At 36.9% G+C, this 72,089-nt stretch overlaps 1 protein-coding gene across 1 annotated transcript; it reads left to right on the forward strand.

The window, feature by feature from the left end:
- The first annotated feature begins 5,906 nt into the window (after window positions 1–5,906).
- ANKRD50 (ankyrin repeat domain containing 50) lies at window positions 5,907–44,983 on the forward strand. Its single transcript, XM_079718144.1, has 4 exons — window positions 5,907–6,433; window positions 32,773–33,002; window positions 39,407–42,954; window positions 44,473–44,983. The coding sequence occupies exons 1-3, from the start codon at window positions 5,922–5,924 to the stop codon at window positions 42,949–42,951; spliced, it is 4,287 nt and encodes a 1,428-aa protein (XP_079574270.1). The 5' UTR covers window positions 5,907–5,921; the 3' UTR covers window positions 42,952–42,954; window positions 44,473–44,983.
- Window positions 44,984–72,089: the final 27,106 nt, after the last annotated feature.

Genomic DNA, 72,089 nt, shown 5'->3' on the forward strand with positions numbered 1-72,089 from the left:
GACTCTTTCCAGATGCAAAGTAACTAACCCCTTCCTCTCAAGAATAGTGTGCAGGATACTAGCTGAAAAAACAAAATTCAGCTTGATATGAGAGGCTAGGTATAGCCAACTCCTGGTCTTGGTAGTAGTCAGTGAACCTTTCGAGCTTGCTGATCCTACCTACTTGGTGTGCTAGTCAGGTGTGACCTGGCCTACTGCTGCTGCCTTTGACATGCATGAACTCACCAGGCTGCCACTTCTGAGAATCAGTGGCAAACGCGGAAAATTAAAGGTAAGGTATATCTGAAATACATGAAACAGAGGCTGAGTCACCCTGTAATAGAGCATATATCAAGTAGGCTGAATGATTTTACAATGAACAGCTTTCTTTAAATTTGTGACATAATCTGAAAGACTGCCAGTGATAACTACTTAAAGAATTACTTTGTCACAAACTACTATGTAAAAAATAGATAAGTAACAAGGATATACTGTATAGTACAGGGAAATATAGCCATTGTTCTGTAATAACTTTAAATGAAGTATAATCTATAAAAATATTGAATGTGTACACCTAAACTAATATAATATTGTAAATCAACTCTACTTCAATTAAAAAAGATGAATTACTCTGTAAATAAACCTGAGTGACCTACACTAGTTAAACTAGAGGACTAAAATGAGTCCTCTAAATTTTAACAGCATTTCATTTAGAATCACTGAAACTCCAAAATCAAAGTGTTCGTCTTCTGCAGATTTTTAAAGTATCGTAATTACTGAAAACAAAGGTTTCAAAGAGGAAGATACTGAAATTTATCTCTACCAGTCAAAGAAGGAATTAAATGTATTACTTGATGAGAGTACAAATATTATAAAAGACCCCATTTTCAAATTTATAATTGAGCTTTGGGATATCTCAACTTGTGGGGAGAATCTTGATGGAGCTGCTGTTTTTAATTGGATAAAATTATAATTTGTATCCAAATGGGTTAAAAATCAGAAGACATATAATTTTGCAGTATCTAAATTTAATTGAAACTATCAACATTAACATATATAAAGAAAATTTATGAGGAGCTTTATTTTGTAAAAATATTTGTTGAAAGATGTTACTCTTAAAAAACACACACTCAAAAAAGATTTGAGCTGAAAAAATTGTACATTTGAGCTGAAAAAAAGAAATTAGAATGTATTTTATAAGAATATATTTTCTTTATCAGAGTTTGCTTTGAACTTACTAGGTACCTCAGTACTTACAGGAAAATTTTTCAATTAGAATTATTATGGTCCACCGAGAAGCATTAGTTGAAGGTGTCAATAATTTCAAATTTATGCAACTGTGAAGAAGATTTCAGGCAATTTTATGAACAAATTAAAAATAAGGAAAATCATATTTAAGAAACTGCATTCTTTAGAAAAATACCAGTACTTGATGGTGGAGAAAATATGCTACGAAATTGATTAAAGTATGTGAAAAAGCACTGAGAGTAAATACGTAAATACTCTGCCTATGTCATTTTTAGCATTCAGGTAATTGGTAGAAAGATGTTTTGTAAAATTTGGTATGTAAATATATATTTATGTTTTAATATATATTTTATTGTTATTTTTTGAAAAATAATGTTTAAATAGAATATCTCTGTCAAATACAATAGAACCAAGTTTTCAGTCAATAAATATCTAAGAATTATACAATTTTAATTGTTTTTATTGTCTCCTTTTTGTTCTCAAAAATGCTCTGGTTTGGTCAATAAATAGGCCCACTAAGCAAGACTTTTTTTTTTTTTTTTAAACAGTGGAGATTTCAGACTTTTGGTGAGAGAGACAGTAATTTGGCCGAGAGGAGTTGGAAAGAGCTTAAAAAACATCATTGCTTCATATCAAAAACTGGTGAGATAAATGGATATTCTGACAAGAAAGAATGGCTAGAGCAGTCCCAAGTTTCCTTTGCCATCTGTGTCCATCCACCTTTATAACCTAGCACTATGCCCAGCATAATACCATACCTGTAGTAAGTCTCTAAGTAAGTGAGTGTGACAAAAAGGAACAGACATGCTTTACATGCAAGGAAACTTGCTATATACCTACAGGGGTGTGGAGGGCACAGTCCCTGCTTTTCAGAAGATTTTCTATTAGGGAAAGCAAAAAGCCATTCCATGATGGTTAGTTACCTTAAAAAAATAGGCTCACTAAATCAAAAGTTTCTGTAACTTCTCTCCCTATTGTGCAGAAATTATTTTAATTATTGTATTAGCAAATAGTTTAATGGAAATGATTATACGATGTACATATCTCTTATTTAAAATTTTCTCCAAACATATAATTTTACAACCATGAAACTGAAGGAGTCAACTTTTCCAATGACAATAATGTATGGAAAACAAGTTAAGTGGTAATTAAAATTGCTTAAGCAAACTAATATCAAAATTGTATCTTTTTAAAAATTAATTTTCAACACTCTAATTCTTGAGGATTTATACTCTTCTGCCTTTTTTGCTTGTGTTTTGGAAAAGAATCTCAGAATTTGCAACAAATGTGTTAAAGTTAAAGATTAAGATCAACAAACCTCAAATGCCATGGATAGCCAGGGAATAAACAGAATGGAAGAGTAAGTACAAGCACAATCCATTTTTCTAGTTAAGAGTGAGAGCTAAACTTTGGAATTCCTAAAAACAGATGGGAGACTGGCTCAACATTTAAGAAATAAGCACATTTAAATTAATGGAGAATGGGAGGAAAGCTCATAGTTTTAGCATAAATAATAAAATAATAAAGATACATTTCCTACTCCATCAGTTGACAGTACTTTCCCAGCAGAAATTTGGAATCTAATCCAGGTCCACATGAATGCAAACAACTGGCTTGTCTAGTTCAAAAGTAACTGCCCTGTGGTCAGGTCCTCTAGGGCAGTTCATGTTATTCTGCATTCTGACCTCGACCATGGTCTTTTTCTCATATAGTGGCCTCTGTGAGTAATCAATCGGTCCAGAAGGGCAGGGGCCTGAGACCCAATCGTGATTGCTTTCCTCCATCTGGCCATGTCCTTCACATGGGGCAGGTGGGAACATCGCCCCACACCCCTACGATTTTTAGTTTTACAACCTTCAACCCGGTCTTTACTTGCTTCTTTTAGCCCCAGACTGAGAAGGTTAAAGCATCACCGGAATTTAATAGATTGAAAGGGGACCCGGATGACTGAGGAATACAACGGGCCTGGAGTGGCCTTTGGGGACAAGAGGGTTAAGGGAGTGGCAAGGGGCAACTCTCCCAGCTCAACTGCCCCTCCTTAGCATCGGACACGGCCCCCAAAGCCAGCGGAGTCCCTCAGCCTGGAAGACAAAGAAAGGCTCAGGGCCGAGTGGTGAAGGGGGGGCAGCGACTCGCGTGAGCTCGGGGACGCGAGAACGCAGCCCCCGCCCCCTTCTCCGCCCCCGTCCCCGAGAAAGGCGGAGCCCCGAGGCCGCCCCCAGAAAGGTCTCCCCGCTGCGCAGGCAGCGGGTCCCGGGCGGCTGCACACGCCCAGGCACGGGCGGCGACTGGACGGCGCGGTGGGGGAGGGGCGAGGCAAGGGGGCGGAGCCGGCGGCCGAAGAAAGGCCTTGCGGCCGGGAGGGGCGGGGCTTGTGCCGAGGGGGCGGGGCTGCTGGGCGGGGCGGAGCCGGCCGGTCCGGGGCTGCCTGAGACAGTCACTGCCCTGACGACGGCGGCTGCGGCGGCGGCGGCGGCGGCGGCGGCGGCGGCGGCGGTTGGCCATTGGGGGCTGGGAGGAGCACAGCCAAGGCTGCTGGGGCAGCTGGAACTGGCAGTTGCCGGGGGCCAAGAGGAGGATCTGGAACCCGGAGCGTGCTCCAGGCCGGGCGGAGGAAGCGGCTGCAGTTGGAGTCTGGGGAGCGCTGGCGGCGGCGGCGGCGGCGGCTTCTCAGCGAAGCAAGTGTCTGAAGCGGAGTCCTCGGCGGCGGCGGCGGCGGCGGCCGGGACCGAGGTAACCGAGGGGCGGCGGCGGCGGCGGCGGTGGAAGCGAGGCCCCACGCTCAGGTCGGATTCTTGGGGACATGTGCCTGGGGCTACGACCTGACCCACCCACCCAGCCACCCTGTCCAGCCTCCGGCCCCAGACCCGACTTCTCTCGTCGTTCCGCCGCGGGCCGGGCGGGGGCGGGAGCGGCGCCCGGGATAGGGGCGCGGAGCTGGACGCCGACCGGAGGCGACCCCTCCTCAAGGATTGGCAAGGACGTCGGGCACCCCCTCCCCCTTCAAAAGACACACCCCGGTCTCGGGGCGGGGCGGGGTGTCGAGGCGTTCCCAGCCTTCTGGAAGGAAGACCTCGGTGTGGAGGCTGCATCTCCGTCCGTGGCCTCTCCAAGGTGGCCCCCCTGTGGCTCCTTGGGGCTGTTGAAACCAAAGCTGGTTCCCGTCGCTGGGAATCCCGGAGTTCCTTTTGTCTATCAGCTGAAACTAGAGGCCGGAACTGTAGGCGAACACCCACCAGTCCTGAAGTCCTCTGCTCCTTTTCCCTTTCCTGCCTGGAGGGCAGTCTGCCCCGCAGCCTTTTCTCCGGCCACAGTAGTAGATTTTTCATTCCTAACCCCCCTCCGAAACGTTCCCCCCTTCGGCTCAGAGGAAGGAAGGATTCCCATAGTACTTGTGTTTGGATTTATCATTCATGTAAGCTCACCGCCTTTTTTTCTTTCCAACCCATTCCCATCTAGCCACAACCCTGATAATCATCCCCTAGGTTTTGCAAACTATCAACAAAGAAGTGTGGCTAGTCGCGTAAACAGAGCCCTTGACTGGCTGGGCTGTGCAAGTTAATGGAGCTTCCTGAACTGGCGCTGTTCTCCCAAGCTGGTCGGAAAGACCTTTTTGGCTAGAGTTAAGGATGTTACTGCATGTGCCTAAAGTCTTTTTTTTTTTTCTCCTTTCTACAGTGAGGTTTTAAAAATCCAGGGTAACTTGATTAAAATGTAGCTGTTTGAGAAGCCTAACTATAGAGGCAGAAAAATACAGAAAGGAAAATGTAATTATGATTTTGGGGTAGTTTTCCAACTTTTTGAAAGTGCCAAAGATGAAGTGTATGGATTTTTGAGATTACTGTAACTGGTAAATTGTATTCTTTGATAAGTAAGCTTTTAGCATGTGATATTTTGCACTGAGATATTTTTGTTTTATTTTAGTTACTGGTGGGAATTATTGATTACCTGGACATCTTAAACCGAGAAGCCTGTGAACAGGTTCATTAAGAATCTATCTTGAAAAATGCATTTTATGAATGCTTTGAATTAAGGAGGTGTTAACAGTGGTTTGCCATTTTTGCCACATAAGAGACAGTAATCTGAAACAGTTCCCTCCCTGGCAGTTGCCCATATACTTAAAACTGGCGGGGTCTAGTACGTTGAGTGACTATCCTTCAACAAGGAGGAGAACGCTAACAATCTACTGTATAAATGTAATCTCTTTGGTAGCATTTACTATAATGGACACCTTTTCTGCATCTAATTTTCAGATACAGACTTAACGCTTGCGATCTGGAAAAGCATTTTGTACAAATTGAAAGATTGGGCTTTCTCTTCAGTTTTCCAGATGTATTGTCTCATCTGCATACTTGAAACATCCACAATCACATAAACTCCAGATGTAACCATGGAGTTTTGCGACCCATCAAGATATAGGAAAAGTGTTGGCCAAGGTTCGGAACCAGGCAGTTTTCCATCAGTTCAACAATTCATATAAACTAATATATTCTCTGCTGATTATCAGGAATAAAGAGCCAAATCAAGTCATGCACATTCTGTTGGCAGATGGACTATGTGGCTGTTGAATTTGACTGTAACTGGTTACTCTGTCATTCAAAGTCAACTTAATACGCAAGTTACGTCCTAATGGATGTAAAGACCTGTGTTGATGTGCCCAGATTCTAGCAAATGTTGACGCTAAGAAACCTATTATGACTAATCCTTGGGAAGAGAAAGTCTGCAAAATGGCTCAAACGAGTTTACTGCAGGGGAAGCAGTTTTACTGTAGGGAGTGGGTTTTCCACAAGCTTCAGCATTGCCTCCAGGAGAAAACTAACTGCTGCAACAGTGCTGTCAACACACCACCCCTTGTAGTGAATTCTGGGAATAATGCTAGTGTTGTCTCTGGAAAAGGAGCTGCCTGGGGTGTGTTATTGGTAGGAGGGCCTGGCAGTGGCAAGACAGCCTTATGCACTGAGCTGTTGTGGCCAAGTTCACCTACAAGCTTGCAGAGAGGTTTACATCGCCAGGCTTTGGCCTTTCATTTCTGCAAAGCCCAGGACTCTGATACTTTGTGTGTTGGAGGGTTTATTAGAGGTCTGGTTGCCCAGATCTGCCGCAGTGGACTTCTCCAAGGATATGAGGACAAGCTAAGGGATCCAGCAGTTCAGAGCCTCCTACAGCCCGGGGAATGTGAGAGAAACCCAGCTGAAGCATTTAAAAGGTAACAATAAGAATGTCATGGTGTTCTGGTTTCTGTGCAAAAATTAAAGTTTTTTTAGTTTTTTTGTTTGTTTGTTTCTTAACTTTACCAGTGCTTTTACTACCGCTGTATATTTGGGGATAATCTGTGGTTATGAATACACCTGTTTACTTTGTTGAAGGAAATAAAATTTAAGCCTTGTATTGGAAGGATATGGATTAAAAGTATATCTTCTACTTGTTTAGTAATGGAACGTGAAGCACTGAAGAAACTTAATTTGAGAGGTGTGGTATTCTTTCAGACTTTTTAATGTGTAAGTGCCGTCCAGTAAAACTCAGGGCAAATCTGTTATCTTCGGCTGTTAGCCATCAAAATCAGCATTAGAATTGTTATATCATTCTTAAATTAATGAGGAAATAGGTTAGGCAATACCTGTATCACAAGTATGAGATGCCAGGTTTGATGGACAGTGTTCAATATGGAATCACTGTGTATGGAATCAATAATGCAGTCTTTAATATTAAACTTAACTTTTAAGAGACTTAAGTCTCTGTACATAAACAGTTCTTTTCCTCTTGACTTACTGCTTTTTCTGGAGATACTATCACTAGTTGAAGAGCTGAGTTTTCATTTCTTATAAGTAATTTCATAAACTGTATTTATTGACACCTTAGAAAATGTTTCAAAGAGCTTATAGTCTAAATTGAACTTAGTCTAACTAAATTATGTAATTATGCAATTTGTTTTATTGGAATTAGCTATGTAAATTTCTAATACCTTTAAATATTTAAAATCAAGTCTAATAACTGTATATTTTTGATATATTCTGATTCTAAGCAAATCTTTCTCTATAGTATTGGAGATTTTCTTGAAAAAGATCCTTCTACTCGGATGGATTTTCTCTAATTTCTTTTCCTGTGTGAATTTTAGTTACTCATTGAAGGGGAATAAGAAGCAAATAGAGCTGTGTGTAAATTGATTTTTATTAATTTTGATTTTCTGATTGACAGAAGGAGCTAATCACTTTGTATTCCCAGTCTGTACTTGGTTAGGGAAAGCCTAGTTTTTCCACTTGGACCATTTTGGTGCTCTTATTAATCTTCCACTGGATCTTTCAAAAACTTGGGTCACTTTCTTTTTCATTAAAGTAATGAATCATTAAATAAATTAGGTAACTCTGATATTGGAAAAGCTGTTTCTGATAATTCACAGAGCTACATTTCCTTCAAGACTGCAAAGCAGTAAAATAAGCATAGTCGAATGCAGACATGAGAACACAATTAAAAGTTAAAAAGAAATATTTTTACATAGTCTATGGCATTAGATGATCTAGGCCTCTGCTTTTGGACAGATAGTTAAGATTTCATTGTGGGTTTTATTAGTGACTGATTGACTTGTTAGATGAGTCCTTTAGAGAATTTTGATAGGAACGTATTTTTGATAGGAATTTTATTTAAGCAGGGTTAGATGTAATTCAACAAGTAGACAATGGAGCAAAAGATAATTATTTTCAAAGAGTTGCAATATTTTGAGGGAGACAGAGCTGGAGGTAATTATAACATGATGGGAGATGAAATATAAACAAAGAAAAGTATTTTTTTTTCATTTTTGACAAAAACAACCTCCCAAACCAGTTTGTGTATTGTTACTTTCTTAACATCTAACACTTGATAATATTGATGGCTTCATACATTCATGTGTGAAACAATTTAATAGAAATAGAAAATTGATAAAGGTAAATCTTAGTTCTTCACAGATCCACAAAGTTGGGGAAATTTCAGAGTGATTCAGTAATTAATGCTTTTTATCTGCTTTTCTTCAGTTTTACTTCCTAATTTTTTATCCCTATTTTTTTTTACCCTTAATGATACTAGATACAGTATGTAGTGCTGCAAGCTAACTTCTTACATGAAGTCACATAGCTAAGTGGTAACTTGTTAATTACCAGTTTTTTGAAATCACATTTTCTTCACGATAATTAAAGACTGAAAGGAACTTCATGTTAAACTTTATGTTAAATATTGCTACTTCTTTTTCTTCTGACATGGTAGAGTATAGTCTGTTGATTCTGAGATTTAGTTGTCAAGAAATTTCTTCTGACATCCATTCATTCATTCTTACAGCAGATGTTTATTGAGAGCCTTTTGTGTTTTAAGCACAGTTCAGCTGGAGATATTTATTGAGAACTGTCTGTGTGTTACGTGGAATTCAGATGTGGATAAATCAGTGAACCGAACAGACAAAATACCCTGTCTTCATGGAGCTTTAAGTTCTTACGCTAATATTTATCTTATTTCTATAAAAAGAAATAATATTGATACTTCGGGTATCAATATATAGATACCTACTGTAGAAGCAGCACATGAACATTTTAACACAAATGGAATTAGATCATCTGTTGAAGAGAATGATGAATGAAGACACATTAATTTCTTATTTTTGTTCTTTTCCATTTTTCTTCGCTGGTTAAAGTGAAAAGCTATTGTTACTACATTTAGAATATATATATTTTATCTGTTTCTGTTGGTGGAACAAAGTTGATGACAATTACATTTTTACTTTTTTTGAGAACCAAATGCTGATTTCTTTCATTCTGCCTCCCGCTTCAGGCTTTTATTGCAAAACTTTGCCTTTTGTGTTGAATTGTCTTTTCTAGAGTTAATGTTAGAGGTAGAGTTTCCTAGTAGTCCTCTAACTGTAAAACAAATTCCAGTTGTTTTTGACAGAAGGATCAAGGCACCTAAGTTATGGAATGAGGGAGGGGCTAGTGGTTTTAGATCCTGTGATTGGTTTAGAAGCACAACTGAAGATAGTTATTTTTTCAACCAGAAACTTCTTTCTGAACTTTACTATCATGGTCCTTGAACCCCCAAGGGTCTTTTTTGGAGAGTTAGATGGATGGGGAATGGAAGTACAAAGCTTTGTTCCTAGTGGATATCATTCTCTTTTATTTCTGGTTAACAATCTGCAAGGCCAGGTGTGAGTCATTTCTGTGTGTGATGTCAATTTTTCTGAGTCGAGTAAAAAGATTTTGTTCTGTGTAATGTTGATAGGAATTAATTAAACATCTTCAGTGGTACCATAAATTAAGTGTAAATGGAATAAAATCATGATGAAGAATTAAGGATGAATGACTCTAAACTTTGAGAGTTTAGTAGAAAAGTCGTGTGAGAAGTGGTGAAAGACAGCAATGACTTGTTAGAAAAGGACTGGGAGCTGGAAGACTGGACTGTGACCTTTGTTTTTATGTTGAATAAGAATCCTTGAATGGTGAAATTTTCTTTCTAATCTTTTTATCTCCCTCTTGAACATTTTATAGTTCTTCACTGGTATCTCTTTAGATTTTTAACTTCTTTTGTAATTATTTATGCATACATGTTCCGTAATCTCCTCTATTAGGCATATGTTTCTTCGTGACATTATTCATGACTGATTAATATTTTATGTTTACCATAGCGCTTTGAACAGCACTTTGCATATCGTAAGTGCTAAATGATTATCATTTGAAGGAGTGAATAATACTACTTACCTATCTAGAATGTGCTTGAACCTGATTGAAGGACAGCTGAAGTGCTTGCATAAGAAAGGAAATCGAAATGTTATATCACTTAGGTCAGTTTTAAATGCAGACCAGACTGGTACAGTGATTATTAATTTATTAACCTGCTGTCTGCTCTTTAGCATGTATGAATGTGGATTGGTCCAGATAGTTTTACATGGCCAGATGTCTGTCTTCTGTCTTAACTGTAGTTTTAAGAGTATACTCCAAGTATTTTTGGCAAACTCAACAAAGGGGCAAAGAACAGAATGGGACTGGAACGTGTGCCTCCTTCTTACCCTCAGTTGTGGGGTATTTTCAAGGCAAAATATTTCCTTTTCATTATCTGTCTTGAATACCTAAGACTATTTAAGATAACCATCATTATCTGTTCTTAAATATTGTCGGATTAAAAGGTCTTGTAAAAGTGTCTTTACAGTTCACATTTTGAATAAAATAAATGAAAATATAATTTTCATAATCAAAATTCTACATTTCTTTTAGTGTAATAGTGTCAGTTTCCACTGAATTGTCTGTTGCTTCCAACGCTTATGTTATTTTGACTTTGATATGGACTTCCATGCATTCAAACCCTTGCACTTTCCCTTCCTAAAATCTTTTCCTTTTACCCTAGACAGCCTTTCTCTCTCTTTTATACTTCATGTCTAAGTGCTGCCTCCTTTGGTTCTTGGTACCTTTATCATTTGCTGAACTAGTCCTCAACATTTAATCAGTTCTGTAGTGGCATAACATATTGCTCCGTATTTATACTGTTTAACATCAGCCACGTTCTTAATTCTGCTTGGCCATTTTTTAATTTACTTCTTGATAACTCAGACTTTATTTGGATCAGAAAGAGTAAAGTAGTGCCCTATAGGTTGAATATATTTTTTATCCAATTCAGGAAATTTCACACACCTATCCAGATTTGGGGGTTTTCTTGAAAAATAAAAATTGGAAATTTTGACAGTATTAGCTTTTCACTTTTTTTGAAGCAATAATCTGGTGGCGCTGTGTCATCTGCTGTCTTTATGTGGGGCCTACACATTCTAATTTGATTCCGTCTCCTCCACTCTCTATTATTCTATCCCGAGACTACTTCGTTTGTTTATATATGCCAGCCTGGCTCCTGTGGGCATTTGCAAAGGTGAACATGTTTTCTATTTCTCTGAGTAGAGAAACACTATAATTTTTATCTCCCCCCCAATTTGCTATTATATTATCTTGAATTTGTACATGCAAGTACTACTACTTCTTCCCTATCACCTCATTTTTTCTTAGTGTACTAAAATCGGACTTCTACATCTACATGTTCACAGAAAGATGTTTAAGCATAATAGCTTTTGAATCCACTACTCAGTCGATCTTTAGTCGATCTTTAGATGATATATGTTAGGACTTTCTTCATTATTTGTGCTTTCTTGCATTCAGAATCTCCTGTCTGACTGTATTCTTTGGTGGCCCTTCCTCTAGGTTCTCTGGCTGTTTGTCCAACAAAGCTTCCTTAGATCTTCTCTCTTTGTATATACGCTCCTTTACTTACATGGCTACCAATGCTCATGTCTAATGTGATAGCAATCAGATCTACATTGACAGCCTTTGTCTTCATTCTGATCAACATATATCTTTTCACTGGAGTGTCTCTCACTTACCTTCCTCTGTTCAATCCAGCGTCTCTTTTAGCATTTCTCTTCGTTGACTCATTCATTCATTTTTTTTAAAAATAAATTTATTTATTTATTTTCGGCTACTTTGGTTCCTTGTTGCTGTGCACGGCTTTCTCTAGTTGCAGTGAATGGGGGCTACTCTTCGTTGCGGTGCGCGGGCTTCTCATTGCTGTGGCTTCTCTTATTACAGAGCACGGGCTCTAGGCATGTGAGCTTCAGGAGTTGTGGGATGCGGGCTCAGTAGTTGTGCCTCGCAGGCTCTAGAGCAAAGGCTCAGTAGTTGTGGCACACAGACTTAGTTGCCCTGCGGCATGTGGGATCTTCCTGGACCAGGGCTTGAACCCGTGTCCCCTGCATTGGCAGGCAGATTCTTAACCACTGCGCCACCAGGGAAGCCGCATTCATTTCTTAAACAAATAATCAGCACCTGCTATGTGCCAGATGTGTGCTGATGTCCAGATAACAGGACTAAAGTGGTGAGCCAAACAGGACACTGAGCTCAGTGGGGGGAAATACATTGAACAAATAATCACAAAAGTAAATGTAAAAATGGAGCTTTGGTAAGTGCTAAGAAGGAGGGACACAGGCTGATAAGAAAGCATGTAATATGAGGCTTGATCGTTGTCTTGGGTTCTGGGAAAACTGACTCTCTTATCTAAGTTGTTCCATAATTACTCTTATTTCCTAGACCCTTTCTACTTAAAAGTATGATCTTAAGATCAACAATAGTGGCACCACCTGGAAGGTTATTATAAATGCAGAATCTCGAATCTACTGAACTGAATCTGCCTTTTAACAAGATTCCTAAGTGAATTCTGTGCACATTGAAGTTTGAGAAGCACTGCCCAGGCTAGATTCTAGAGTTTTCTTTGATTATTTTCTATTATATTTCTCTATTCTACGGTATTTAATCTTTTTCTTGGAATGCTTCTTGAATTCTTTTCCCCTAATCTAGAATTTTTGTTCATCACCTCCTGGGTGCTCTACTTAATCTTAGCCTCTCTATATGTAATTCATTTTGGTAACAGTTGGCCAATTAACCGTAGTAAAACAGTGCTTTCTTTAGGTCATTCCTCTGAGCCTGTGATAACCTCTACAACAAATTTAAATTTCTCTGCTTGGCTTTAAAAGTTCTTCATAATTTGGTTCTCTTCCATCTAAAATATGTATCATGTTTCCAAACTTCACCAGAACACATTAAGCTCATTTATTCTTTCAAGAAATATTTTTAAGCATATGAGACAATGTTAAAGTCGACAAGAGATATGAATAAGAATAGTCTTATTTTTCTTAGTGTTTAGTAAGAATTTGATATACATAGTAAGGATATGGACCTTTTGTTTGTTATATATTTTGCAGATTTTTTTTTAGTTTGTTTTTTAGCCCTTAACTTTGTTTTTAGCAATTTTGCTTTCAGCAATTTTGCTTTTTAGAAAATATCTATGAAGTATAATGGCTTCTATACAATGAAATGGTTTGATTTTATAAAGTAAAATAAGTAAATACTTATTTTTTCCCCTTAAAAAAAATCTTTGAAGTGTATTCTGATTGGTTGCCTGTCTTTACTCTCTAGTTGTTCTAGTGATGTCTTTGACCATACTATACAATTGTTTTAAATTTCAAATCAGTTTCTTTCTTTCATGTTATCTTAATCTCAGAAATATCCCTAATGTCATTTTTTTTCTACAACACATGTAGTGTAGCTAAATATAGTCTTTGGTAATAAAGTAGAATTTGAATATGTTCATGTAATTACTTAATAAAAATAGGTATTAATTAAGAGAACTAATTATATCTTACTTGTGGTTATCTTGAGAAATGATTTGGAACATTCCAAAAACTGGTGACCTTCTACAGTTGTGACTCATGATTTGAATATATAGAAACTGGTGTGGATTGAATTATTTGCTTTTGTTCTTCTTTTCTCCATGTATCCTTGGTCTTTGCCATGTGATATTGCAGTCCTTCTGCTAGAGGAGAAGTGTACTTCTCTGCCTTTTGATTTTGGCTCAGCCATGTGATTTGCTTTGGCCAGTGGGATGTTAGTAGACGTTACCCAAACAGAGGCTTAACATGTGCATGAGTGATTGGGCTTGTCCTTTTTGTGTCTCATTAACTTCAGAAGAACATGTTCTGGCGAGCTCGTTGGTCCAAAGAGGATGAGGGAGATGTGGAGTAAACCAGACCCAACCGGAAGCTTGACTCCAAGCCTGGAGTACAACGAACTCATAGACACAGGAGAAAGTATAAATGATTGTTATTTCAAGCCACTGCATTTTGGAGTGGTTGTGGTATATCACTGTTGTGGAAATAGCTAACAATACAAAAATTAAGGAAATAATATTTCAAATAGGAAATCATTAATTTTCATCAAAAGTCTAGGAGTCCTCATTGATTCCTCAATTTCATTCACCCCCTACGCTCAATCCGTCAGGTACTTTTGTTCTGTATCCAAGATAAAACAAATACCTCAACTTTTCTTCATCTCCATTGCTGCCACTCCCATTATCCCTTTCAGTGGTGTCCTAACTGGTCTTCTTCTTGCTATTGTTGTCCTTCTTATCTTCACAAAGCAGTTAAGGATAATCAGATCTTGTTAACTCTCTGCTTAAAACCTGCAGATAGCTTCTCACTACCTTCAGAATAAAATCTAAGCTTTACATGGTCTAGCCCTTACCTAGCATTTGACTTCAGCCTGCACTGTTTTCAGCCTTGTTCATTGGTTCTTCATCCACATTGTTCTTATTATTGTTCTGAAATAGGTCACATTCTGGCCAACAGATTTTTGTATGGCTACTTGCTCTGGTATCACTTAGTGTACCAGCTTTAATGTTACCTCCTCTGAGATCTTCCCTTGTCCACTGAATCTTTACAAGTCTCCCCACCCAGTCATTTTCTTAAATCACAACATCCCACTTTGTTTTCTTTATTTCTTAATTTTCAGTGTCTATCATGATTGGGAATTATTTTGTGCATTTGTTCACTTTGACTTTCTGTCTACCTTCTGGAATGAGCAGAGTACTTGTCTGTCTTGTGTCTTTATATCTCCAGGGCTTAGAATATAGCAGAGACTCAGTATTTCCTGAATTAATGAGTAACTGTATTTTACTTTAAAACGTTATAATTTTGTCACGTTGATAATTTGTATTGCTCAACCATGTTCAGCTTTGAAATATTCTGTTTTCCTGTGGAATAATACTATACATATAGATTATATAGTTATAGACGAAAAGTATTTAAAACCAGTATTTTTGATGATTTCATTAGTGTCAACAGTTCATATTGAAATTAATTTTTATTAGTGGAAAATCTTTTTAATAGCATCAGATTTATGTTATGTGATGTGAGTCATATGAGGTCATAAATCCATAGTTTCATCTGTAAAATTCTTATCATTCTTTCAGCCATTGTCATTTAAATTTCATATTCACTTAGAAAGGAGAAAAAACTTTTGTAGCTTAAATCTCAGCTAATATGTTTGTTAAATTGCTGCTTTAGGGAGAGAAGCAACTTGCAAACAGAGGACTTCACAGGAATCGAAAGGGAAAAATAATGGTAGTAAAGGGGAATAAATTGTAGAAAATAGATTTACAGAGGAAATGATAGATTGCTCCTACCCCCAAAGGTTCAGTTATACAGGAAAGTTAATAAAATTGAAAAACAAAGATGCATGTACTTCCTCATTTTGCCATATTTGCTCTGAATCTGGGTTTCCTGTTTCTGTTTTAAAGAAAAAATAATACACATTCGAAGGCACCCAGGTATCCCGTTAAGTCTGATCTACTCATACCCTGTAGGTGACCCCTCCTGTGAGTTTACTTTTTATGCCTATGTAGTTTGACCAGTTTATGTACATAGGGAGATATATATGTATATACACATACTTGTTACATGGTCTAGTTCTGTACATTTTTGATTCCACATCAGCAATTCTCAAACTTTTTTATTCTATGTCCCCTTTATACTCTTGAAAATTATTGCAGACACCAAAGAATTTGTTTATGTAGGTTGTATTTATAAATATTTGCTTATTTAAAATTTAAACTGATATTTAAATATGTATTAATATATTTAATAATAATAAATCATCATCTATTAACATAAATAACATTTTAATGAAAGAATAACTATACTGTCCAAGACCAAAAAAAAAAAAAACACTTAAAGAGTGGCGTTGTTTTACATTGTTTTGCAAATCTTTTTAATATTAGGCTTAATAAAAGACAGCTGGATTATCATGGTTCTGTTTCTGCATGCAGTCTCTAGAAAACTCCACTTTATCCTTGAGAGAGAACAAGAGTGAAAAAGGCAAATGACATCTTAGTTTTATTATGACCCAGAATAGGGGACTCCTAGGGATCCCCAGACTACACTTTGCAAACCATTGTTCTGTATAAATAGTACTGTGTTGCTAGCACTATTCTGCAACATTTTCTGTGTAACATTTTTTTTTTAATGTTTAGCCAAGTTTTTTATGTGGATCTACATGATTCACTTTACCATACAGTATATAATTTCATTCTTTATACTATAATTCGTTTGTTGTCATGTTGATACTCATTTAAGATGTATTCAACTTTTTCAACTTTACAAAACAGTTACGAACATTCTTGGGTATTCTGGTGTGCAGATACTAGGAATAAAGTAGTGAAGGGTGATTCGAGGTTGAATACTTAGAAGTGAAATTTTGGATCATAAGGTGTGTATATCCATCTTCAACTCCGAGGAGATAGTACCAACTACCCTTTAAAATTACATCAGTTTATCCTCTTGTAGTACTGTGTAATTTGAGTTTCCATTACTCTACTAGGTCACCAATACTTGCCATAATGTCAGAGTTCTTTATGTTCTGGAAAGTGAATGTGAAATGGTACCTTATTTTAAATATCCTTGATCCTGTGGCTCGTCATTTTGCTTGTGAAATTTTTGTTTTGAAGTGTACAAAAAAGAATATAGTCAAATATATCAATCTGTTCTTTTTAAAAATTGTTTTAGTTCTCATAACTTTAATAATTTTATTTATTCATTTATAAATTTATTTATTTTATTTATTTTGGCTTCGTTGTGTCTTCATTGCTGTGTGCGGGCTTTCCCTAGTTGCGGCGAGAGGGGGCTACTCTTCGCTGTGGTGTGTGGGCTTCTCATTGTGGTGGCTTCTCTTGTTGCGGAGCACAGTCTCTAGGCCCGCCGGCTTCAGTAGTTGTGACACGCGGCTCAGTAGTTGTGGCTCGCGGGCTCTAGAGCGCAGGCTCAGTAGTTGTAGCGCACGGGCTTAGTTGCTCTATGGCGTGTGGGATCTTCCTGAACCAGGGATTGAACCCGTGTCCCCTGCATTGGCAGGTGGATTCTTAACCACTGCACCACCAGGGAAGTCCCTCAATCTTTTCCTTTCATGATTTCCTTTACACTTTGGCCTTTTTGGGTCTTAATATTTAAAAACTTGTTTTCTCCTTGATTGTTCTAGCAGCATTTGTTGAATGGCTCACTTTCACTATTGATTTGTAATACCACTGCAGTGAGATACACACACACACACACACATACACACATATGCATGTATTTCCGAGTCCTCTATTTTACTTTGGTTTATTCGTTCATTCATTGATTTATCAAATATGTATTAGATACCAGGAATGCACCAGATGCCATTCTTTTTTTTTTTTTTTTTTTTTTTGCGGTACACGGGCCTCTCACTGTTGTGGCCTCTCCCGTTGTGGAGCACAGGCTTCGAACGCACAGGCCCAGCGGCCATGGCTCACGGGCCCAGCCACTCCGTGGCATGTGGGATCTTCCCGGACCGGGGCACAAACCTGTGTCCCCTGCATCAGCAGGCAGACTCTCAACCACTGCGCCACCAGGGAAGCCCAGATGCCATTCTTAATACTGAGATGTATTAGTAAAAAAGAAGTGGCAAATATCATCTGTGTTTATGGAGCTTACATTTTGAGGGTTGGGGTGGGTGGTTAGTAGAAAAATGAAAAGTTAAGATAGTATATAATACATAGCATATCACTATGCAATAAGTGCTACGTGGAAAATCAAAGCAGAATTAGGATGGTAGGAGTGATGTGCTGAGTAGGTTGAGGGAGGAGTGTTGCTATTTATATAGAGGAGGTTAGGGCATCCTGAAGGAAGTATCCAGACTGAGGATATATCAGGTGCAAAGTCTTGAGGTGGGAGTTGGCTTAATATTATCCAAGAGAAACAAGGGGGAGCCTGTGTGGCTGGAACAGAGTGAGCAAGTAGTTGAGTATATGAGACAAGTAGAGATGTAGTTAGGAGCCACATAATATATGGACTTGGAGGCCATTGTAAGGACATTCATTTTTCCTTTGAGGAGATTGGAAGCCATTAAGTCTTTTAAGCAGAGTAGTGAAACATCATATGACATGATTTTAAAGGATCACACTAGCTACTGTGTTGAGAACTGGGGTGGTAAATGTGGAAGCAAGGAAACCAGTAAGTGGCCAGTGCAGCAGTCAAGGTGAGAGACAGTGTACTTGGACTAAGGTGAAGCAGTAGAGGTGGTGAGAAGTGTTGTATTCTGATTTTTTTTTTTTTCGGTACGTGGCCTTCTCACTATTGTGGCCTGTCCCGTTGCGGAGCACAGGCTCCAGACGCGCAGGCTCAGTGGCCATGGCTCACGGGCCCAGCCGCTCCGCGGCATGTGGGATCTTCCCGGACCAGGGCGCGAACCCGTGTCCCCTGCATCTGCAGGCAGACTCTCAACCACTGCACCACCAGGGAAGCCCTGATTATTTTTAAGATTGACCTGATAGCACATTGGAAGGTGGAATATGAGAAAAATAGAGGAGTAAAGGATGGTTCTAAGATACTTGGCTTGAGAAATTGTGAGGATGGAGTTGTCTTTTACTAAAAAGAAGAAGACTAACAGGAGCAAGGTGGAGTTTGAGGTCAGAAGTTTCGTTTTGCATATGTTCAGCATTAGACGTCTGAAGTTAGGTGAGCAGTTAGATTTACCAGGCTAGATTCAACAGAGAGGTGCTGTCTCTATATATCAATTTGGTTTCAATGGAATATATATGGTATTTAAGAGCATTAAGTAGCTTATGTAAGGAATGAATGTAAATAGAGAAGAGAGAAGATCCAAGATCTGAACCTTAGTGTACTTCCAAATTCAAAGGTTGAGAATATATGAAGAAAAAGTAGCTAGTATGAAAGGAGCAGAAAGCCAGGTGACAAAGTGAAGACAGTGTCATTAGAAGGAGGAAGTGATAAGCTAAGTCAGGTATTTGCTGAATTGAGGATTGATTTTAGTAACATGGAGGTCTTGGGGTATAGGTGGAGTGGAAAATAAACCTTGATTTTAATAAGATCATGAGTAAGTGAGAGGAGTAAATAGACAGTAAATATCGGCAGAATTTTTGAGGCATTTTGCTGTAAAGAAGGGGAGCAGCAAAGTTGAATAATAGCTGGAGAAGGATATGTGTTTGAGGGTGATAAAGGAGAGATGAGATTGATGATTCGAGAGAGAAAGGGTAAAGTGCTGGTAATAAATCATTGAGAAGGTATGATAAGGAAGGATCTGTTATTAGAGTGGATGGGATAGGAGTACAGATGGTTTCATCCATAGTTAGAGGAGGGAAGGCAGTGTATGTAGATATACGTGCAGGTGGGTTGGGAGAGTAGATGTTCCAGTGAGTTTGTGGAAGTTCTCTTCTAATTATATATGCCTAGAAGGGTGTGTGTGTGTGTGTGCATGCACACATTTTTATAATAAATGTGACTTATACGTATTTAAATAGTTTTTTATTATCTAGGAAACAAGGTCAATAGTTGCAAGTGAACGTGGGGAGTAAGGAAATCATGGAGGTTTGAGAAGAACGAAGTGTAAAATATCATCTAGGCAAGTGGGGCATGGATGGTTTAGTATTTCTCCAAGTGTGGTGTAGGCCCCTGCAAGGTCAAAATTATTTTTAAAATAATACTAACACATAACACAGTATTTGTTTTTTCACTCTTGTTCTCTTTTGAGGGTATAGTGGAGGCCACATGAGAGATTGAGCGTACAAATATTCTGGCTGAGATTTTGATTAGGGTTGCATTGAATCTTTAGATTAATTTGTGGGAATTGACCTGTTGCAGTGTTGAATCTCCTAACCCATAAATATATCTCCTAATTCAGTGTTGAATCTCCTAATCCATGAATATATCTCCTAATTCAGTGTTGAATCTCTTAATCCATGAATATCATGCTAACAATAGTATCTAGATTATTTAAGTCTGTATTTATTGTCTCTTTTTCCTCTAGATTACCAATCATGTATTTCTGCCTTGTTTCTGTCTGATAATTTTTGATTGTATGTCAGACAGTGTGTTAAATGACTAGAGTTCCAGATAATATCTTTCATCAGAGAAGGTTTTCGTTTTTCTCATTTGGGCAGAGAGAGTGAGGGGATGATATAATCAGGGATGGAAGTGGGGGTGGGGCTCCTTTGTAGTCTTAGTAAGACTGCTAGTTTATTCCTATTATTTTGGTGTGGACCTTCTAAGCTTTTGATTGAGAGTTCCAAAAGGACTTGATAATTCAGTTCTTCCCCAAGAAATATTTATTTAGTCCTTTGACTTCCTGCCCTTTATACCTTCAAATTCTAACAAGTGTCTTGAAGAGGATGGGTTTTGTGTTTAAAGCAAGTACCCTCCCATTAGCAGAATTTTGTCTTCAACATACAGACTATGGGAGATTTCATGATGGCTTTTAGACACACTCATCCTAGTTCCCTAGCTTTTTAAATACAACCCAGAATTTAGCAAATTTACCTTGGAGAAAATCAGCCTCTTGTTAGGGACACCTCAGATTTGCACTTTCTCTGAAAGAGACATAGCTGACCTCTGAAAGTTGTGCTGATTTTATTCCTCTGGTAGAGTCCCTCAGGGTGGCCCAAGCCTGATTCTCAGTCCATACTTAAAATCAGTGTATCCTGAGGAGAAAGCAGCAGGTGGTTTGGTTTTTTGTTTTTGTTTTGCTCATTTTGGATCAACTCCCATCCTCTGGAGTTCTAATTCATTTTGTTCTCTTGCTTCAACAGCTTTCTCATATCTTTAAAAATGTAAATTTTGTAACGGATAACTTTTTTTTTCTAGCTATTGCAGCGGGAGTTTTGGGCTGCTGCCACCTACTGCATTTTATCTGGCAGTGGAAGTCCCTATGAGGAAGATTTCTCTGGTTCTCTCCTGTTTTATTTGATTTGTGGCTTTGCTTGTTAAATAATTCCTTTTTTTAAAAAATGGATTTTATTCCCTCTTTTATTTATCTGAATATCACAACTACATTTTCTTTACATTCTTTGGCAGTTTTATAAGTTACTTTCATTTGGACATGAACACGTATTCCGATTGTTGAGTTTGCTGCTTTCTCTCTGAGCACTACAAATTTTGTAATTTTTTTTCACTCTCCTGTTTGGTTCACCACTTCTACCTCTGCTCTCCTTGCTCTGATTGCCAATTGCCTCCACCACTCCCCACCCTCAGTGCAGTCTAGGATGAGGGCCAATAATTGAGATACGAAGCTCGCACTCCAAGCCAATACAAGTGATTTTGTAGATTTAGTCACTGACCCACGATCATTTTAGGTTCAGTTCCTGTCTCCAAGGAGGCTGATTTTTTGCCCTCCCTGCTGCTGCTTAAAAGCCATAGCCCTAGGCAGTAGTCTGTGCTTTTTGTTTCCTTCTTTCATTAGTAATAAGGAGAGCCCCTGTTCCAGCCCCTAGTTTCAAACAGTGAGTCTGAGTCCTATTAGTAGAGGCAGGACTACTACCTCGCCCCTTTTTCTTCCACCATCTAATCCCCAGGCTGCCATTGCAGACTAGTTTGACAAGCTGAAGTTTTCTGTTCACTCACAGCATTATGCTTCTTTTCTGTTTCTGATACTTAGAAATGTTTATTTTATTTTTGACTCTGGTTATGTTTTTCTTATTTCATTTTGTTTTTATATTTCATCATTCCCTGCTATATTTTAGCAAAGGGGAAACAGTGCATAAAAGCATGAAGTTAGGACAATATCTTGGTCAAAGTTTAGAGAGAAATTTTACCCTACATTTTGGCCAAGCTCCTGACCTGATTTTAATTATCAATTGTACTAATTAGATTTTTTTTATTGAGTATATAAATTTGATCCCTAACTGGTTTGAGATATCTTATACCCTGTTCCACATTTTCACATGCTTTAATTTACTGGAGGGTAATTTCATTCCTAAGAAAAGAAAATAGGGAAACAACCTAAGTGTCCACTGACTTAGATAAATTGATAAAGAAATTTTGATATGCATATATACACATAATTCAGCCATAGTAAAAGAAGGAAATTCTGTCATTTCTGGCAACATGGATGGATCTTGAGGGCATTATGCTGAGTGAAATAAGTCAGACATAGAAAGGCAAATGCTGTATTATTTCACTTGTGTTTGGAATCTAAAAAACCCAAGTCACTGAAATGGATATCAGCTTTGCAGTTCCCAGAGCCAGGGGTTAGGAGGTGGGGGCATTAGGTGAAGGTGGTCAAAAGGTGCAAACTTCCAGTTATAAGAGGTGTAATGTATGGCATGGCAACTATAGTTAGCAATACTGTATTGTATATTTGAAAGGTGCTAGGAGACTAGATTTTGAAAGTTCTCATCATAAGGAGAAAAATATTAACTGTGAGATGATGGATATTAACTAAGCTTATTGTGGTGACATTTTACAATATGTACATATATGTGTTGTATACCTTAAACTTATACAATGTAATATGCCAATATATATCTTAATGAAACGGGAGAAAAAGAGAAAAGTAAAACCTGTGTTTGTTTTCCTAAGACAAGATATATTAAGTAAGAATTATTAGTGATTTAGTTTTTCTACTTCTCATCTTTTTAATAAACATTTATTTTAAAGCATAGGCTTTTGAAAGAATTTAATCATTTCATTAATAAAATGACGGGCCAGTATGTCAGCATTGTACTTCCAGATGGTTTTGGAAAGTGCTAGGTATTTAGGATTACCTTTCTAGGTAAACTTCAAATGTATAATATTTTGATGCTAAATTTCACCAGATAGTAGTGAGATTTTAGACTGCAGAATTCAAAGTGGGTAATCTGGTAATATTACGTATAATTTTTTTTTGGTTGAAAAAGCTTTCCTTTCTCAATTGAATTCCCTTTGCAACTTTGTGAAAAATCAGCTTCCTGTATTTATACTGGTCTGTTTCTAGACTTTCATGTGTCTGTCTTTTGCAAATACCATACATTTTTTTAAATTTACAGACTTTATTTTTTAGGTTCACTGCTCTTAAGGGGAACATGTAGAGAGTTTCCATTTATTCCCATCCCTGCACACACACAGCCTCCTCCACTATCGACATCCTGCATCACAGTGGTGCACTTGTTATAACTGATGAACCTGCACTGACACATCATTATCACCCAAAGTCCATAGTTGACATTAGCGTTCTCCCTTGGTGTTGTACATCCTATGGGTTTTAAGAAATATATAATAACATGTATCCACCATTATTGTATCATACCCAGTAGTTTTACTGCCCTAAAAATCCTCTATGCTCTGCGTATTCATCACTCCCTCCTCGTAACCTTGGGCAACCACTGATCTTTTTACCATTTCCATAGTTTTGCCTTAAGAATGTTTGACAATCAGAATCATACAGTATGTAGCCTTTTCATACTGGCTTTTTTCACTGGGTAATATACATTTGATTCCTCCATGTCTTTTCATGGCCTGATAGCTCATTTCTTTTTAGTGCTGAATGATTTTCCATCGTCTGGATGTACCATAGTTTATTAACATTCACCTACTGAAGGACATCTTGGTTGCTTCCAAAGTTTGGCAGTTATGAATAAAGAAGTTATATACACCATGTGTGCAGGTGTTTGCATGGACATACTTTTTCAGTTCATTTAGGTAAATACCAGGGACACAATTGCTGTTTTGTATGGGAAGAGTATGTTTAGTTTTCTATGAAACTGCCAAACTGTCTTCCAAACTTGCTATATACCATTTTGCATTTCCACCAGCAACGAATGAGAGTTCCTGTTGCTCCACATCCTTGCCAGTATTTGGTGTTGTCAGCGCTTGGATTTTGGCCATTCTAACTTATATGTCGCAGCTTGTCTTAATTTGCAATTCCCTAATGACATATGATGTTGAACTTCTTTTCATATGCTTACCTGCTATCTGTAGCTTCTTTGGTGAGGTGTCTGTTCAAGTCTTTTGCCTATTTTTTATTCAGTTTGTTTTCTAGTGTCCAGGTGCATCTGCCCCAGGTAAGTAAGTGCTTGCGTTCTGTGTCTGCCTGCAGATGTCTGTGTCACCTTAGATTTTGGGCTAGTCGGTTGCCCTGTGACCTAAGCACTCTCATAGGTTCATGAAAAGTCTTGAACTTGCAGTTTGCCTGGCTTATTTTGTTGTAAGACTCGGAGGGAGACTCTTAACTAGTTCTCTACACCTGAGGGAGTGAGCCAGAGAATGAGATGAAACTCAACGTTCAACAGTGAAAACCTTAAGAAACTATTGTACATGTAGTATCTGTCTAATAGTATACTCCTTATAATACTTGTAGGAGCTTTTAAAAGTTAATTAGCCTCTTGAGAAAGAGGCAGTAAGTAAATTCACTGTATTAAAAAAAAAAATGGATTTCATTTCAGAATTGCCCTAATGGTCTTTTAGCTGCCTTTCTGCCTGAAAATCAGAAGGCCAGCTACAGAAGCATGATGCTGCCAGTGCTTATTTTTAACATAGAATTGAAAATGGGGGGAAAGCTAGCTCAAGGACTTTAAATTAAATTCATAAAAGTATTAATGTAATATATATTGCCTGAATTTTGTACCTAAGAAATGTAAGACATTTAATAACATATATCTACAAAGGTAAAACCCTGCGGCACACTGCTGTTTTTAAAGATGGTGGTTATCTTTGTATGAATGTGATAATCTAATACTATTACATTATCTCATTTTGAAGATAATGTATACATATATATTCACAAACAGAGGAAAATCTGTTTTAGACTTCTAAAGCATTTTTGCTTTGTGTGTGTATACTTTGATGGGATTGTCATTTATAAAATGATAAAATGTAATCTGGTAGAGATGTGGATCTGTGTGTCACTTGGTGGTATAGGTATCCCCATATGGTGCTTTTGATGGAATAAATGAAAGGAAACTGAATATGGGAATTCTGAGTCTAGAAAATTTTTTATCTAGTGTTTCAGAGTAGCAATTTTCCTATTAATTACCATTCATTCATGAAGCAGATTTTACTGTTTGTGATGTGCAAATAATGGTTTTGTGTGCTGGGAATCTAGCAGTGCACAGGACGGGCTCCATCCCGGGGAGGCGGCACGGAATTGGAAGAGCTTCACCCCAGCCTTACAGTGAAAGCGGTACACGAGATAACGCAATAAATTACTTTGAGGATGGGATCAACACTACAAAGAAAACAGGATGAGTTGTTAGAGGAACAGTAATACACGATGAAGGCCATTTAAGACACGGTGACCAAGGAAAACCTCTTCAGAGATAAACTTTGTGTTGAAATTTGAAGGAAGAGAAGTTCGGCCTGGGGGAGCTTTCTAGGCAGAGGGAGTACCAAGTACATAGGCCCTGACTGGAGGAAAGGTTGGTGTTAGGACTGAAAGGGGGACAGTGGCTGGAATAAAAGGGAGGACTCAGGAATTAGTCCTAGGATTTTGACTTAAGAAACTAGGGGGGTGATGGTATACCACTAACTGACATGGGGAAAATGGGGAGGAACTTATTTGGGAGGTAAATTTAGAGAATGCTTCTTTAAACATGTTAAATTTGAGATGCCTGTAGGACATCCACATGGAGATGGTAGCAGACAGTTTCGAGTTTAGAGGTGATGTCAAGACTAGAAAAAATTACTCAACATTTTTGAAGCCATAGTTTGGCTTCTGGTTTTAACATGACTCAGTAAGGCCTGGGAAATAGTCTAATAGCAAGAAAGTGAAACTGTGAGAGACCTGTAAACCCCAGCCTCAAGATAAATGTGGAAGTTAATACCAAACTGAGATGCAGACAAAACTGACACAACATTTACTCTTTGAAATAAATGTATACCCTGAACATCATCAAGAGCATAAAGACCCTCATTTGGAACCACGGAGACAGGTTATAGACTTATGCTAGAAGTTTCCCTGGATCCAGTTAAGCAGAAAGGAAGAACAAAGAGGGCTGGGAAGAATGAGTCACACAGATGAGCTATGTGCAAGAGTCAGACATTTGGGGGTAATGGCGAGGGGGTTGTGGTGAGAAAGGCCTTGTGTACATCCCCACAGCTTCTCATCTTAATTGGTTGGGGAGAAGTAGAAGCACAAAGAAGTTGTTCATGCCCATAACTCTGAGTCATAAGGAGATTCTTAGAAGCCTGGACACTGGACACACTAACCTGCAATTGCTGATCCAGAAAGAAGTTATCTTACTGAAGAGCTGTCACAAGATATGTAAAAATATATCTCAAAACCAGTAGGGAGAAGGGATCTAAAAAACAGCACCATACTAGGACTTCCAAAACTATGTTGAATAAGAGTGGTGAGAGTGGACATCCTTGTCTTGTTCCTGATCTTAGGGAAAATGCTTTTAGTTTTTCACCATTGAGTATGATGCTTGCTGTGGGTTTATCATATATGGCCTTTATTATGTTGAGCTAGTTCCCTCTATTGCCCATTTTCTGGAGAGTTTTTATCATAAATGGGTGTTGAATTATGTCAAAAGCTTTTTCTGCATCTATTGAGATGATCATATGGTTTTTATTCCTTAATTTGTTAATGTGGTGTATCACATTGATTGATTTGCATATATTGAAGAATCCTTGCATCCCTGGGATAAATCCCACTTGATCATGGTATATGATCCTTTTAATGTGCTGTTGGCTTCTGTTTGCTAGTGTTTTGTTCAGGATTTTTGCATCTATGTTCATCAGTGATATTGGTCTATAATTTTCTTTTTTTGTGATATCTTTTTCTGGTTTTGGTAATGGATAAAGAAGGCACATATATACAATGGAATGTTACTCAGCCATAAAAAGAAATGAAATTGAGTTATTTGTAATGAGGTGGATGGACCTAGAGTCTGTCATACAGAGTGAAGTAAGTCAGAAAGAGAAAAACAAATACCATATGCTAACACATATATATGGAATTAAAAAAAATGGTACTGATGAACCTAGTTGCAGGGCAGGAATAAAGAGGTAGACATAGAGAATGGACTTGAGGATGTGGGATGGGAGGGCAAAGCTGGGGTGAAGTGAGTAGCATCGACATATATACACTACCGAATGTAAAATAGTTGGCTGGTGGAAATTGGCTCGGTGCTTTGTGACGACCTAGAGGGGTGGGATAGGGAGGATGGGAGGGAGGCTCAAGAGGGAGGGGATATGGCGACATGTGTGTGCACATGGCTGATTTGCTTTGCTGTGCAACAGAAACTAACACAGTATTGTAAAGCAACTATACTCTAATAAAGATCTAGTAAAAAAAATCTTATATTTTTAACAGTCTATTTTAAGTGAATAACAACTTAAGTTTGAAGGCATAATAAAGCTCTACATTTTACTCTTCCTCCCAAAAAAAAAAAAAAAAACATCAGAAATGCTCACCAGAAAAATATTGCCATGGAACAAAAAGAAAACCGTAGCCAAACATATTGTCTTAAATGAAAACATAATTAATGAGCAATTGCCTGACTTAAACAGTTGCATGAAGCAGAGATACAAGTGCTTGGAAAAGAGATGGTGAGACAACAGAATGAGATGAAACTTAGCTAAAATATATATGGGGATTTACTCTGTCTGTGAAAAGAGAGATATTTCAAATCAAGTCAATAAGAGAAAGATAATTTAGTAAATAGTTTGGGGATAACTGTGGAGCCTTGTGGGGAAAAAAATTGGAAACCTAGTTCACATCTTATGTCAAAACTAATGTGATTAAAAAATAAATTTTTCAAAGCTTTTGAAGAAAACATGAGGAAGTGTTTTTTTTAACCTTTAGAGTAGGGAAGTCCCCTCAGAAATGAAACATATAAATCTCAGAATTCATAAAAGAAAAAAGACTGATGTGTTAACATATAAAACCCAGAATTCATAAAAGAAAAAAGACTGATATGTTATATAAAAGAAAAAAAAAGAGAAATTGTACATTTCAAAAAACCCTTAAAAACTCAAAAGAAAAGTAACAAATGATGGAAAATATTAGCAACAAAATCATTTTCTTAATACTCTCCAAAAAAGAGAAACATTAATCTTTTGGAAAATGGATAAAGGATATGAAGATGCAGTTTAAAGAAAAAGAAATAAAACTCCTAGACATTTGTAAATAAGATTGACCTCATGATAAGGAAATGTCAATTAAAAGCATAATGATGCCATTTTCTGCATATCTGTGGAAAATAACGTTAATTGCGATAATGGAGGGGCTAGGGAAACAGGCAGTCTTATGCAACTGTTGGGAGAGTATGTTTATATAATTTCTAGAGGGTATTTTGACAATATCTGTGAAGATATACACAGATATGCCCCTTAACCTAGCAACTCTAATCCTAGTAATATATCCTAAAGATATACTTGTATATTTTAAAATGGTATGTATAAGAATATAGTAAATTTAAACTGAATCATATGAATAATCACATTAAATGTAAATGGTAAATACCCTAATATAAATGCAGTTTGTCTGATTCGATAAAAATGCAAAATCTAATTATATGTTACCTAAGATAAATATATATAAAGAGACATATAGCTTAATTTTTTTAAAATGTAAAGATATATACCTGACTGTTTTAGCTTACTGCCCTTGGGTTCCTTTGTTTTTGAGGCAGAGATAGCAGTATGCTGATTTTTTTTTGAATTTTATTATATTTATTTTTTTATACAGCAGGTTCTTATCAGTTATCCATTTTATACATATTAGTGTATATATGTCAATCCCAATTGCCCAATTCATCACACCACCACCCCCACTCCCCGCCACTTTCCCCCCTTGGTGTCCATACATTTGGTTCTCTACGTCTGTGTCTTTATTTCTGCCCTGCAAACCGGTTCATCTGTACCATTTTTCTAGGTTCCACGTATGTGCGTTAATATACGATATTTGTTTTTCTCTTTCTGACTTACTTCACTCTGTATGACAGTCTCTAGATCCATCCACGTCTCTGCAAATGACCCAATTACATTCCTTTTTATGGCTGAGTAATATTCCATTGTATATATATACCACATCTTCTTTATCCATTCACCTGTCGATGGGCATTTAGGTTGCTTCCGTGTCCTGGCTATTGTAAATAGTGCTGCAATGAACATTGGGGTGCATGTGTCTCCTTGAATTATGGTTTTCTCTGGGTATATGCCCAGTAGTGGGATTGCTGGATCATATAGTAATTCTATTTTTAGTGTTTTAAGGAACCTCTATACTGTTCTCCATTGAGGCTGTATCAATTTACATTCCCACCAACAGTGCAAGAGGGTTCCCTTTTCTCCATACCCTCTCTAAGCAGTATGCTGATTTTTAACTGCACAGGGGCTCGGTGCCCCTAACCCCCAAGTTGCTCAAGGGTCAGTTGTATATAGAACAATTGAACAACACTATCACCACTTGACCTAATGGACATTTATAGAACAGTCCATCCAACAATAGCACACACAGTCTTTTCAAATGCTCACACGTTTACTAAGTTAGACATTCTGGACCATAGAACAATGCTTAATAAATTTAAATGTGTGCAAGTTATACAAAGTATGTTATCTGATCACAATTGAATTTAAATAATGGTAACACAGGAACATAAAATACCTGGGAGGCCCCCAAATATTTAAAAACTATACCATTCACTTCTCAGTAACCTGTTTCAAAGAAGAAATCAAAGGGAAATTATTTTGAATTGGATGATAGTGAAAAATACTTGAGGGAAATTCATGACATTAAAGGATTATATTAGAAGTATGAAACAATGATTTCAGTTTGTATTATAAGGAACTAGGAAAAGAAGAGCATACAACCCGGAGTAAGCAAAAGACAGAAATAATCATCAATTCCTATCAATTTCACCCACCAAATTTCCCTCAGATCTGTCTACTTTATTCTGACCTTGCTGCTTACTACCTTATTTATAACATTGGTTTTAGATAGACAGTAGACCATTGTGGATAAGAGTGTAGACTAGGGGGTGACTGACCATCCTGGTTTGCCCAGGAGTGGGGCATGGGGGGCATGGACAGGGAGGAGGAATGGCTGGTTCTCAACACTTAGAACTGGTAAAGTCCTAGGCAAACCAGGCTGAATGGTCTACCCTTGTGTAGGTTCTAGAGCCAGACCCTGAACTTCAGTCCCTTCCTTGAGCTTTGGATAAGTGACTTCTCCTCGTGTGCCTTGTTTTCCTCATCTGGAAATGGGTATTACAGTAGTACCCATCTTAAAAACTTAATGTGAGAATCAAGTGAGTTGATGCGAATGTGAAGTACTTAAATGCAATAAAGCACTGAATTAAAGTTAGCAGTGATGGCCTTGGTAACAGTAGTTCAGGATGGAGATTGTTTTTTCTTTTTTTCCCTTAAATTCTGAGCAGTGGCCTCCTATCACACTCTTTCCTTCTAGACTTACTCTGTTTCAGGCTTTCCTTCAACTGTAGCCAGTTTGTCGTTCTAAACACAGATATAAACATATCAGTTCCGTGCTTAAAGTACTTCACTGGCTCCTTAGTACCCTTAGGTCAGAGTTCACATTTCAAAATAAAGTTTGTAAGGCCCAGCATTTACTCTTTCAGTAATTTTCTTCGGTATGTTGTTCACTGGTCTTTCTCTTCCCCCAGCCTGTGCATGTCCTATTGCCTTAACTAGATTTTTTTTTCCTGTGTCTGTTGCCTTACTCTAGAACTTTCTCCTGACTAAGCTCCTCTCCTAACTTTGCTGACCTCTCCCCCTACCCTATCCTGATCAAAAATAGGTTAGGTGGGGGCTCCCTTGGTGGCACAGTGGTTAAGAATCCACCTGCCAATGTAGGGGACACGGGTTCAAGCCCTGGTCCGGGAGGATCCCACATGCTGTGGAACAGCTAAGCCCGTGTACCACAACTACTGAGCCTGTGCTCTAGAGCCCATGAGCCACAACCACTGAGCCCACATGCCACAACTACTGAAGCCTGCACGCCTAGAGCCCGTGCTCCACAAGAGAAGCCACTGCAATGAGAAGCCTGCGCACCGCAACGAAGAGTAGCCCCCACTTGCCGCAACTAGAGAAAACTCGCACAGCGACGAAGACCCAACACAGCCACAAATAAATAAATTAATAAAATAAAAAAAAGTAAGGTTATGATCTCTCTCAAGTGGCACTGATTATAGGATATTACTATAGTATATTATGATAGTATATTATATATATAAATATATATATACTGTATATGTGTATATGTACTATATACGTAGGTAAATATATAACACTGGTTTTACGTCAACCTTCTTTGTTCTCATAGTAGAGGAACTATATACATAAGGTACAATAAAGGAAATTTTACTAAATTTATAACATTCCTTCTGCCAGGATGGCCCTGCCTTCCCTTTATTGTAAAATTTATTGAAAATTTATTACTATTCCTGGAGAATTTTAATTGATCCTTCAAAACTTAGCTCATCTTGAGCACCTAATATTTGAATGTTTCTCTGACATTTTCTTCCTTTCTTATCTACTTCCCTTGAGTTGATCATTTCTTAACCACTGTGTTAATAATTTTACTGCTTTTTTTGGTAGCACTGAGCAGCCTACATTGAAGTTATTGGTTTTCCAGTCTAGGCTACAACAGTGTGAAGTCTTTACTTAGGACCTCCTATGGGTACATCACTATGCTAGGTTCTGGGGTTATACTCATGAGCAAGACTGACATAGTCCCCATTCTTTTGATGCTTAACCTCTAAAGAGAGAAATAAGAATTAATGACATTAAGTGAGTAAGTTTAACATTACAAACTTGATAATGCTGTGAAAGAGAAATACTTGATGTTGTGAAAGGAGTTAATTACATAAAGAGAGAAGGGAAGTCCAGACCAGGCAGAGGAGACTGCAAACCAAAAGGCCCTTGTGTAATTTTATCTAGTAAAAGTCATGGAAAAAGCTAGTATGTCTGGAGGAACATTGTGAAAAGTTTGATTTGCTGCAGTAGGAGCTCTGGAGGGAGTGGCTGGAGGCACGTAGATTAGTGTGGTTCCTGGGTGAACGAGACGACGGCAGTTTGGAGTAGGGTGATGATACAGACTAGGGTGGGTTTGAAGACTTTTATAAAGAAGCATTGACAGGACTTAGTGATACATTGGATCTTGGTTGCTATCAGGATTGAAAGATTAAGAAGAGAGTTGTAGAAAGGATAATCTGTACATTTCTGGTGTTCGTAATTAGATGGATTCTGTCCTCTTCACCGTTGTATCTTTCAGTACCTCATTCAGCATATGGAATGCTCATGTAAATATTTGTTGGAAATGAATGAGTATTGTTTCAGTTATGAAAAAGTTGCATTCAACTTCAGTATAAATTATCTGAGTAGGAAATGTGTTGGGATTAAACCTAATAATTTATTCTTTACATTGAAATTTGAACATACATCAAATGGAATCTAGACTGTAGTTTATCTTTGAAAAGTCTTTTAAAATAAAACTTGTGTATGACAAACTAGATGAAGTGCAGTCATTTTGTGAGAGACATGATGATAAAATCTTCTAAATTCTAGAGAACTCTTGATATCTTTTCTATTGCTGAAGTGATCCCCAGTTTCTTTTTCCTTTCCAATACATTTTTAGCTTTGTGATAAACAATTCAAGCTTTTGTTATTGATAAAAATTTCAGGAAAGGAATAGTGAAATCTTGTTTCAGGTTCCTACTGCCCTTCTTAAGAATGCTGAATCAATAATACACACACACACACACACACTTTATTGTGGAAAATGTTGTTACTGGAAATATGAACTATTTAGGACCAGTATTCTCGTTAAAGTAAGGAATTGAAACTTGTACAATAGTTTTATTCTAAAACATTAATTTTTTTCTTAAAACAATATTTATAACCTGTAATTCTAGTGTTTGGATAATAAACCTTAATATCATAGCCAATAACATTCAAAATGCTCATATGGATGTGTTTTACAGGTGTGTCCTGCTCCCTCTTTTGGGAATGAAGCCTCCCCAGCAAAGCCTCTATCTGCTTGTGGATTCTGTGGATGAAGGGTGTAATGTTACCGAAGGTGAACAGACGTCTACCAGCTTATCTGGGACTGTGGCAGAGCTTTTAGCTGGTCACCACGAGTTCTTTCCACCATGGCTATTACTTCTCTGTTCTGCCCGGAAACAGAGCAAAGCTGTTACTAAAATGTTTACCGGTAAGCGTAATTCCTGCCATCTTCAAATGTTTTTCATTGATGAACTAAATAATACATGTGTTTCTTTCTTAGAGGAGAGTACTCAGTTGAAAATCTGGTCATTGCTTCTGCTATTCTGTCAGCTGTTCTATCTGTTCTATCAGCTGTTTTCAACTGTACTTTTTAAAAGTTGTATTAAAAACAAGCCATAGAATATTTCAAGATCATTTAACAGTACCTTTTTTTTTCAAGATTCTTTATCTAACATCTTTAGTAAAGGTTACGAGTATTCCATGCCATACTAGCTGCTTTATATCTGTAGGGCTGCATTTTTTATGCTGATGTGTCCTCATCAGCTTATGATATTTCTTCTAAATAGACTGAGTAGTGAATATGCCTATTTAAAAATCAGTGGCAGTTTCTCTAAGACGTTTTTCCTGGTTTAAGAGGAGAGACAGAGTCAACAGCCATTTAGGATACCTCTTGAAGTAGATCCTTTTTTTAACCCTTTTCTGATGTGTGAGAAAACAGTCGATACAATGTATAGAAGTACCTGATCAGGTTTTTTTCTTCCTTTACTTTTCTTGTTTCCTGACTCTACTTTTTTACTCCCACAATAAAGTTGTGATTACTCCTATTAGATTATGTAAAGCCCTTTTTTTCTTTGTGCGATGGGAAGTAAAAGGAGCATAAAACAAGTACCACTCACAGAATTTATAGTGTAATTGGAGAGATAATTAAGTTACTGGTTAATTAGCCATATCACTTGTAAATAGTTCTATACATTTTACAGAATGGTGAAACCCTACTAATTTGTTAAAATGGTTTCCTTAACCAGATTTATTCCCTCTTTTAGATTCCCTTGCCACTAGTAACAGCACTTTTGATTTGATTTCCATTATACTATTCTGTTCTGTTGTTATTGAAAATCTAGTTGATAAAAGTTGGGGGATTAACAGGATAACAGCTAATACTTAATGTAGCTCTTAGTATGTCAGGTCCAGATAAAGTTAAAGCCCCTTTTGGTCTATGTCATCCCATTTCTTTCCCTTCTTCATTTGAGACAACCAGTATTATTAGTTTATTTTCTGTCCTTTCAACTCATATTTGTATTCTGTATATTTTTAGAGTTCACATAAATGAAACACTGCATACACCATCCTAGCTATTCCCATTTACTGGCTATGTGACCTTATGCAGCTTACCAATATGACCTGTGGCTCAGTGCCCTTATCTATAAAATGAGGATTACACATTCCTATTACTTTCCCCACAGAGTTTTTGTGAGTCTAAATGACAAATTACATGTGAAGCACTTCGAACAATGCCTAGTACATAATAAGTGTTTCGTAAGTGTATTGCTGCTATTATTATCGCTATATCCTTTTGTTTTATAGCATTGTTTTTGAGCCCTATTCCTATTACTACTTATAAACCCAGTTCATTGGTTTTAACTGCTGTATATTATTCCTTCCCATGAATAAATCTCCAGTTTTTCCATTATCCTATTCATGGACATTTAATTATTTCAGTTTTTCATTATTACAAAAAATGCTTCATGAACGTACTCGAACACATCTCGTGCATGTGTGCTAAAGGTTTACATTACAAACCTAGACAGAATTACTAGAGAATAGAGTGTGTACATTTTGAGCTTTAGTTAATTTTGCCAAATTGCTATCTGGTGTGCTTGAAATAATTTATGCTCCTGCCAGCAACACCTGAGATTTCCCCTTTTCTATATATTTTCATCAGTTCACATTTGTTATTTTCAGATCTGCATTTTCGGCTTTAGGGGCTTGTGCTTGATGTTCCCTCTGACTGGAATAACCTTCTCCTGAACTTCTTACTATCTTAACATTTCGATCTCTTCTCAAATACCAGTCTCCTGCAGGCTTCTCCATGCTTTTCTATCCGATTTCTATTTTTGCCACCTCAACTACTTAGTCACACATTTTTCTTCCTATGTCTTATTACTGTTTAAAATTGTTTACATTTTATATTTGTTTTCTTACTTGGGTGTCTCCTCCACTAAGATACAGCCTCCATAAGAACAGGAAATTTGCTTGTCTTGTCCACCACTGTATCTCCTCAACATCTAGATCAGAGCTTGGAACAAAGCAAATAAATGAATTTGTGTTTCTTTGAACTATGTCTTGGTGGAAAAAGCAGTGAACCAAGAAGGAATAAGGAGGAACCGAATATGGTCTTGTTCCCTTACCATACTCCTCCTTCTAAAATGTTGTTGATTATTAAAAATGCTGAGCTGGGGCTTTCCTGGTGGCGCAGTGGTTGAGAGTCCGCCTGCCGATGCAGGGGACAAGGGTTCATGCCCCTGTCTGGGAAGATCCCACATGCCACGGAGTGGCTGGGCCCATGAGCCATGGCCGCTGAGCCTGCGCATTCGGAGCCTGTGCTCCGCAATGGGAGAGGCCACAGCAGTGAGAGGCCTGCGTACCGCAAAAAAAAAATGCTGAGCTGTAATAAGCATCAGATCACATCTCTGTTGATGATAGGTTTGGAATTTGGGAGTAAACGTTGAAGAATATTACTAAAGTTATGAATACATATTTTCAAGTTGCTTTCCAGAAAGATATATGTCATATATTTCTACCTGAGAGTGTTGGTTTCTTGGGACTTCCACCAGTATTGAATTATATATTTTCATATTTGCAGATTTAGTGTGTGAAAAATAGTATCTCATTTTTATTTATACTTCTTATTTACTATTGAATTCTTCCCCCTTATGCTTAATTTATCAATTTGTCTCTTTTTTTTCCTTTGTATTATTACTTTCTCACCTTTACCTAGGTTTCCTCCAGGAAGTTAGTGATATTCTTATTGATTATTAAGAGGGCCTTTATTTCATATTTTTTTATTCTCTGCAACTATTTTCTTCAGCTTTTTAAAACTGTAGTAATTCTTTTGAAGTCCCTTATATTCACTCTAATGTACTGTCCTTTATTATTGTATATTCTTATTTTTACATTTAGTGATTTTTATCCTTACAGTATATATTCTACCAAATGGTGTGAAATAAGACTCTTATCTGGATACTTTATCAAATCACAGATCTTCTCAGCACTGTTTATTAACTCCCTGTGCCACTAGTTGTCAGTGCTTCTTTTATCTTAAGTGTAGGCATATGTGCATATATGTGTGTGTGTGTGTTATTGATGTATTTCTGAACCATCTGTCTGCTCTTCTAAACTGTCTGTTGGCATTTTTATGCAACTGTCACATTGGTTTAATATTTTAAATTTTCTTGTACGGTTACTTCCTAGTCGTCCTTGCTATCAACATTATTCTAAAATATGTGTTTTTACTTTTATTCCACTAGATTGACTTGAACAGCTTTTTAAAAATTATAACTACTAATGATGTAAACAAAAAATTATTACATTTAGTTAAAATTTAGGAAAAGTTTGACATTTAAAATATGCTTTTCTTCTGTCCACGAACATAGCAATTTTTTCACTCATTAAAAAATTGTTTCAGCATTCCTTATGTCCTACGTGTTTCTGCTTTCTACTGATATTTTAATGAAATATATGGATTTTGAATTGAGATGTATGCATTCCAAATTAGAATTGGCAGGTGCAACTTATCTCACAGGCTTGACATAAGAAGAAGTGTTATGTATGATAAGTACTGGAAGTGCTGCTTTAAAAATAATTGACTCTCAATAAATGTTGATCTCTTATATTTCTTTTAGAACCAAACCAAGAACCAAACCTGTTACTATGGAGGGTTAACCTAGATTCTGTCTTAATTACCTTGTCTCAATCATGATATCTTAGTTACGTAGGTTTAAATTACAGATATTTATTCATAATAGGCAATATGATCTTTCATGCCAATCATTATCTACAAGATCACTTCGGAAACTTTAAAACACTGTAGAATATAAGGTGGTAGTTATTATTTTTTAAAATCCTTTTTATTAGCAACATGCCAGGTGTTTTCCAGCTTAAATTGTTTTAATGAATTTATAAAGTCAAAAGCAAATGAACACACAAAAAAGGTTTGGAGGCAAGTTATCTTATATCACTGATAAATCTAGAATGTTATACACTTCTAGGCATGTTTTGAATTCTTCAGATCAGGAGTGTCTTTTTTTGTAATTAAAATTTATCATTTGAAATTAATTCTGTTGAGACTAATCAGTTATATGTTTAATCAATCAATTGAATGTATGTAAATATATATAATTACAGATTCCATTTTATATAGATTTAGAGGTATGCAAATTTGTTATTTCTTCATGTGTCATTCTTGGTAGGTTGTGTTTTTCAATAAATTTGTCCATTTCATCTAAGTAATTCAAGATTAGTGCCACAAAACTGAATTTATCAACTTTCTCTCCAAACCTGTTATTTGTCCTTTAGTGGTCTCTTTTTCCATGCTTTTGGCCACACCACAAATGAATGTCAACTTTGACTCCTGTTTTCTTTCCTTCTCCACACTTACTAAGCTCTATGCAATCTAGCTCTTATTAGTAATTTCCAGATCCAACTTTTATTTTTATCTGTTGCTGCTACTGCTTTGGTTATTGAGGTTTTCAGTGATTCTTTTTTGTTTTTTGAATTTTATTTTATTATTATGTTTTTATACAGCAGGTTCTTATTAGTTATCTGGGTTTTTTTGTTTGTTTGTTTTTTTGCGATACGCGGGCCTCTCACTGTTGTGGCCTCTCCCATTGCGGAGCACAGGCTCCGGACGCGCAGGCTCAGTGGCCATGGTTCATGGGCCTAGCCGCTCCACGGCATGTGGGATCTTCCTGGACCAGGGCATGAACCCGTGTTCCCTGCATCGGCAGGCGGACTCTCAACCACTGCGCCACCAGGGAAGCCCTACTTATCTGTTTTATACATATTAGTGTATATATGTCAGTCCCAATCTCCAAATTCATCCCACCACCACCACCACTTTTTTTTAAAAATATTTATTTATTTATTTATTTATTTATTTATTTATTTATTTATTGTCTGCATTGGGTCTTCGTTTCTGTGTGTGGGCTTTCTCTAGTTGTGGTGAGTGGGGGCTACTCTTCGTTGCAGTGCACGGGCTTCTCATTGTTGTGGCTTCTCTTGTTGTGGAGCACGGGCTCTAGGTGCACGGGCTTCAGTAGTTGTGGCACATGGGCTCTAGAGCGCAGGCTCAGTAGTTGTGGTGCATGGGCATAGTTGCTCCACGACATGTGGGATCTTCCCGGACCAGGGCTCGAACCCGTGTCCCCTGCATTGGCAGGCGGATTCTTAGCCACTGCATCACCAGTGAAGTCCTAGTGATTCTTATGTAGACTTTATCACAGCCTCTATAAGAGGTTTTGCCTCTAGAGTTGACTCCACCTGACTTCATCTTTAGTGATGTTAGAATAGTCTTTCAGAATGCAGATCTGCCTTGGTCCTCACTGACTTCTCACCACAAAGTGAAAGTCTCATTTCCTCACATAGTACCTGGCATATAGTAGGTGATGTATACATTTGTTTTATTCAATTGAGTAAGAGTACTTTACTCAGTATTAATTGACCATCACTAATCTTTGCTGAATTTCTTGATTTATTCCTCTTAAGAGAGTTCATTCACTTAGCAGTTTTTTTCTTCTGGAAGATGAATTACACAGTTGTCTAATATATCCATGTCTATAAAACAGGACATCATCTCCCTTCGAAAAATGATATGGTTTCCTTTAAAGAGCTTAAAGTGAGTTTTGAATAGCTGTAACTAGTATGGTTTTAGGTTGGTTTGAAGTTTATTAAGTTGCTTTATTTTCACAGTGCTGAAATTTTGTTAGCATAATTTGACCAAGTTGCATCTTCAGATTCAAGCTGTTTATTGACAATCTAAGATTTAATTATTTTAACTTGGTAACATGTAAAATAATCTAATTCAAAGGCAGTGACAGGTGATATTCTAACTGTATGCAAATATTCAATTACATAATTAAGACTAGTGTACCTTCAGTTATGTGGATAGAAATATGTAAATTTTGCACATGGAAAAGATCAGCTTACAAAAACAAACAAACCTTATTTATGTCTCCTGCAACTTTTTTTCCTAATCATTTGGGGGATCAGAAAATCTTCCCAATGTTCTTGGCTATGTATGTAAGATGTCTAATGCTCATTTAGTATCTCTTATCATGGAAGTTGAGAGGAGCACTGAGCCACTAAACGAATAAGAAATAGTTCCATTCGTGGATAGAAAAATGAAATCGTTTATCTACCATCAGTGTGTTTTTCCAGAAGGAAAAGAAAACTGACTCATATACTTCTAGGTATCTATTGACTGGTTTATTAGTATTAATTGACTTATTATTGATTTATTTGCTTCTCAGTTTGTCACATGTTGAAGACATTCTCTTTGAATATGTGGCAACTTTGATAATAATTTTCAATTGATATCTACTTTTTTGTCCTTAGGTTTTCGAAAAATAAGTTTAGATGACCTTCGGAAGGCATATATCGTTAAGGATGTTCAGCAGTACATTCTTCATCGCTTAGATCAAGAAGAAGCTTTGCGACAACACCTCACAAAAGAAACTGCAGAGATGTTAAATCAACTGCACATTAAGAGCAGCGGATGTTTTCTTTATCTAGAACGAGTTCTCGATGGAGTTGTAGAAAATTTTATTATGTTAAGAGAGATTCGTGACATCCCAGGAACTCTAAATGGTCTGTATCTCTGGCTGTGTCAGAGACTTTTTGTAAGAAAACAGTTTGCAAAGGTTCAGCCTATTTTGAATGTGATTCTTGCAGCCTGCCGACCTCTGACCATAACGGAATTATATCATGCAGTATGGACCAAAAGTATGTCATTGAGCTTGGAAGACTTTCAGCGCAAGTTAGATGTCCTCTCCAAACTTCTTGTTGATGGACTAGGAGACACTAAAATACTGTTTCACTATAGTTTTGCAGAGTGGCTTCTGGACGTGAAACACTGCACTCAGAAGTATTTATGTAATGCAGCAGAAGGACACCGAATGTTGGCTATGAGTTATACCTGTCAAGCCAAGAATTTAACACCATTGGAAGCACAAGAATTTGCATTGCACTTAATTAATTCAAACTTACAGTTAGAGACAGCTGAATTAGCTCTGTGGATGATATGGAATGGTACACCTGTCAGAGACTCCCTGTCTACACTAATACCCAAGGAGCAAGAAGTGCTACAGCTGTTGGTGAAAGCTGGTGCTCATGTCAACAGTGAAGATGATCGCACATCATGCATAGTCCGACAAGCCTTAGAAAGAGAGGATTCCATTCGGACATTATTAGATAATGGAGCATCAGTAAATCAGTGTGATTCAAATGGGAGAACATTACTGGCTAATGCTGCTTACAGTGGCAACCTTGATGTAGTGAATTTACTCGTCTCTAGGGGAGCAGATTTAGAGATAGAAGATGCTCATGGGCACACACCACTTACCCTAGCTGCTAGACAAGGACATACCAAGGTGGTTAATTGTTTGATTGGTTGTGGAGCAAATATTAATCATACTGATCAGGATGGCTGGACAGCATTAAGATCCGCTGCTTGGGGTGGTCATACTGAGGTCGTTTCTGCACTACTATATGCTGGCGTCAAAGTGGATTGTGCAGATGCTGATAGCCGAACAGCTTTGAGAGCAGCAGCCTGGGGAGGACATGAGGATATTGTACTTAACTTGCTACAACATGGTGCTGAAGTCAACAAAGCTGATAATGAAGGTCGAACTGCTTTGATAGCAGCAGCCTACATGGGACATAGAGAGATTGTGGAACACCTACTGGACCATGGAGCAGAAGTGAATCACGAGGATGTCGATGGCAGGACTGCACTCTCTGTGGCTGCACTTTGTGTTCCTGCAAGTAAAGGACATGCATCGGTTGTTAGCCTTTTAATCGATCGAGGTGCTGAAGTGGATCATTGTGATAAAGATGGTATGACTCCACTGCTGGTGGCTGCCTATGAAGGACATGTCGATGTGGTTGACTTGCTTCTAGAAGGGGGAGCAGATGTCGACCACACAGATAACAATGGTCGTACACCCCTGTTAGCAGCAGCGTCTATGGGTCATGCTTCAGTTGTAAACACACTTCTGTTTTGGGGTGCAGCTGTGGACAGCATTGATAGTGAAGGGAGGACAGTCCTCAGCATAGCTTCAGCCCAAGGAAATGTTGAAGTTGTACGTACTCTACTGGATAGGGGGTTAGATGAAAATCACAGGGATGATGCTGGATGGACACCTTTGCACATGGCAGCTTTTGAAGGTCACAGATTAATATGTGAAGCACTTATTGAACAAGGTGCTAGAACAAATGAAATTGATAATGATGGGCGGATACCTTTCATATTAGCTTCGCAAGAGGGTCATTATGATTGTGTTCAAGTATTATTGGAAAACAAATCCAACATTGATCACAGAGGTTATGATGGAAGAAATGCACTGCGGGTTGCTGCATTAGAAGGACACAGGGACATTGTTGAATTACTTTTTAGCCACGGAGCTGATGTGAACTACAAAGATGCTGATGGTAGGCCTACACTTTATATTTTGGCCTTAGAAAACCAACTTACAATGGCTGAATATTTTTTAGAAAATGGTGCAAATGTAGAAGCAAGTGATGCTGAAGGAAGGACAGCACTTCATGTTTCCTGCTGGCAAGGCCATTTGGAAATGGTGCAGGTTCTGATCACCTACCATGCTGACGTCAACGCTGCAGACAATGAAAAGCGCTCTGCTCTGCAGTCTGCAGCCTGGCAAGGCCATGTAAAAGTGGTCCAGCTTCTGATTGAGCATGGCGCCATGGTGGACCATACCTGTAATCAAGGTGCAACTGCGCTCTGCATTGCGGCCCAGGAAGGGCACATTGATGTTGTGCAGGTTTTATTAGAGCACGGTGCTGATCCAAACCATGCTGATCAATTTGGACGCACTGCTATGCGTGTTGCAGCCAAAAATGGACATTCTCAAATAATTAAATTATTAGAAAAATATGGTGCATCCAGTTTGAATGGCTGTTCTCCATCCCCTGTCCACACAATGGAGCAAAAGCCTCTACAGTCAGTGTCTTCAAAAATGCAGTCATTAACAATTAAATCAAATAGCTCTGGCAGTACTGGTGGAGGGGATGTGCAGCCTTCGCTGCGCGGGTTACCGAATGGGCCAGCTCACGCATTCAGTTCTCCTTCAGAATCGCCGGACTCGACAGTTGATCGGCAGAAGTCGTCATTGTCAAATAATTCCCTGAAAAGCTCAAAAAATTCATCTTTGAGAACTACTTCATCTACAGCAACGGCTCAAACAGTGCCAATTGACAGCTTTCACAGCTTGTCATTTACAGAACAAATTCAGCAGCATTCGTTGCCGCGCAGTAGAAGTCGACAGTCAATTGTTTCCCCGTCTTCCACAACACAGTCCTTGGGACAGAGCCATCATTCACCGAGCAGTGAGTTTGAGTGGAGTCAAGTAAAGCCCAGTTTGAAGTCAACTAAAACAAATAAAGGGGGGAAATCAGAAAATGCCAACAAATCTGGGTCAGCTGGGAAAAAAGCTAAACAAAATAATTCTTCACAGCCAAAGGTTCTAGAATATGAAATGACTCAGTTTGACAAAAGAGGACCTACAGCCAAATCTGGGACTAGTGCACCATCTAAACAGATGCCAGCAGAATCGCAGTGCAAAATTATACCTTCAGCTCAGCAAGAAATCGGTCGATCGCAACAGCAGTTTCTTATTCACCAACAAAGTGGGGAACAGAAGAAGAGAAACGGAATAATGACAAATCCAAATTATCATCTTCAGAGCAACCAGGTTTTTCTTGGTAGGGTTTCAGTCCCACGAACAGTACAGGATAGAGGGCATCAGGAAGTGCTGGAAGGATATCCTTCCTCGGAGACGGAATTAAGCCTTAAACAAGCCCTGAAGCTTCAGATTGAGGGTTCTGACCCAAGCTTCAACTATAAAAAGGAAACACCGTTATAAAAGGTAACATTTCATCAACATAAAGAATAAATGTCCAAAGTGTAGTTCCCTCTACTTAGAATACTCTTCCCTAATCCACACGGCCACCTCATCACTATTCCTGTCGTCTTCTCAGCAAGACCCTCCCTCGTCACTCTTTGGAATTTGAATTCTCCCACCTCCAGCACTCCCTTTCCCCCTTTCCTGCTTTACATTAGCCACAGTACTTACTATTTAACATGCTTTATATATTTTACTTATTATTATGTTTATTATTTGTTTCCTCTCTACTGAAATGTAAGCTTTGTGAGAGTAGGGATTTTTATCTCTTTTGTTCACCACTGTATTCCAGGTACTTGGAATACTGCTTGGACCTATAGTAGTTTCTCAGTAGAAATGTGTTGTATAAGTGAATGAATGAGTGGGTGAATTAATATGCTATTTATGGATCTCAGATTAAGAATTCCTTCCTATACAGTCATTTCCCCTCTTAAAATTTCTCTGATGGTAACAGAGGCAGGGGCTATTTCAGTAATATTCCCTTTTGGGTTTGAATAAGGTAGTGTATATAGTGCTTAGTAGGTAGTTAATGAATGTTAATTTCCTTCCTTTTTCCACCCTGCAAGAAATAAAAGATTTAATCATGAAAGGTAATTTTTATTATGACAGATCTCTTAAGAATCTTCCAAGTAAAATTTATACATATCAAGAATAGGTGTGGAAAGATGATAAATGGATGTATTGGCAAGAGGGTATTTAGGACCCAGTATATTTAGACATAAGAATTAAATATTTAAACCTCAAAGTTATATTTATTAAATAAAAACATTTTTTTTCTCCTTTTCACTACAGTGGATGCTACAGTAATTACATAGGGGAAGTTAATGGGAAAACATGCATAATTTTATATTATGGATACTTTTTCTGAAGTACATTTCTCATATTTGGGATAAATTCAGATTTCACTAGGAATTTTTGCTAACTTATACTACAATTATATTTATCCCACTTTGCTTAATCATTTTTCATCCTCTAACAAAATTGTACTCTTTTCTTTAACAAACTTGAAATCTTTCTTTTGCTTTTTTGTCTTTGGAGATAAATTTTTAGGGATTTTTTAGGTAAAACATTATTATAAATACATTTCCTATACCTCCTAATAATAAACACCCTTCACTGTGAATCTACAGACAGCAAGTCAAATCTCATTCAACAATAATTTGTCTAAAAGTAGTTGATACATTCAATGTGATTTATTTTAAAAATATTTAGTTCTGATGGTACAGCCCTCCAACTCATTCTATCTTTTGTAAAGGTTAAGTGTAGATATATATTATACAGTAAAACATATGAATTAAGGTAAACACTTTGTGGAATCTTTAAAAGTGATTTATACATTAAATAATGAATCTCTAAAAGGTCTACTTTTGTGCTTTACATAGTAAATATATGTATATATTCTTTTGTAGGGTTTTAAAACTAGATGTAGTTACATAATAAGTATAATATAGAAATTAATTTTTTTTTTAACTTTTGCATTAGTTTCCTATTCTGTGAAACAGAAGACATTGTGATTGGAGTGATTCTTCAGCTACTGGATGAAAACATAAAATGCCTGTTGATTTGCTGAAAAAAAAAAAAGAAGAATGTGATATCTGCAGTACAGTTACCTTAAATACTGTAATGTGCCTAAATAGTAAGGCTGCCTTCTCAGTGTAACCCTCTGTACTTAAAAAAATTTCATTTTGTGTGCTTTGTATTCACTACCCAAGAGTAAGCACTTTTTTTTTTTAAATGCAGATACATACTGCAGTTCCCTGATAAAAGCTGAAAAAGATTTTGAGTAAAGTATTTTAAGTTAAGATTTGATAAATGTGCATGTGCCATGATCAAATATATATATGAAAAGGCAGTGTTCTTTGTATTTATTTTTTTCTTTCTGTGGCAAACAAAACTTAAGCATACTGTTTCAGTTGTATTTGCCTTGTTGTAGTGTATGGCTTGTTTCCTGTATCCTTAAAAATGTCACTCAATAAAATAAATCATGCATCTATTTTACGTTCACTACACCTTCAGCACTGGTTAAAAATGTGTTTCTATTTAATGCCACATCGAGGTGAAAAAAGTTTCATGAAAGATTTTTAAAATGTCTAGTATTTTAGGGGTCTGCTCTAAGTAGTTTATATTTGGATTTCCCAGTAGAATCCTCCTAATCTTCGGCTAAAGGTGTCGAAAAAAAGAAAAAAGCAAAAGAAAAGAAAAAAGAAAGAAAACACACACACACAGACTATAGGCAGAATAAAGTTCTGCTTCATTCACTGGGATGCAGTTTCACCTTCCACTCACTTGTCATTCCACCTCCGAGAAGACAGATGATCATTCTTGAGGCATGAAAATTCTCAGGGACAGAGCCAGGCCTCAGTGGCATGTGTGTAGAGGGAGATGCACCTGTCTATCTGAGGGTAGATTTTTGATCCCTGAACAATTCATTGACTACACTTTCTTTCTTCCATCCAGTTAAATAAAATATCTACCACTGTAAATTGTGATGGTAGCTTCTCTCTCAGTTGTTTCTATTTTGTAAATCACTGCATGACCAAAATAGCCCCCACTCAAAATCAATTGGATCAATTTTAGAGATTAGTTGGATGAATATTCTTGATGAATATAATACGTGTTTTCCTTCACTGATGACACCACTAACCTGTCGGCCATAGCACAGGTATATATATATATTTTTTACTGCTATTTGATAAATGGTAGTGATGGATTTGCACTTTTCTGTCCACATACTCTTTCCCGTTTTTCTCTTTGGACAATCGCTTCCAGAATGATGGATGCCAGGGTTAAGGGTGAAGTCTGTAACCAAGGAAAACAAAGTTGACTGCTAAAATGGGCATGTGACCCAGAGCTTTAGCCTCCTGGGTGGACTCTAAACCAGTTGAGCTAGCTTAGTGGGTTGTGTGCATGTCTGGAAAGATTAAAATTTATTGTTTAGAAACAAAGGTTGTAGGTTTGATCTTTGAAAAAGCCCTGGGATCTTACAAAACCCAGAAATTCTGTTCTTTCTATGTGCATAAGGAGGAATAAGGGAAGAGAATTTGGAGATTCAGCACAAAACCATTGCTACTACTGGAAAAAATCTTTAGAAAATGTCTTAGTAACTGAGGTCAGTAATGTCATCTTCATATATGAAGGACATATACATGATACATTGTTCACAGAAATAGAAATGTATAATTGGTTGTGATAAATGTTTCACTTGATCTTCCTATAAGGCTTTTATTTTTGCTTCTGTTTTTTAAAGTCAGCAAAACTCATGTGTTTATGTCATCAGTAAGTCATAATCAAGAATAGGAGATAAGTTGATAAGTTCAGTTAATATTAAGGTGACATGGCAATATTGATAACTCGAATGTGAATGTTTCAAGTATTGAATTTTTGTCCCTATGGGACATTTATTAAATACGCTTAATAGGACTCTTGCAAAGTAGCCTTAAAAGTGTTAATGATTCTGTTAATAAATATGAACACATCCTATTATTATAACCAACTTTACTCATATCTCAAATACAGTACATTTATGTAATTTTAGAAGATGAAGCTCCAATTTCTTATTAGGTGTATTTTTCTTTAGAAAGAGAACCCTGAAAGCTGCCAGTTTTTCTAGTAAACCTAGAATTATTGGAATTGTATTTATTTAATTTTATTGTTTTTACAAAAATGCACCTTGTGGCCAAAGGGCAAAGTTATGACTCATTACATAAGGGATTTATGTTTTCTGAAGAGCTAAATGTTTTCATATCCATACTATATACACTTGAAACAGTTGGTAGGAAGAGAACCTGTTGGAAAAATATGATTTTCAAAAGTAAATATTCCTCTGGATGTTTTTATATTAATTAAGCTTTGGAATAGAACAGCAATAGCTTTCAGTTAGAATATGGATGAAAAGGGGGCTGAAGATGCCCTACTTTGCTTATTTGTTTCTGTGGGGATTTATTTAATACCATGACCGACAATAGCTTCTGCTTCACTAAGAGTAAAAATAGTCCCACAAATATAAAACTCCTAAATAGCTATTTTTTAACTAAAAATGTTTAAATTTTGTAAATCACCTGATGCCACAACCAACCGTGATGCCATGTGCTTATAACAGTTTTATACCATTCCATGTGTGCTTCCCTAACAGTCATGAGTTGATAATAAAGGAAGTGATAAAAAATACAGCAATGAAAAATAAAATCTCCATGTTTGTAGGAAAGGTTTTGGAAGGAAAATTGACCAGAACTCAGTATGTCCTGCAAGGTACAGCCAGTTATGTCATGTCCTTCACCCTCATCCCCATGCCTACTGGGATCCTCACCAATAATAGTTCACTGATTAAAAAAACAGGAGTAAGTACTTTTTCCAATGTTGTTTGCCTATGCAAATGTTTGTTTTACTTAAATGTCCTCCACTCACACTTCTCAGCAAATGCAGTTTCAGACAAATGCTTTTTCTTTTTTCATTTTTCCCTTGGTTTGGGGTATGTAAATAGCCTAAAATGTACATTGAATTTCACATTGTAAAAGTTTTATTTTATTCCTTGTATTATATTAAGCAAAAATCCCTATGTATATGAAAGTGCATAATAAATATATTTGCTTTACAGAGGATATCTTGTTTTAATTTTATCCTTGAACCAATAGAACATCCATGAACCTGCTTGCAGTAAAAACAACTGCTAGTTGTTTTAAGTTAACTTCTTTTAAGTGCATACTGAGCAAATGAATTTTGGAAACATTTCACAAACAAATGATATATAAAACCTTTCAAAGGAAGGTAGAAAAACAAAAAGATCTAGCCTTTGTATCTTCCTAAGTTTCTATAAGGACTTAATATTCTCCCCCCACCCCCAAAAACATACTGTATCTCACCATGTCAGGTTTCCTGCCTCTGAAATTGCAGTAATCCAATAAATTGTGTGCATGTGTGTGTGTGCTCCTTGATCCTCAGAATATCATGGGCATCTTAAATTTGATATTTTGGGGTTTTATTGCAAACAATGGTCATTCATTTTCTAAATAATTTTCTATGTATTCTTCACTCAGTAAACTTAAGTCACTTCTTCAAGACCTTCTGCTTCTTCCACCAGAACACAGTATTGTGTGTGTGTATGTCTGTACTCCACAGAGGTTTCTAAAAGGGCCAACAAGGCATGTTCTGTTAGGTAATTTTACAATAATTACAGGGTTCTATAGTCTTTACCTCACATTCTTTATAAAATTGTTGGAATAATAAAAGTCTTACTCTAAAAATTTTTAATTTTTTTTTAAACGTGGGTGATGTACATAGAGGAATTTTAAAACAGACTGGTTGAGTAAATAAACTTACATGGAATTTTCTAGCTGGTGGTCCAAGGAAATACACTGGGAACTTGGCAATGAGTAATGTTTTAACTCCTTTGCCCTAACAGTTGGAAAGAATCCAACTAATAGTAGTGAGATACATATCAAAGGCATAGATTCCCAAATTTCTGGGAAAATTTTATTCATCATGCAAATATATGCACTAATCTCATCTTTAAGATAGGGTCTCTGCTTGCTTGTCTTGCTAATATAGTAAAATTAGAATTATCCAATATTAAAATGGAGTCATTTGAAATTTACTGCATATTTAGATTTCTACTCAAATACACACTGTCGTTACCACACTGGCAAAATTTAGCTACATTCTAATGACCATATTCTTAGAAGAATATATTTTTAATGTTTAGAAAAAGCCCCTGTGTACATCTAGCTTTCTACTTATTCTTGTTCTAAATTGATACAAAGGTATGTCCCAAAAGAACTGATGCTGCAATTTTAATGAGTGTCTGTTACTCCTACTTTGTTTGTAAACTTAGGTTGACATATATACAGGAAGAAACACAAATCCTAAGTTCCTGTCCTATACATTTTTATAAAGTGAACAGACCTGTTTAACCATCGCCCTGATCAAGAAGTAGGCCGTAATCATACTCTCAGAAACCTCCCTTGCCACTTCCTAGACATTACCCCCAACAAAGAAAACCACTATTCTGCCTTTCTTCACGATAGATTAGTATTGACTATTTATTTAAGCTTCATAGAAATGGAATCAAGCAATATGTCCTTTTTGTGCATTTTCTTTCCCTAATGTTATGTTTCTAAAATTTATCCACACTATGTGTAACAGTGTTATACCCCTTTTCGTTGCTATAGTATTGTTTGTCTTTTAAAACTGTTGTATAATATTGTATTGTGTGAATTTACCATACTTTCAAAAATCCATTTTACTACTAATGAGTATTTGGATTGTTTTGGTTTTGGGCTCTTGGAAATTCTGCAGGCAGTTACATTTTTGTGCATATTTTTGGTGTCCATATGTATACATTTCTCTTTCATGATGAGTGAAATTACTGCATCTTATGGTATGTGTATGATTAGCTTTAATAATGTCAAACAATTTTCCCAAGTGATTGTATCAATTTCTACACAGATCAGCCATATACAATAGTCTCTTATTGCTCTACATCCTTGTCAATACTTGGTATTGTTTAATTTTCTTCTTATTTTCTCTTTTTTTTTGTCATTCTGTTTGATTGTATTCTAGTATTACATTTGAGATTTGAATTTGCATTTCCCAGATGACTAAAGAAATTGGACATTTTACATATGATTTTTGTCTATTTGTATATGCTGACTTGTGAAGAAATTTGCCCTTTTTCCCTCTTGGGTTTCTTGGTTCTTAGAAATTCTTTTATGTTTTGGATATAAATCCTTGTTATAATATATACAATGCAGATATCTTCTCTGATTCTGTGTTTTGCCCTTTCACTCTCATAATGGCATGTTTTAATAGAGGTTCTTATTTAATATTTTTTAGAAGTTAATGCTTTTTTGTGTCCTATTGTATAAATATTTGCCTGGCCCAAGGTCATGATGATAGTCTCCTATGTTTTCTTCTAATAGGTTTTTGTTTTACCTTGATGAATTATCAAATTAATCCAGCATTATCTATTTCTCATTGTATTTTAGTATCATTTTGTCATAAATCATGTATTCTTATACGGGTGGATCTTTTTTGTCCATCCTTGAGCCAATATCAGACACCTTTAATTACTGTGGCTTTAGAAGTTTTAATATCTAGTAGTGTGAATCCTCCCACTCTTTTCTTCAAGATTGCCATGGCTCTTCGTAGCATTGTTTTGCGTTTCTATAGAACTTTTAAAATCAGCTTCTCAGTTGTCATTTCAAAAAGAAACTTGCCAAGAGATTTTGACTGAGATTGCATTGAATCTGCAGATCAATTTGGAGCTGGGTGAATTGATCCATTTATACATTTAGTCTTCCAATCAATGAACTTGTGTATCTTTCATTATTTTCAGTCTCTTAGTTTTCTGTGTAGAGGTATGTGCATCTATTAGATGTATTCCTAGATAATTTGTTGCTCATTGATGCTGTTGTAAATGGTATTTTTATTTCATTTTCTATTTGTTATATATAGAAATCATTTCAGTATATTGATCATGTATTCATAAGTCTTGCTGAATTTTTTAATGTGAGGTATAACTTACATACAATAAAATTCATCCTTTTTAAGGATAGTTTGATGAGTTTTGACAAATGTATATAATATCAACACCACCACAATTGAGATATAGAATATTTCCATCACTTCATAAAGTTCCTTTGTACATGTCCTATGGAAATCAATTCTCTCTTCTCACCCCCAGCCTCTGACAACCACTGGTCTGATTTCTTAATAGTTTTGCCTTTTCAGAAATATCTTATTTGCATTTAGATATTTGTGGCAACATATGATTTCATTTGTCTTGGGTAAATATCTAGGAGTGGGATTGCTGAGTTGCAAGGTACGTATACCTTCACATTTATAAGAAATTAATGAAACCCTTTACAAGGTGGCTCTACCATTTTGCATTCTCGCCAACAGTGGATGAGATTTCCAGTGTCTCCACATTTTCACCCACACTTGGAATTGTCAGTCTTTTTAATTGAAATTGTCATTGAGATGACTGTAGCCTCACATGCGGTTGTAAGAAATAATAGATACCCTATGTACCCTTTCTCTAATTTCCTCACATGGTAGCATCTGGGGAAACTACAGAACAATATCACAGGCAAGATAAGATCCACCAATCTTATTCCAGTTTCTGTTTTACATGTTCTCGTGTGTGAGCGCATGCATGCGCACATGCGCACATTTAGTTCCATTCAGTTTTATCATTTGTGTATGTTCCTATATCCAACACAACAGTCAAAATACAAAACAGTTCCGTGCCTACAAGGATCCCTTGTGTTGCTTGCATAACTACACTCACCTGCTTCCTATCCAGCCCCTCCATTCTTAATTCCTGGCAAGCACTAATCCAGTCTCCATTTTCATAATTTTATTATTTCAAAATTGTTAAATAAATAGAATCATAGCATATGTAATGTTTTTGGCTTGGCTTTTCTCACTCAGCAGAATTCCCTTGAGGTTTATATAAGTTGTGTGTGTCAGTAGTTGTTTTTCTTTTTACTGCTGAATATTTCATGGTGTGTACATGCCACAGTTTATTTGACGATTCACCCATTGATGGGCATGTGGACTGTTTCCAGTTTTGAGCTGTTATGAATAAAGCTGCTATCAATATCTGTGTATAGATTTTTTTGTGAATATAAGGTTTCATTTCTCTAGAATAAATGCCCAGACTTCAATTGCTGAGTCACATGGTAATTGCATTTTAATTTTATAAGAAACAGCCACACTTTTCAAGAGTAACTATATCATTTTACATTTTCATCAGCAATGTGCGAGTGCTCCAATTTCCTCACATCCTTGCCAGAATTTGTTGTCACTGTTTTTTATTTCAGCCATTCTGATAAATATATAGTAGTAGCTCATGTTTCAAAATGAATTTCTCCAATGACTAATGATGTGGAACATCTCTTCATGTGTCTATTTGCCATCTATATATTCTGTTCAGTGAAATGTTTGTGTTGTTTGCCTATTTTCCAATTGGATTTTTTGGGGTTTTTTAATGTAGAGTTTTTAGAGTTTTTTATTTGTTCTAGATACTAATCCTTTGTCAGATACATGGTTTGCAATATATTTTCTCACAGTCAGTAGCTTGTCTTCATTTTTTTCATATACTCTTTTACAGAGCAAAAGTTTAAAATTTTGGTGCACTCCAATTTATCAATTTTTTTTTTGTTATGGATTGTGCTTTTTCTGTCAAATCTAAGAACTATTTTCTTAGCCCTAGACCCCGAAGACTTTTGTCCTTTTTTTCTAAATGTTTTACAGTTTTTACATTTTACATTTAGGTTTAGGTTGAGTTCATTATTTTTGTTTTTTGTTTTTTTTGGCTATGAAAGTCCAATTACTTCAGCAACTTTTGTTGAAAAGTTTATTCTTCCTTCACTGATTTGCTTTGGCACCTTTGTCAAAAATCAGTTCAGCATCTTTGTGTGGGCCTATTTCTGGGTTCTCTATTCTGTTCTTTTGATAGAATTGTATCAATTTGATTGAATTCAATTTGATTGACTTTGATTGTGTGTCTCTTACTCTGCCAATACTGCTCTATCTTGATTGCAGTAGATATATAGTAAGCCTTAATATAAAGTATCATGATTCCTCCCATATTACTTTTTTCAGATTTTCTAGGGCCTGTGCCTCTCAGTGGAAATTTTAGCTAGTCTAGAGCTAAGTAAATTTATTTAGATCTTTGATTTCTTTCATCAGCTTTTGTAATTTTTCATTTACAGATCCTGTAAATGTTTTGTTAAGTATATATCTAAATAATTCATGTTCTTTGAAGCAATTATAGATTGAGCATTTAATTTCAGTTTACCCATGTTCTTTGTTAGTGTACTAATTTTTATGGGTAATCTTGCAGAATTCACTCATTTTTATTTAAGTGAATTTAACAAGGTCAGTACACAAACACAAAAATATTATTTATACTAGCAACAAACAATTGGAAAAAGAAATTTTAAAAATACTATTTACAAAAGCATCAGAAAAAAAATGGAAATACTTAGGGATAAATTTAACAAAATATGTGCAACAAATATACACTGAAAACTACAAAACATTGCTGAGAGAAATAGAGTGATATATTGTCTTCATGAATCAGAGAACTCAATATACATAAGAAGTGCATTCTCCCCAAATTATCAAGAGATTCAGTGAAATAACAATCAAGGTCCCAGCAGGGTATTTGTGTTGATATTAACAAAATGATTTGAAAATTTACATGGAAATGCAAAGGACTTAGGGTAGTCAAAATATTGTTGAAAAAGAAAAAAATTGGATTTACTGTAAAAGTAATCAAGATAGTATGGTATTGGCATAATGATAGAGATAGATCAATGGAACAGAAATGAGTTCATGAACAGATCTACACATATTTGTTCCACTGACTTTCAACAAAATGCCAAAGTAATTCAATAGTGAAAGGATAGTATTTTCATCAAATGAATATTTGTGTCTAAAATAAAGAACTTGTACTACACAATAATAAGAAAACCTAATTTCATCCTAGTTGAAAAAATGGGCAAAATATTCAAAGATACTACATTAAAGAAGATATACAGATGGCAATAAACATGTGAAAAGAGGCTCAACATTAATCTGTAGGAGAAACTGATTTAAAATCACAATGAGATTTAACTATATATCCACAAGAATGGCTAAAATTTTTTAAAAGGCTGACAAAGAACTTTCTATTCCAATAAGGTGGAACATAGTCATACCCATGTTTTACATATTCCTTATGGCTGGTCTCACACTATGAAAATATAGTTAAATAGTTGCAACAGAGATTGTATGTATGACCCATTAAGCCAAAATTACTCACTATCTTTCCATTTACAGAAAAAAAATTTGCATTAGATTTATTTGAGATATTCTTTCCAATATAATAATTTAATGCTACAAAATTTCCTCTAAGCACTGCTTTAACCACATTCTACAAATGGCATATTGTTTTTCTTTTGCATTCAGTCAAAAGTATCTTCTGATTACCCTGTGATTTCTCTTTTTGACCCAAGTGTATTTAGATATGTATTGTTTGCTTTCTAAATATTTGGGTATACTTTCAGATTTTTCTAGAAAAATACATTTTGATTATTCATTCTTGGCTATTCCATTGTCATTAGAGAACATATTTTTTATGACTTTAATCTTTTTACATTTGTTGAGGTTGTTCCATGGCCCAGAATACACCTATCTTAGTAATGTTTCATGTATGTACAGTTGAAAAAAACACTTATACTGTTGTTCGATGAAATGTTATATATACGCCAATTATGTCAAGTTGGTTAAGTATTAAGTTGATTAAGTAAGTATTGTTAAGCTCTTGCGTTTTCTTGTTTACTTGTTCTATTGATGAATGAACAAGGAGTACTAAAATCTTTAATTATAATTGCAGATTTGTCTTTCTCCTTTCAGATCTTTCAGATTTTGTTTATTAATTTAGAACCATTGTGCCCTCTTGATGAATTGACCCCTTTATCCTTATTCAATGTACCCCTTTATCCTTGGCAAAATTCCTTATTCTGAAGTCTCTTTTGTCTGATCTTAATGCAGCCATTACAACTTTCTTTGAAGTCTTTTTTCCTGGTATATTCTTCCATCCTTTTACTTTCTGCTTTTTTTTTATTGGAGTATAATTGCTTTACAATGTTGTGTTAGTTTCTGCTGTACAATGAAGTGAATCAGCTATATGTATACATATATCCCCTCCCTCTTGGATCTCCCCCACCATCTCACCCATCTAGGTCATCACAAAGCAACAAACTGAGCTCCCTGTGCTATACAGCATGTTCCCAATAGCTATCTATTTTACACATGGTAGTGTATATATGCCAATCCTAATCTCCTTTACTTTTAACCTATTTATTTATTTATATTTGAAATGGATTTCTTATACATGGTATATAGTTGGTCCTTGCTTCTTTTTATCCAATTAACAATCTGTCTTCTGATTGGAATATTTGATCATTTCCATTTAATATAGCTAATATGACTGTTTGTCAACTGTCTTGCTACTTGTTTTATGTTTGTCTCCTTTGTTCTTTGCTCCTTTATTCTCTGTTTTTCTGTTTTATTTTGGAGTATCATTTTATGGTTCCATGTTATTCCACCTATTAGCTATTATTTATAGCTCTTATTTTTGTTTTTTAATGATTGCTCTAGGGTCTACTGTATACATCATTAACTTATCACTGTGTTCCTTCAGATAAGATTACACCTTACATATAGTTTAACAACCTTATAATAATATGTTTCCATTTTCTCTTTCCCACACTTTGTTATTGTTATCGTATATTTTATATCTACACGTGACTTAAACCCCACAATGTATCCTTACTATTTTTGCTATAGACATTCAGCTATTTTTAAAGATTAAAAAAAACCCAAAACTTTATACTTATCCATTTTTTTGCCATTTCTAGCACTCTTCATTTCTTTGTTTTATTTTTTTTCCATATCTTTATTGGAGTATAAATGCTTTACAATGTTGTGTTAGTTTCTGCTGTGCAACAAAGTGAATCAGCTATACATATACATATATCCCCATATTCCCCCCTCCCTGACCTGCCTCTCACTCTCCCTATCCCATCCCTGTAGGTGGTCACAAAGCATCAAGTTGATCTCCTTGTGCTATGTGGCTGCTTCCCACTAGCCATCCATTTTACATTTGGTAGTGTATATATGTCAATGATACTCTCTCACTTCATCCCAGCTTCCCCTTGCCCTACATGCCCTCAAGTACATTCTCTATGTCTGTGTCTTTATTCCTGCCCTGCTACTAGGTTCGTCAGTACCGCTTTTTTAAATTCCATATATATATGCGTTAATATATAGTATTTGTTTTTCTCTTTCTGACTTACTTCACTCTGTATGACATACTCTAGATCCATCCACCTCACTACAAATAACTCAATTTCGATTCTCTTTATGGCTGAGTAATATTCCATTGCATATATGTGCCACATCTCCTTTATCCATTCATCTGTTGATGGACATTTAGGTTGCTTCCATGTGATGGTTATTGTAAATAGTGCTGCAATGAACATTGAGGTACATGTATCTTTTTGAATTATGGTTTTCTCAGGGTATATGCTCACTAGTGGGATTGCTCTGTCATATGGTACTTCTATTTTTAGTTTTCTAAGGAATCTCCACACTGTTCTCCATAGTGGCTGTATCAATTTAGGATCCCACCAACAGTGCAGGAGGGTTCCCTTTTCTCCACACCCTCTCCAACATGTATTGTTTGTAGATTTTTTGATGATGGCCATTCTGACCAGTGTGATGTGATACCTCGTCGTGGTTTTGACTTGCATTTCTCTAATGATTAGTGATGTTGAGCATCTTTTCATGTATTTGTTGGTCATCTGTATGTCTTCTTTGGAAAAATGTCTATTTAGGTCTTCTGCCCATTTTTGGATTGGGTTGTTTGTTTTTGTGACACTGAGCTGCATGGGGTGCTTGTATATTTTGGAGATTAATCTGTTGTGTGTTGCTTCATTTGCAAATATTTTCTCCCATTCTAAGGGTTGTCTTTTCCACTTGTTTATGGTTTCCTTTGTTGTGCAAAAGCTTTGAAGTTTCATTAGGTCCCATTTGTTTATTTTTGTTTTTATTTCCCTTACTCTAGGAGGTGGGTCAAAAAGGACGTTACTGTGATTTGTGTCATAGAGTGTTCTGCCTATGTTTTCCTCTAAGAGTTTTGTAGTGTCTGGCCTTACGTTTAGGTCTTTAATCCATTTTGAGTTTATTTTTGTGTATGGTGTTAGAGTGTGTTCTAATTTCATTCTTTTACATGTAGCTGTCTAGTTTTCCCAGCACCACTTATTGAAGTGGCTGTCTTTTCTCCATTGTATATTCTTGCCTCCTTTATCAAAGATTAGGTGACCATAGGTGCGTGGGTTTATCTCTGGGCTTTCTATCCTGTTCCACTGATCTATATGTCTGTTTCTGTGCCAGTACCATACTGTCTTGATTACTGTAGCTTTCTAGTATAGTCTGAAGTCTGGGAGCCTGATTCTTCCAGCTCCGTTTTTCTTTCTTAAATTGCTTTGGCTATTTGGGGTCTTTTGTGTTCCCATACAAATTGTAAAATTTCTTGTTCTAGTTCTGTGAAAAATGCCATTGGTAATTTGATAGGGATTGCATTGAATCTGTAGATGGCTTTGGGTAGTATAATCATTTTCACAATATTGATTCTTCCAATCCAGGAGCATGGTATATCTCTCCATCTGTTTATGTTATCTTTGATTTCTTTCATCAATATTTTATTGTTTTCTGAGTACAAGTCTTTTACCTCCCTAGGTAGGGTTTATTCCTAGGTATTTTATTCTTTTTGTTGCAATGGTAAGTGGGAATGTTTCCTTGGTTTCTCTTTCTGATCTTTTGTTGTTAGTGTATAGGAAAGCAAGAGATTTCTGTGCATTAATTTTGTATCCTGCAACCTTACCAAATTCATTGAGTAGTTCTAGTAGTTTTCTGGTGGCATCTTTAGGATTTTCTATGTATAGTATCATGTTATCAGCAAACAGTGACAGTTTCTTTTTGTTTGTTTGTTTGTTTTTTGTGGTATGAGGGCCTCTCTCTGTTGTGGCCTCTCCCATTGTGGAGCACAGGCTCTGGACGTGTAGGCTCAGTGGCCATGGCTCACGGGCCCAGCCGCTCCGCGGCATGTGGGATCTTCCCGGACTGGGGCACAAACCCATGTCCACTGCATCGGCAGGTGGACTCTCAACCACTGCGCCACCAGGGAAGCCCAACAGTGACAGTTTTACTTCTTCTTTTCCAATTTGTATTCCTTTTATTTCGTTTTCTTCTCTGATTGTTGAGGGGTTTTGCGTCTATGTTCATCAGTGATATTGGTCTATAATTTTCTTTTTTTGTGATATCTTTGTCTGGTTTTGGTATCAGGGTGATGGTGGCCTCACAGAATGAGTTTGGAAGTGTTCCTCCCGCTGCAGGTTTTTGGAAGAGTTAGAGAAGGGTAGGTGTTAACTCTTCTCTAAATGTTTGATAGAATTCACCTGTGAATCCATCTGGTCCTGGACTTTTGTTTGTTGGAAGATTTTTAATTACAGTTTCAATTTCAGTACCTGTGATTGGTCTGTTTACATTTTTTAATTATTCCTGGTTCAATCTGGGAAAGTTGTACCTTTCCAAGAATTTGCCCATTTCTTCCAGGTTGTCCATTTTATTGGCATAAAGTAGCTTGTAGTAGTGTCTTAGGATGCTTTGTATTTCTGTGGTGTCAGTTGTAATCTCTCCTTTTTCATTTCTAATTTTATTGATTTGAGTCCTCTCCGTTTTCTTCTTGATAAGTCTGGCTAAAGATTTTTCCATTTTGTTTATCTTCTCAAAGAACCAACTTTTAGTTTTATTGATCTTTGCTATTGTTTTCTTTGTTTCTATTTCATTTATTTCTGCTCTGATCTTTATGATTTCTTTCCTTCTACTAACTTTAGGTTTTCTTTGTTCTTCTTTTTCTAGTTGCTTTAGGTGTAAGGTTAGATTGTTTATTTGAGATTTTTCTGGTTTCTTGAGGTGAGCTTGAATTGCTATGAACTTCCCTCTTAGAACTGCTTTTGCTGTGTCCCATAGGTTTTGGATCATCGTGGTTTCATTGTCATTTGTTTCTAGGTATTTTTTTATTTCTTCTTTGATTTCTTCAGTGATCTATTGGTTATTTAGTAGTACACCATTTAGCCTCCATGTATTTGTGTTTTTTAAGAAGAAGAGAAAAAGAAAGTGCCTGAGAAAATATTTGAAGAGATTATAGTCAAAAACTTCCCTATCATGAGAAACGAAAGAGTCAATCAAGTCCAGGAAGTGCAGAGAGTCCATACAGGATAAACCCAAAGAGAAACACACTGAGACACATTTTAATCAAACTATCAAAAATTAAATACAAAGAAAAATATTAAAAGCAAGGGAAAAGCAACAATTTCTTTGTTTTTAGATACAATTTCCTAACTATTATCATCTCTCTTCTGATCAAGAAGTCCTTTAACAATTCTTATAGCCTGTGTTTTCTGGCAATGATTTCTTTCACCTTTCATTTGTTTGAAAAGTTATTATTTCACTTTTATTTAAATTTTGAAAGATATTTTTTCTGAGTATATACATCTGTGTGTTGATTCTTTTTTTCCCTCAGTACTTTAAAGATGTTGCTCCATTGTCCTCTGGCTTCCAAAGTTTCTAGTGAGGCAAACACTGTCATTCTTTGTTTGTATTTAATTCCTCCCCTGACCACCCTGCCCACTACTCCCCCCGGCAACTTCTGGCTGCCTTTAAGATTATCTTTTTACATATTATTTTTAGTATTTTAAGGATAATGTCTCTAAATGTGTTTTTCTTTCTTGTTACTTTGCTTGGAACTTTCTGAGCTTTTTGCATATATATGGTTTGTTTTTCTTTATTACTTTTGGAAAAATCTTGACTAGACCATCTTTAAATTTCTTCTGTCCCCTTTTTCTCTTCTTTTGAGGCTTCAATTCTATATACATATTAGACTGTTTGATATTGTCCCAGAGTTGGATACTCTATTCTGTGGTTTTATTTTCACTAATTTTTTTATGTTTGTTTATAGTTTGAATAATTTCTATTGAACCATCCTCAACTTCATTAACTCTTTCTTATGCAGTATACAGTCTGCTAATAATCCTGTTGAAAGAATTTTTCGTTTCTAATTTTCATGGTTTTTATTTCAGGAGAATCTTATAGGTTTTTATATATTAAAATATGCAATTTCAGCTTGTAACTTGGCTTGAATATTTTATATTATCTATCCATTTAAGTTTCACAATAAAGGTAAGCATTAGTATCATCATCATTTTACATATGAGACATCCAAGGTTTGTACTGAGGTTTAAGTAATTTGCCCAGGAGCATATAGTAGATGAGTCAAAAAGCTAGAAGCGAACCCCAGCAGTCTAGCTTTAGTACCTGTATGACTAATCATTGTGGCTATACTACCTTGCTGTAAATGAAAAGTAGCTTTATCTTTATGTATTATGAAATACCCAAATACTAGGTCAAAGGATTCTCTAGACCTAAGGTTCTAACAATTACCAAAAATACTTGATAAATGCATCATTATGGCAAATGGAATATTGTATGTTAAGTTTTCTCAGTGTATTAGGCTAAAATTCTTAATAAATAATTCTTTAATAACCTGCTTGCTGCAACCTATTTAAAATTTCCTGAAGATTCCATTCAGTCATCTGATTATCTTTACTCAACACTCTGAACCTAATTTTAACCTCTATGAAAATACTCATATTTAAATCTGCTATTTAATAATGTACTATGTTAAAAACAATAACATAATTTGGGGGAGGAAATTTTAAAGAGTGTTTGTGGACTTATTCAAAATCCCATTAGTGATAATAGTGTTAGATATGTATCTAACATTAACAGATTCTTAGGTTTTGACTATTATCACCACTCTGAATCTTGAACTATTTTTTTTAAGTGTAAAGATCAGCCATGGCCAGACATTATAAGAATTATCACATGGAAATGGCACAGCAAGAAATTCCTTATAATAAGGTAGACCACTGAATGTGGATGTGGCTTTCTCCAAGGCCAATATTGTGAAAGGTGAGTGTGTGGCTCTGAGCAGCACTGAGAGTGCAAACACACTACACCCTGAAATCACATCAGTCATGCTTTTGTAGGAGGGAAGGGAGATGCTGGGAGTCATGTCTGTTCACATATTTGATTTGAGTACTTCCAGAACTGCTTATTTACTGATTTGGTAATAAATCTAAGTGGAAACAATGGTAAACAGATGACTCATCATTCTTGTCAGTCTTTTAACCACACCTAGCCTTTGTGATCTAGCCTAGTTCAATAGTTTAGGAATTGGAACATAGTGGGTATTTGTTCATTACTTTGAATCTGAACATTTTCTCTTAAGAATTTGAGGATGAATTTTATATTAGACACATACAGCACCATTATTACATATGACATTAACTTTATGTATCAACTGGGCTAGGCTATAATGCCCACATGTTTGGTCAAACACCTGTTTAGATGTTGCTGTGAAGATATTTTTAAAATGTGATTAATATTTAAATCAGTGGACTTTGAGTAAAGCAGATTACCCTTCATAATGTGGGTGGACCTCATTCAATCAGTTGAAGACTTTAAGAGAAAAAGACTGAGGTCCTCTGAGAAAGAAGAATTTCTGCCTCCAGATGCCTCTGGACTCAAGATGAAACATCAGTCTTTCCTGTTCTCTATGCTGCTGGTCTGATCTGCAGAATTCAAACTTGCCAGTCCCACAATTGTATAAGCCAATTTATTAAAATATCTCTGTATCTCTCTGTCTCTGTCTTTCTTTTATTATTCTGTTTCTCTAAAGTATCCTGACTAATACAGTAAATTTTTTAAAAAAATTGAATTCAAGAACGTGATAAAGGAGGTAAATTAGCCATAATAATTAAGAGAATTTCTCATATTAATATTACATTTTTATCAGAATTTCCAAGATAAGTTGAATTTTGTAATTTTCTACTTTGATTAACTATATATGAAGAAAAACCACAAGTTAGTTATATGTGCATGAATGTTCAACTCAATACATGGAGTTCAGAAAATAATACATGGTGTGCACAAAACATGCATTCAACATGAGGGTATATCCACATAGGTACAGTAATGATAGATCAAACTCATATACCCACTCACACAAATCATTAACACTTAAGGAGATTCAAATCATTTTGAGAAACTGGCTGGTTTGTTCCAAGTAATGGAAAACTCAATTTCCTTTAGGGAAATCTTCTAATATGATACTACTACTTAGCAATGGTGTCAAACTTTTAAGGGATGTATAATAGAATGGTATGCTATCATTGCCAAAGAAATAACCATTTTCAAGATATTTTTCAATAGAGTTTCAAGACTTTCCCATTGAAGTTTTATTTTTTTTCACATTCCTATAACTGTGAGGTAGATGGGTTTTCAACAAGAAGCGTGTGTTGTCACTAGTGCGGCTCCTGTTTGTGCTTCTCTGTGATTCTTAGTAGGGACAAGAACCAATGTATCCATGTGTGTTTTTAAAATCTACATGTAAACCCCTTGTGTCTGAAAAAAATGTTTTTTGTGAAGGTAGATGTTAAAATAAGCCATGTGATTTTATGAGATTAGATGTTGAAGACTTTTTTTACCAGCAATAAAATTAAATTTGATATTTTAACTGTGATTAATTCTCATAGGGAAAGGCAATTTATGAATTTCTAAATACCTGCTAAAAAACTCTCTGTGCATATTTTAAAAACACTGTAAATTCAGTATATCCAAACCTAAAACCATCAAGCTCCCCACCCAACCATTAGTCCCCTTCTTAACTGCTCTGTGAATAACTAGAGTTTACCATTTTAAAGAAAATGAGGCACTTCCGGGTAAGATGGCGGAAGAGTAAGATGCGGAGATCACCTTCCTCCCCACGGATACACCAGAAATACAGCTACACGTGGAACAACTCCTACAGAACACCTACTGAACGCTGGCAGAAGACCCCAGACCTCCCAAAAGGCAAGAAACTCCCCACATACCTGGGTAGGGCAAAGCGGAGAGATTCCCGCACAGAGGATCGGTGCCGACCGGCACTCACCAGCCCAAGTGGCTTGTCTGCTCGACCGCCGGGGAGGGCGGTGCGGGAAGCTGAGGCTCGGGTTTCGGTCAGAGCGCAGGGAGAGGACTGGGGCTGGCGGCGAGAACTCAGCCTGAGGAGAAGGGATTAAGAGCGCTGCTTAAACGGGCTCCACAGATGGGCGCGAGTCGCGGCTGACAGCGCGGAGCACAGAGACGGGCGTGGGACGCTGGGGCTGCTGCAGCCGCCGCCAAGAGGCCTGTGTGCGAGCGCAGGTCACTGTCCACACCGCCCTTCCGGGAGCCTGTGCAGCCCGCCACTGCCGGGGTCCCGGGATCCAGGGGCGGCTTCCCTGGGAGAACGCACGGCACGCCTCGGGCTGGTGCAACGTCACGCCGACCTCTGCGGCTGCAGGCTCGCCCTGCACTCCGTGCCCCTCCCTCCCGCCCGGCCTGAGTGAGCCAGAGTCCCCAAAGAGGCTGCTCCTTTAACCCTGTCCTGTCTGAGCGAAGAAGAGACGCCCTCCGGCGACCTACACGCAGAGGCGGGGCCAAATCCAAAGCTGAGACCCAGGAGCTGTGAGAACAAAGAAGAGAAAGGGAAACCTCTCCCAGCAGCCTCAGAAGCAGCGGATTAAAGCTCCACAATCAACTTGATGTACCCTGCATCTGTGGAATACATGAATAGACAACAAATCATCCCAAATTGAGGAGCCAGGAGTCAGTGCTGTGCCTCTGAGGTGGGAGAGCCAACCTCAGGACACTGGTCCACAAGAGACCTCCCAGCTCCACATAATATCAAACGGCAAAAATCTTCCAGAGATCTCCATCTCAACACCAGCACCCAGCTTCACTCAACGACCAGCAAGCTACAGTGCTGGACACCCTATGCCAAACAACTAGCAAGACAGGAACACAACGCCACCAATTAGCAGAGAGGTGGCCTAAAATCATAAAAAGTCCACAGACACCCCAAAACACACCACCAGACGTGGACCTGCCCACCAGAAAGACAAGATCCAGCCTCATCCACCAGAACACAGGCACTAGTCCCCTCCACCAGGAAGCCTACACAACCCACTAAACCAACATTAGCCACTGGGGACAGACACCAAAAACAACGGGAACTACGAACCTGCAGCCTGCAAAAAGGAGACCCCAAACACAGTAACATAAGCAAAATGAGAAGACAGAAAAACACACAGCAGGAGAAGGAGCAAGATGAAAACCCACCAGACCTAACAAATGAAGAGGTAATAGTCAGTCTACCTGAAAAAGAATTCAGAATAATGATGGTAAAGATGATCCAAGATTCTATTTCCAAGATCCAAAATCTTGGAAATAGAATAGACAAAATGCAAGAAACAGTTAACAAGGACCTAGAAGAACTAAAGATGAATCAAGCATCGATTAAAAACACAATAAATGAAATAAAAAATACTCTAGATGGGATCAATAGCAGAATAACTGAGGCAGAAGAACGGATAAGTGAGGTGGAAGATAAAATAGTGGAAATAACTGCTGCAGAGCAAAATAAAGAAAAAAGAATGAAAAGAACAGAGGACAGTCTCAGAGACCTCTGGGACAACATTAAACACACCAACATTCGAATTATAGGAGTTCCAGAAGAAGAAGAGAAAAAGAAAGGGACTTAGAAAATATTTGAAGAGATTATAGTTGAAAACTTCCCTAATATGGGAAAGGAAATAGTTAATCAAGTCCAGGAGGCACAGAGAGTCCCATACAGAATAAATCCAAGGAGAAATACGCCAAGACACATAGTAATCAAACTGTCAAAAATTAAACACAAAGAAATCATATTAAAAGCAGCAAGGGAAAAACAACAAATAACACACAAGGGAATCCCCATCAGGAAAACAGCTGATCTCTCAGCAGAAACTCTACAAGCCAGAAGTGAGTGGCAGGACATAATTAAAGTGATGAAGGAGAAAAACCTGCAACCAAGATTACTCTACCCAGCAAGGATCTCATTCAGATTTGATGGAGAAATTAAAATCTTTACAGACAAGCAAAAGATGAGAGAGTTCAGCACCACCAAACCAGCTTTACAACAAATGCTAAAGGAACTTCTCTAGGCAAGAAACACAACAGAAGGAAAAGACCTACAATAACGAACCCAAAACAATTAAGAAAATGGGAATAGGAACATACATATCGATAATTACCTTAAATGTAAATGGACTAAATGCTCCCACCAAAAGACACAGATTGGCTGAATGGATACAAAAACAAGACCCATATATATGCTGTCTACAAGAGACCCACTTCAGACCTAGAGACACATACAGACTGAAAGTAAGGGGATGGAAAAAGATATTCCATGCAAATGGAAACCAAAAGAAAGCTGGAGTAGCAATTCTCATATCAGACAAAATAGACTTTAAAATAAAGACTACTAGAAGAGACAAAGAAGGACACTACATAATGATCAAGGGATCGATCCAAGAAGAAGATATAACAATTGTAAATATTTATGCACCAAACATAGGAGCACCTCAATACATAAGGCAAATACTAACAGCCATAAAAGGAGAAATTGACAGTAACACAATCATAGTAGGGGACTTTAACACCCCACTTTCACCAATGGACAGATCATCCAAAATGAAAATAAATAAGGAAACACAAGCTTTAAATGATACATTAAACAAGATGGACTTAATTGATATTTATAGGACATTCCATCCAAAAACAACAGAATACACATTTTTCTCAAGTGCTCATGGAACATTCTCCAGGAGAGATCATATCTTGGGTCACAAATCAAGCCTTGGTAAATTTAAGAAAATTGAGATTGTATCAAGTATCTTTTCCGACCACAATGCTATGAGACTAGATATCAATTACAAGAAAAGAGCCATAAAAAATACAAACACATGGAGGCTAAACAATACACTACTTAATAACGAAGTGATCACTGAAAAAATCAAAGAGGAAATTAAAAAATACCTAGAAACAAATGACAATGGAGACACGGCGACCCAAAACCTATGGGATGCAGCAAAAGCAGTTCTAAGAGGGAAGTTTAGAATAATACAATCCAACCTTAAGAAACAGGAAACATCTCGAATAAACCACCTAACCTTGCACCTAAAGCAATTAGAGAAAGAAGAACAAAAACATTCCAAAGTTAGCAGAAGGAAAGAAATCATAAAAATCAGATCAGAAATAAATGAAAAAGAAATGAAGGAAACGATAGCAAAGATCAATAAAACTAAAAGCTGGTTCTTTGAGAAGATAAACAAAATTGATAAACCATTAGCCAGACCCATCAAGAAAAAAAGGGAGAAGACTCAAATCAATAGAATTAGAAATGAAAAAGGAGAAGTAACAACTGACACTGCAGAAATACAAAAGATCATGAGAGATTACTATAAGCTACTCTATGCCAATAAAATGGACAACCTGGAAGAAATGGACAAATTCTTAGAAATGTACAACCTGCCGAGACTGAATCAGGAAGAAATAGAACATATGAACAGACCATCACAAGCACTGAAATTGAAACTGTGATTAAAAATCTTCCAACAAACAAAAGCCCAGGACCAGATGGCTTCACAGGCGAATTCTATCAAGCATTTAGAGAAGAGCTAACACCTATCCTTCTCAAACTCTTCCAAAATATAGCAGAGGGAGGAACACTCCCAAACTCATTCTACGAGGCCACCATCACCTTGATACCAAAACCAGACAAGGATGTCACAAAGAAAGAAAACTACAGGCCAATATCACTGATGAACATAGATGCAAAAATCCTCAACAAAATACTAGCAAACAGAATCCAACAGCACATTAAAAGGATCATACACCATGATCAAGTGGGGTTTATTCCACGAATGCAAGGATTCTTCAATATACGCAAATCAATCAACGTGATACTCCATATTAACAAATTGAAGGAGAAAAACCATATGATCATCTCAATAGATGCAGAGAAAGCTTTCGACAAAATTTAACACCCATTTATGATAAAAACCCTGCAGAAAGTAGGCATAGAGGGAACTTTCCTCAACATAATAAAGGCCATATATGACAAACCCACAGCCAGCATCGTCCTCAATGGTGAAAAACTGAAACCATTTCCACTAAGATCAGGAACAAGACAAGGTTGCCCACTCTCACCACTCTTATTCAACATAGTTTTGGAAGTTTTAGCCACAGCAATCAGAGAAGAAAAGGAAATAAAAGGAATCCAAATTGGAAAAGAAGAAGTAAAGCTGTCACTGTTTGCAGATGACATGATTCTATACATAGAGAATCCTAAAGATGCTACCAGAAAACTACTAGAGCTAATCAATGAATTTGGTAAAGTAGCAGGATACAAAATTAATGCACAGAAATCTCTGGCATTCCTATATACTAATGATGAAAAATCTAAAAGTGAAATCAAGGAAACACTCCCATTTACCATTGCAACAAAAAGAATAAAATATCTAGGAATAAACCTACCTAAGGAGACAAAAGACCTGTATGCAGAAAATTATAAGACACTGATGAAAGAAATTAAAGATGATACAAATAGATGGAGAGATGTACCATGTTCTTGGATTGGAAGAATCAACATTTTGAAAATGACTCTACTACCCAAAGCAATCTACAGATTCAATGCAATCCCTATCAAACTACCACTGGCATTTTTCACAGAACTAGAACAAAAAATTTCAAAATTTGTATGGAAACACAAAAGACCCCGAATAGCCAAAGCAATCTTGAGAACGAAAAATGGAGTTGGAGGAATCAGGCTCCCTGACTTCAGACTATACTACAAAGCTACAGTAATCAAGACAGCATGGTACTGGCACAAAAACAGAAAGATAGATCAATGGAACAGGATAGAAAGCCAGGAGATAAACCCACGCACATATGGTCACCTTATCTTTGATAAAGGAGGCAGGAATGTACAGTGGAGAAAGGACAGCCTCTTCAATAAGTGGTGCTGGGAAAACTGGATAGGGACATGTAAAAGTATGAGATTAGATCACTCCCTAACACCATACACAAAAATAAGCTCAAAATGGATTAAAGACCTAAATGTAAGGCCAGAAACTATCAAACTCTTAGAGGAAAACATAGGCGGAACACTCTATGCCATAAATCACAGCAAGATCCTTTTGGACCCACCTCCTAGAGTAATGGAAATAAAGACAAAAATAAACACATGGGACCTAATGAAACTTAAAAGCTTTTGCACAGCAAAGGAAACCATAAACAAGACCAAAAGACAACCCTCAGAATGGGAGAAAATATTTGCAAATGAAGCAACTGACAAAGGATTAATCTCCAAAATTTATAAGCATCTCATGCAGCTCAATAACAAAAAAACAAACAACCCAATCCAAAAATGGGCAGAAGACCTAAATAGACATTTCTCCACAGAAGATATACAGACTGCCAACAAACACATGAAAGGATGCTCAACATCTTTACTCATTAGAGAAATGCAAATCAAAACTACAATGAGATATCATCTCACACCAGTCAGAATGGCCATCATCAAAAAATCTAGAAACAATAAATGCTGGAGAGGGTGTGGAGAAAAGGGAACACTCTTGCACTGCTGTTTGGAATGTGAATTGGTACAGCCACTATGGAGAACGGTATGGAGGTTCCTTAAAAAACTACAAATAGAACTACCATATGACCCAGCAATCCCACTACAGGGCATATACCCTGAGAAAACCATAATTCAAAAAGAGACATGTACCAAAATGTTCATAGCACCCCTATTTACAATAGCCCGGAGATGGAAACAACCTAAGTGTCCATCATCGGATGAATGGGTAAAGAAGATGTGGCACATATATACAATGGAATATTACTCAGCCATAAAAAGAAATGAAATTGAGCTATTTGTAATGAGGTGGATGGACCTAGAGTCTGTCATACAGAGTGAAGTAAGTCAGAAAGAGAAAGACAAATACTGTATGCTGACACATATATATGGAATTTAAGAAAAAAAAATGTCATGAAGAACATAGGGGTAAGACAGGAATAAAGACACAGACCTACTAGAGAATGGACTTGAGGATATGGGGAGGGGGAAGTGTAAGCTGTGACAAAGCGAAAGAGCGGCATGGACATATATACACTACCAAACGTAAGGTAGATAGCTTGTGGGAAGCAGCCGCATAGCACAGGGAGATCAGCTCGGTGCTTTGTGACCGCCTGGAGGGGTGGGATAGGGAGGGTGGGAGGGAGACGCAAAAGGGAGGGGATATGGGAACATATGTATATGTATAACTGATTAAACTTGTTATAAAGCAAAAAATAAAAAATAAAAAATTTTAAAAAAAAGAAAATGAAATTGTATATTGTAGATGATGTTGTTTGGGTGTGGCTTATGCAGGAAAGTGGACAGTGGAGTTCTCTCAGAGAGTCCTTACTGGTAGGAAAGGCTTTGGTCCTTCCTCAAGAAATTAGCCAAGGGATGTATTGTTACATGCTTGAAGTTAAAATAAAATGTTTTGTGACAAAAAATTTTAAATAATTAACCAAATATTTTGATTAGAAAACCAAATATCTATCCTGGTTGAATTAATAAGAGGGCTTCTATTTTATAATTCATTCTTCCAGGCACATAGATTTAAAAGCCCTGCATTTTGTTTCCCGTTTGCATGAATAGGTCTAAGATAGATTTTTATGTTATACTAGGCCTAGAAATTTCTGCATGCTAGTCTTTTCTCTTGAACAATCATAATGCACATTATCATATTAAAGTGTCTGAGAGGTCCTTCAAGAAAAGATAAAATAATTTAACTTCACATAAACTAGTGTTTTTTCAAAAAAAATTTTGGTGATGGAGTGCCTAGCTCTGCACTTAAAAAAAAAAAAAAAAAAAGGCTGTTAAAACATGGGTTAGCAAATACATCCCAGAGTCATCTTACTTCTCTTCACTGCTCACACCCAAGTAGTCATTACCTATGGGCACTAACTCCACCGCATTTCTGACATTCCTAGTCTGTCCCCTGCCTGTTTCCACCACCTTTGTTTAGGGCCTCACCTACTCTCCTAGAACCCTCTCTGAAACCGGTGCTCCTCTCCTCTGTGCTGTGCCTTCTCAAACCTTGCAAACTGATGGCCCATTCATTCTCTTACAGCATGACTTGAGCCAGCCTGTCCTGCAGTCTGTCTCCTCTGCAGTCTGTCCTTCATGTGGCCACCAGTTATCTTTTCAGAACCTCACTCTGATTATGGTACACTCCTGCCTCTAAACCTTCAAAAGCTCTCATTTCTCAGAATGGCAGAGTTACTGCATGGTACAAGAAGCCCTTAACAGACTCTATCTTTCCAGTTGCTGCTTCTTCCATTTCTTCTATCACTCTACCCCCAAGGACATGCACCAAACCCTCTGGTTTCCAGCTCCATAGAAATAATTGCTACTGCTAGAACCCTCCGTTTCCCTTCACAGCTATATTTCTCTGCTTACGTTGATCTTTGTCCCCATCTCCCAGCCAGGAAGCACTGCTTTTTCATTACTGTTGGATTTTATTTTTTGTTTTTTATTGTACTTTTTCCTCATTATGCTAAACAAATTGTCTTCTTTTCTCCCACTGTAATCTTCTTTTTGATAGGACTTGAGTCTTACTCATCTTTGTATCTTTTAGATTGTTTTGTACATAGTAAGCATTCAATTACTATTCTTTTTATTGTAGTTTCTTTTTATTCAGAAACAGCTGCATGGAATTGAGAAACATTTCAATCCTGCTATTTTAGGCCACTTGTTAAAACACACTCTTGGCTTAACCAAACTCAAAGAGGGATCAAACTCAGTACAAAATAGTATGCATTTTCTTATTCCTGCTTTCCCATCTGTTTGTATTGTAGTCACTCAGTTTGTATTGAATATAACAGAAGAACAAGCCAATTATCCATCACTTACTAGTTTGAACATATGTGATTGACTACTTGATTGCTTTTAGCTGATAACCTGACCTGACCTCTTTGTATTGGAGACTATTAAGTTGAATTCAGTTAATTATTTTAAGAAGAACTTAATAGCTGTCACTAAAGTCAGGAAAACATACATGTGGCTTTTAATTATTCAGCAAACATAGAAACCCAGCAGCTTTCACGGATTCAAAAGAATAAATGTGGACATTTGATTCAGATTTGAACTTAGCCCTTGCTAACCTCAGAACCCAGGTACTTTCCATCAAGCAAAATTGCCTCCTTCTCCTAGGAATCCTTTCTCCGTATTATAGTGGTTCCTTGTGAAATTTGGATATGAGATTATATTTTTAACAGAAAAAAAACTTTTTAAATTCTATTTCATACTATATCAATTTAGTATTGTTAAACTTTTAAACTGAGACTACATTTTAACCTGATATTTGTTATATAAAATACTAAAAAAATAATAAGTGTGGGTTGTCAGCCCCATTCCGCGTCGCCAACACATCACTTCCCTGGCTAACCACCCCTTTCTCTGAGAATCCACCATAAGTTCTTTTGGTGCAATAATATAGGCATTCGATCTGAGACCTGGTAATAAATCATTTGATGTAAATTTCAATAGAAGCTAAAATGGAAATAGTTAAATCAGTAGGGAATATAGCCCATTAAAAATGAAGTAAAATTGGTGAAATAAAAGAAGAAAATGTGCATCAAGATGGAAAGTAAAAGAAAATGAGTCAAGTTAAGCCAAAGGAAATGTATTTGGGGGAAATTAGAAACAAAAAATTCATGAGAAATGTGAAGAACCTGGCCTGGACATAGGCAGAATTCAAGTTATCCCTAGATTCTAGAAAAAGGATGTTCAGAAATAGCAGGAAATATTTGTTTAGGGAGCCACTGCAGGGATGAATAAATGCCAATTGTTTTCATTGTCTTTGTTATTCTGTTTAAGTTCCAGTGAGGTTAGCCTGGGTCATACCCCCATCTCTTAAGAGGGAGAAGATGGACATCTAATTACATTCTTGAAGACAATATCCAATAGGAAATACAGAATTCTCAAGAGGGAATCAGGGTGTTATTAGGAAAGGGAAATAAGTGCTAGGAAACCCCAACTAGGAAATGCCAGTTATACTGCTTATGTAAACTGAGATGTACCAAGAACTGTGAAAGCTCTGAGATTTTACTCTACTTGCAAGCTCACAAGTCACAAGCCTGCCACAGTTTCATATATGCCAGCAGAAGACACAAGACTTCTGGATCAGAGACAAAAGACTTTATTACTCATACCACAGCAGGCAGCATGAGTTTCATGTTTGCTTTGGTTCTCCCTGTCCCTAAGCTCTACAGGGATGATAGGGAGGCAGGTCCAGAAAGATTCTACATGCACAGTGGTTGTACATCAAAGCTAAGGAACTCAGAGCCTGGGAAACCCTCATTTTTATAAAGGGGCTGCTAGCAAACTTGCCCAATCCTTACCCCGGAGAGAGCCATTGTCTTTATTATTTTGGACAGCAAAGAAATCTGCCCTCTGAACTGGAAGGAGACAGTCTATCTCCAAGACTGTTTGCTAAACAAACACCTTTGAAAAGCTAGTGCAGAAC

Source organism: Hyperoodon ampullatus (assembly GCF_949752795.1).
Source record: "Hyperoodon ampullatus genome assembly, chromosome: 1".
NCBI lineage: Eukaryota > Metazoa > Chordata > Mammalia > Artiodactyla > Ziphiidae > Hyperoodon > Hyperoodon ampullatus.

Bases quoted from the DNA above. Each gene is read 5' to 3' on its own strand.
- ANKRD50 (XM_079718144.1), top strand. From the start codon at position 5,922: ATGACTAATCCTTGGGAAGAGAAAGTCTGCAAAATGGCTCAAACGAGT. The intron at 6,434-32,772 runs GTAACAATAAGA...TGTGTTTTACAG, and splicing joins CCAGCTGAAGCATTTAAAAG to GTGTGTCCTGCTCCCTCTTT. The intron at 33,003-39,406 runs GTAAGCGTAATT...TTTTGTCCTTAG, and splicing joins TGTTACTAAAATGTTTACCG to GTTTTCGAAAAATAAGTTTA.